General features: G+C 33.1%; 1 protein-coding gene and 1 pseudogene across 1 annotated transcript; both read left to right on the top strand.

Annotated features, from left to right (window-relative positions):
• The first annotated feature begins 20,212 nt into the window (after window positions 1–20,212).
• Window positions 20,213–27,446, top strand: LOC130942062 (terpene synthase 10-like). Its single transcript, XM_057870741.1, has 7 exons — window positions 20,213–20,549; window positions 20,998–21,256; window positions 21,496–21,877; window positions 24,700–24,918; window positions 26,277–26,415; window positions 26,562–26,810; window positions 26,919–27,446. The coding sequence occupies exons 1-7, from the start codon at window positions 20,316–20,318 to the stop codon at window positions 27,234–27,236; spliced, it is 1,800 nt and encodes a 599-aa protein (XP_057726724.1). The 5' UTR covers window positions 20,213–20,315; the 3' UTR covers window positions 27,237–27,446.
• A 23,154-nt stretch (window positions 27,447–50,600) lies between these two features.
• Window positions 50,601–55,110, top strand: LOC130940006 (terpene synthase 10-like; annotated as a pseudogene).
• The last annotated feature ends 16,979 nt before the right edge of the window (window positions 55,111–72,089 follow it).

The raw sequence follows: 72,089 nt of genomic DNA, 5'->3' as shown, positions 1-72,089 counted from the left end.
CGACGAGATCCTGAGGACCTGGAACGCCACCAACCTACGATGATACTACACATAGGCCGACCCTCTGAGTCATCTTTTACTTTATTTTCCTTTTGCTTTGCTTTCCTTTTTTCTCTAATTTTTCTTTAATTTCGCATAAGTGTCAATCTCAGGTACTCTTTCCCGCCATAAATGGAGGGTTTTAATGAGGCCCAAACATCAATAAAATTCCATCGAATTATTAATACTTTTCTTATATTCCCCCCTAAACACGGAATAAAAACACGGCCACCATTGAGAGACTGATCACCCCCAAGGCCCGAGAAACGGATATCCACGAGATAACGACCCCACAATGGTCCACCCATCCCAAACAAACTTAGGGAACAAATAAAGAAAAAAATAAAACGGCTCAAAGACAGAATATACAAAAAAGGCCCGAACGGCCAAACCGGCATAAAATGAAGTTTAAACAGTCACAAATCCACGGTCACAAGGCCACACGGCCAAAACACCAAAATGAAAAACTACAAATCCAGAACAAGAATTTATAACCATAGCTAATCAAGATTGACGATCTAGACATCATGGATAGTCTTAAAAGCTCCAATCACAGACACGTCCGCTCCAGGCACCAGCACCGAAGCTTGAGCTCTCGTTGTCCCCTCAGTAGCAGCAATGGCTTTCTTTACATCAGCAAGCAGCACGGCCTTCTCCTCCTTCAAACCCACCACCTCCACCTTTAGACCTGCTACCTTACCCTTCAAAGTACCAACCTCAGAAAGAAGCACGGCAACTTGGGACTCAGCGTCCGAAGCCTTCCTCCGCTCTTCCTCAAGTTGAGACAAAAGTGAAGTCTCAACCTAAGAAAGGTGAAGGATTTCGGCACCGGACTCCTCGGACGCCTTCACTACCCTCTCCCTCGCTGACTCAACATCTGCAAGCTGCCCCTTCAACCTCGCTACCTCGGCCTGCGACTGACACAATTTCTTGTCCAGAAGGCCCACCTGAGCCATCACAAGCTCGGCCTTCCGAACAATCACGGTAGAATGGAGAAGGGAACAATAAAGCGACTTCGCCTGAAAAGTCACATCACACTCACGGAAGAAATCCTCCGTACCAGGCATAAGATGGTCATCGATAAAGGCCGAGGCGTCAAAACGGCGGTCCATCACCGACGGGACCGCATTCTCGCCCTCTACCAAATTCTCACTATCAGCATCCTCCGATCGCCTTCGCTCCAGGGAAGCACCCTCCGGCGACACGACCACCACATCATCCTCAACCTCCACGCCCCGACCCGACCCTTGGGTACCACCTTCGGTCAATGCCAGATCCTCAGAAGTAGCCCTCATATCATCATCAGGTCGGGAGGTCGGAGTGGAGGGAGAACTGCCAGAAGGAGTTCCCTGAGACATTTGAGTCTTCAGCCTAGCAAGAGTCGTCAGGCCCCCAGCCATTTCAACTGCGAGAATAGCCAAACAGGAAAAAAATGTAAGTATCCAACTTGGAACCAAAAAAAGGATACAAAGCACACACTAACATAGGCTCGGCAAGCAACTGGGTCACCCATCACATCCCTGGGGTTAAGAGGACACTCCCCAAACAACTGCCATAAGACGAGGGCGACGTCCCGGTCTTCCGCAGACAAAAACTCATGTGTCACCCGAGTAAGAACGAATGGCCCCGCACCGAAATTCTAATACATAGGGAACCGACTCTCACCCTCCAACGTCAGCCAAAAGGGGTGATGCCCCCTAGCCGGGCAAACCTTGAAATACCCACTCTTAAAGCCATGAAAAGAGTCCTCATACAAACCGAAGACCCGACGATGAAGCTGAGCCCTGAAAGACATATACCCCTTCTTGTGCTTCCCCTCCTTGGACGGAAGGGTGCACAAGAAGAGGAAGAGAAAAATATTTACTGACACCGGAAGCTCCAAAAACTCGCACACGAGCTCGAAAGTCCGGATCGCCGCCTAGCTATTTGGATGCAGCTGGGACGGCGCCACAGAACTTCGACTCAACAACTGCTGAACGAAAGGGGAAAATGGGAGCCGCATGCCAGGTTGGGTAAACAGTGCCTCGTACACCCACATCCAATCTGGAATGGTCGGCGAGTCTAGATTGGTATAACAAACCCTCTCGTCAACCCCGAAAACGAAAAACTCGTAATGGCGCTCGGCGTCGCCACCCCCACAGACAGCCCACTCATCACGGAGCCGCTGGAGGTCCACCTCCGTCATCCGTGACGGCGTCCCCCACACATCACTGGTAACCCAGGAGTAAAGGGAAGGGACACCCCCCGCTGGGATCACCGGAGCCCTCATACCCTCGGTCCTCCGACGAGCCATACCTAAAACAGTGATGAGCACCACCGTCAGCCCAAACCACGAGGCAAAAAACAGTGGAGGAAACCAAAACAGATACCACTACCCACTACCAACTACACAGTGGTGCTCATCCCCCCATGAAACCCACCACCCAAAGAACAGAAACATCATACACAAAGGCACGACCCCTAATCCACACTAAACGGATATAAAAACAAAAATGCAAAAGGTAGGCAGGTATAGAGTAACAAAAACCGCAAAGTAAACAAAGACAAGGGGAAACCAACCTAATAATGCGAAGCAAAAACTTGAGAAATAATGAAGCGGGGGAACAAAAATGCAACCGCAGAGAAATAGAACAACACCAAAGTAAAGAGAGAGACAAAGAGCTTTCACAGGATAGAACCAAGGAAATGAATGAGGGAAGGAGGAATAGAAACCAAAACGGTTTCAAAACTGAAGGAAAAAGACAAAAATACCCCAAAGAACAAACAGAGCGCGAAGGGTAAAAATGAAAAGTTTTCCCTCGCAATAATGCTCCTTTAGGAAACCAAAAAGCACGCCTCGAGAAATGAAACGGACGCAGAAAAACGGAAGGTTCGCGTCAATCAGACGACACGAACCCCAAGGAAGACGAACCAGCCGAAACACGAAACCCAGTGCCGACGCGCTGACCCACACAAAAAACAATACCCGCCCACCGAGTGCTCCATCCCGAAAAAATGACCAAACAATCAAAACCACATCATCCAGCGACAGAGACCGACCTCGCTCGCTTTCTCGCGGTGGGGGCAACTGTTACGGATCCAACCCAGGGATCCTATACCCGGAATGGTCCCCGAACCCAGTTACCTAGGTTCGACCTGATCCGCTCTTCTAAAGGCTCGAAACCGGCCCGATAGAGCTCTTAACCAACTTTCAAATTCAAACGTCTCCCTCATCTTAGCTAAATAAGATAAGATAAAGATATTCACCATCGCCTATAAATAGAGGAGCCAAGTCCCTCCAGGTATTCATCAATTCCACACACCTTATACCTCTCTTATCCATTCTGACTTGAGCATCGGAGTTTCTTTGCATCCGCCTCGACCCGCGAGTTCCCGATCCATCTCTCAACCCGTACTAGAGACATCTTGTACAATCTCTAATCACGGTAAGTAGTTCTCCATTTTGCTATTTCAATAGTCAACGTCGTCATCCACTATTCCACTACTCATCACATCCAGGGATAGATTTATTTAGAAACTTGTGGGAGCATTTGCTAAAGTATATTTATAACTTTATTATATTAACATTAATTTTTATTAATAGTTGAAAATTAAACTGTTATAAACTTGTCGAAATTGGACTGACTCGTCTGATCGGATTGAAAACCAACCAACCAGTCACAAGAGTTGTTCAGGTGAGATGTCTGATCGGAAAATGAAACAAACCGATAAGATTTGGTTTGAACCAATCGATTTTGATTAAAACTAGTGAACCGATAGGTTTGAAAAATTCGAACTAGTTCGGAACTTTTTTTCTTTTTCACACCCTTTAAAAACTACGTTGTTTTTCTGTTAAACAAAAAAAAAAAGAAAAAAAAATCCTAAAACAGTTAACGAAGTCCCCATTCCCCCAATTACTAGACCTATCCCCACCTAAGATCTAACCCTCTTTCAATCTCACACAGTGACTCAGAGAAGCTCACACCACTGGCCACGCCACTGCACGATTGCTGCGACATCATTGACTATTCTGCCTCGTCCAGTCAGCCCCTGTGCATCTCCTTCACTAGCTCGTCACTTGCTGTGTGTCTCTGGTCATCGCGTCTCTCATCATCTTCGTCGAGGCCGTGTTTAGTCTCCTATTTCTCTCTTCTCTGCCTGTGTGTTGCAAAGTGCAAATTATATTAGGTATATTTTTTAATTTTTTTTTAAGTTATCATCAGAGAACGTCACGTAAGAGAGCGTCGTCGTCTTTGTCTTTCCAAAAAGTATCGTGCGTTTTCGTCGTTCTTTATCATAGTCGTCTGCCTCTTTTTTTCGATATCTCTCTCTTAATATTAGAAAATAATAGATTATAAATAAATTTTTAAGACAAAATTTTACTATAAAATTTACCGACAGATTTTTGACAAATTTTTTATCGATAAAAAAATAAAAACTTTTTAAAAAATTTACCGATAATTCTGTCAATAATATTAAAAACATAACTAAAAGGATCATTTTTCTTCGGGTACGACAACAAAGTGACAAATTTCAACAACACAATACATACATACACATATTTTTACTTTCTTTTCAAGGGTGAATGAGCAAATGCCCCCACCCCTTAATGAGTAAGTCTATCCGGGCCATCACTAGAGCTATATCAGCATCACAACTCAATGCAGTATATCTGTAGGTTCTTGAAGTCCACAATTTTCATTTGGACCTTAAATATTATAAATAGAAGTACAAACAATTTCAAAGGAAACATAATACTTAAAAAAAATAAAAAAATGTACCTATCGTAACGAAAATAATAATAATAATAATAATAATAATAATAATAATAATAATAATAATAATAATAATAATAATAATATTGTGCTATCAAATAATTTTAAACTTAAATATTAATTTCAAATATACCTTTTTAATATAATTAAAGTCTATGATCAATAATACCTATTACGCAATAATTAATATAAAAATGTATTGTGTTCGGATCTCTACTTTTTTCCAAGTGCAGTAGTGTTCATCACAGAAATCAGTTACCACTAAAATAGTCCATTTTTTCACATTATATTAATATAATAATCAAATTTTCCAATGTCGAATAATAATTTTTTTACAATAATAATCAAACTTTAATGAACACAAAAAATCATCCATTACCGTTATACTTTTATACATTTATTTGTATTTTGATTATAAAGCTCGATGTAAATCTCATTTAATTATATTATTTGTAAATTTTGTTTACAAAAGTGAATTAAATTTGATTATATTACTTATAAATTTTGATTATAAATGTAAATATATATATATATAATAATCAATTGCTAATTAAATTTTTTATATTCATATCATAAAGAGTAGGATAAATTACATGGATAAAATGACTGAAGATCAATATTGCACAAATATTTTAAATTGAATTGTGTTATATGTTTATCTCGTTTGCAACTCTATGCAAATCAAATAAGTCTGATTTAAGCTCTTTCAATGTAAATCGAATTAAATGAAATCGAAATAGATAAATTTGATTTACTAGCTAGTAGTTATTGACACACGCAGCCTGTGGTGAATCAAAACAAACAAATTCGATTTGAAGCATAAAAAAAAAAGTCAGTAGTAAATCAATACAAATTGTTTCAATTTACTGAGGATATAGCTCCAAGGTAAATCGAGTCTAATTAATTTGAATTACTAAGTAAAGAAGCACAACATAATTCGAATTTACTTAATTCAATGTAGCTACGAGTAGGTCCTACAAATACAACAAACGTAACTTTTCATCAGAGTGGCACTTGCAATGGCTAGTGATGATAGTTGTAACACCTTACCACACAGAGTTTTATGCTTAAGTCGTAAAACAGAGGTAGTATAGTATTACGACCACTAAAATAAAACATATATACGTATAATACTTGAAAGAATATAACATACGATGAGTCTTAAAGGAAAGGTAAAACAAAATCATAAAATTTAAAAGCACAACGCTCAAGAATAAGGATTACTTACGTACGAAGAAAGCTAAGGTTCATAACTTATATATATATATATATATATATATATATATATATATATATATATATATATATATATATATAAAACAAGAGTAGAGGGTCAAAAGTACAAAATAACAAACTCCTAACTCAACCTGTGAAGCTAAGGCTGCTGAAAAAATATTTACATACATATAAATATCAAAACCATAACACAGAATATACAAAAGAAATCCTAGTTCTCCATACACCTCTAAGAGGCACAAAAGTAAAACAAGTCATTAGGACAGTTCTATACATATTGTCATATATAAACAGTACGCAAAATAATGTCCCAAAAGATCCACTTCATTGTAGAGAACTCTAGACGCCTAGTGAGGTGCATCTCAATTTGCATCTGAAAAACAACAATATCATATGGGATGAGAACCGGGGGTTCTCAACATGGTAAAGGTGCCGCATACATAAGATATAAGGTCCCGAAAAGGCCAGAGGCAATCATAGAACTCCAACACTTAGATTATAAAACTTAAAGAACTAAAACAGAAACCATAAGTCAGGGTGGTTCTCTAAGGCTTCCTAAAATTAACTAAAACTTTAACCTAAACCCCCAATCCTCATCCTTCCCTCCAATCCTCCAACACTGGTAAAACTACACACACAAACAAGCAGGCGATAAAAAACACAGGTAGAATACAAGTATTGCAAATAGCAAACATAACAATTAACATAGTAAGTTCCCTTAGGCATTCTCAATTAATGCAGAAACAAGCAATTCAAACAATATGCATATGATGCATGCCTGTCCTATGGCTGATGAGTCTCATCTGTCGGTTATCAAGCCAACCCGACAAGTCCGGCTGCTAAACCCTAGATTGTCCCTCGATGCGCATCCCCAAGAGTTTATGCATAGCTTTTTCTCATTCATATATATAAATTTTGCTCATTGGGGGATATCCTTCCCGATAATTTATACGTGCCCGGTCACCTTTATGTCGTAGGGTCAACAGAGTATCGAGTCTCAACCTAGAGCACGTGGTGGCAAGCCACTAATCTTTACCCAGGGAAACTCGTATATCAGATAACATATGTGCATAAGTCTCATTTCATTCATATTCATTAATAATCATTTCATAATCCTTCATTATAGCCATAACATCACTTATATATCATATATTTTCACTTTTATACATAATTCATCATGACCCGGAGCAAGTAGGGCAAACCACACCCTTGCATCTACCTGGGAAACCTCTATACTAACCAACCTGGAGCAAGTGGGGCAAAACTACAACACTTGCGTCTACCCAGGAGGTACGTTCTCAAATGCCTAGGAGGAACAAAGGAGGGGATCCTAACCTCCCACCATCTCGCTGGGGGAAATTTTACAATACCAAGAGGAATAAGGAAGAGGATCCTCACCTTCCACCATCTCCTGGGGTCACACTTTGGAGAAGAGGACTCGAGATAAAGCAATCATTTATAACTACTCATAATCGTTCATAATCATTTGCCGTGGCCGCCATATTCATCACATGTATACCACAGCTTTGCACTCCTCATACATAATTAATCACTTCTCAAGCTTCCTTCACCCCCAAGTTACTTCACGTTCCTAGTTGAAACCCTTTCAATACCACTATAACTCATTTCTAGGGTCCTCGAGGGTAAAAATAGAGGTTTAGAAGTTGGAAACCATGTTTAAATCATAAAAAAGTACATTGCTAAGAAACAGAGTGTGTGCGTGCGCACACTTGTACAATTGTTGATAGAGGTGTGATAAACCACTATTTTATGGTTTACAATGTGCTTAATTGTGTGGTTTTATCATGGTATTTACCCACTTATTCATATAATTAGCATGCATTTATATTTCCTTCCTAAAATTATTACATGATTGAAAACATGCTTCTTTGGTCTTAATTTAGCTAATCTTAATCCTCTCTTATCACCATTCGATGCCTTGATCTGTGTGTTAAGTATTTCAGGCTTTATAGGGCATGAATGAGTGAGAGGTTGGGAAGGAAGCTTGCAAAAATGAAAGGAACACAAGAAGTTGAGGAGATGACCAGCGAGAAGTGACGCGTACGCGTCAGCGACGCGACCGCGCGAAAGAAAGGAATCCACAGTGACGCGGCCGCATGATTGGAAAAGCACAAGTGACGCGGAAGCGTGGACGACGCGAACGCTTGGCAGGGAAAAACGCGAATGACGTGTCCGCATGGATGACGCGATCGCGTGGCATGCGCAATCTGCAGAATTACAAAAGTCACTGGCAGAGATTCTGGGCCGCATTTCAACCCAGTTTTCGGCCTAGAAACACAGATTAAAGTCAGGAAACTTGCAGAGACTCATCATGCTTTCAGAATTCACTTTTCATGTTTTAGATGTAGTTTTTAGAGAGAGAGGTTCTCTCCTCTCTCTTAGGATTTAGGACTTCTTTTAGTTTTAGGAGTGACTCTCGATTCCAGGTTCAATGTTCTTTGTATTTATTTATTTTCAATGTTCCATGTTTGGATTGATTTTCTTATTTAAATATAATTTGAGGTATTTTCAGATCTATGATATGTGTCTTTTATTTATATAAATAATTTTGATTTTTCTGTGACCCTTTTGGCTTGGGTTGAGTAATTGGTGACGCTTGAGCTGTCAAATAAAGCAGTGGTTGAAATTGGGAGTTGCTAATTAATTTGAGTTCCAATAACTCTAGCCTTTCCAAAGGAAAGACTAGGACTTTAGGTATCAAATTAATTAGTCCACTTGACCTTCCTTTGTTTAGTAAAGGTTAACTAAGTGGGATTAAAATCCAATTCTCATCACAATTGATAAGGATAGGACTTCCAGTTCTTATACCTTGCCAAGAGATTTTATTATTGTTAATTTATTTTACTTGTCATTTAAATATGCTTGTGCCCATTGTCCAAACTCCAAAACCCCAATTTACAAACTCATAACCAATAATAAGAACATACCTCCCTGCAATTCCTTGAGAAGACGACCCGAGGTATAAATACTCGGTTATCAATTTCAAAGGGGTTTGTTACTTGTGACAACCAAAACGTTTGTACGAAGGGATTTCTGTTAGTTTAGAAGCTATATCTACAACGCGAATATTTTTATAAAATTCTTTACTAGTAAAAATCCTAACGTCAAGGTGCGTACGCACTTAACAACAAGTATGTCCATACGTGTGTGTACGCACCCTGGTGTGTATACGCTCCAGAGTGTACGAATTCTCTCAGCAGTAAGCATGTCCCCTTGTATGTGTGCACACCATAGTGTGCGTATGCATGTTTTCTGAAAGTCACAGCATGTGCATGCACATACGAGTGTGCGTACACAGAAGAGAAAATGTTGCCCCTGCTGGGCGCGTGCCCACATCAGTGTGCATATGCACACTAATGACGAGAGATTTTCTTGTATAGTTTAAATCAATCAAACAAGGAACAATTCGTTAGTATCATAGTCGAAACCAACAATGAACTCTCATAATCAAATGTTATAATTCAAAATAATTTATAAACCGAGATCAAGAGTAATTCGACCTCGGGCCGATCTCCTTAGGATTGCACTTGAAGTGTTACACTTTCGGTTGTTAAGGACAAAAAGGGGTTTTAAAATAAAGAACAAAAAGATTGAAAGAACTTAGGATTAAAAGAATTAAACAATAATCAAAATTGTAATTAATTCAAGTAAAAGGAAAGCAAGATCAAAACTTAGTGAAAATACAAGAAAATGCATAAGGAGCCTTGACTTGGGAATAAGGGTCCAAGAAATCCTATCATTGCCATAACCACAACTATGGTGATTATGATGAGTCAATCTCGCCTAGTTAACCCCTAACATCGAGGAGTAGGTCAAGCAAGCATAATTGACCTTAATCCATAAGTCCTAGCTAACTTACCAAACTAGTTAATAAAAAGCTAGCGTCAATGGAAACAAGAGTCAACTAACTACCCAAGAATTACCACTAAATGTCGGACATTATGACTCTAGTATCTTAGGAACTCAAATCCCAAGTCAAGGTGTGAAAATCTACTCAAAATTACCAAGTGGCATTTTCACAAACACCTTAGGCGCACAAAACCAAAACATGAGAAATTACAAAGGAAAATAGAGAACTATTACCAACTATCAACAAAACCAAGTATAAACAAGAAATCAAACATAAAGAAAGCATAAAACATTAAATTCATCAATCAAAACTTCAAGAAACTCAAAATTGCAATATAAACAAAGTAACTTGAATCAAAGGAAATGAAAGTAGAAATGCTATAATTAAAGATGAAATTGAGAATACTTACAATTAAAGAAGCAAAATCCAAAATCAAAGCTTGCTATAAAATGCTACAATTGAAATTGATAAACCCTAAGAGAGCATTCTACTCTACACTACTCCTACTCCTAATACTATGTATTTTCTATCTAATCTACCTAATGAAAGCTTTCCCCCTCATATGGCTTCAATTTCCCTTCATATAGCATCACAATTCAGCCTTCAAGCCTTCCAAAATGGGCCAAGAGGCCTCAAAAATCACGAAGCACGTGTTTCATTAATGAAATCACATCTGTGCGTACGCACACTTTGCTGAATGGAGACTTGTGCATACGCACGAGTACTTGTGCGCACACACATGCAAATCTCTTCTTGTGCGCACGCACACATGGCTGTGTGTGCTTTTTCTTATTTCTTCATGTTTTCTCCCTTGTACATGCTTTCTTCCACTTTTGGCTATCCATTCTTGCCTCTATGACCTGAAATCACTCAACAAACAAGTCATGGCATCGAATGGTATGAAAGTAGAATTAAATTGCTCAATTTAAGCACAAAATTGCATGTTTTCACATTTAGCATCAAATTAGGGGCAAAACACAAAAGTATGCTATTTTGGTGCCTAAGTGTGAGTTTATGTGATGAAATCCATCCAAATTGAGTCAAATTATATCAAAAAATAGGGACTCATCAAATTCCCCCACACTTAAATAATAGCATGTGCTCATGCTAAACCAACAAGGAAAATGATCAAAAGGGGTAATCAACTTATTAAATGCAACTATCTATATGCATGTAAATATGTATATGCTATCTATATCTATCTATACTATAGTATCCTATGAAAATGGTGAAAGCAAACAATCAACTTCCAAGCAAGAGTATAGATATATAGGGCTAGGCAAAGAAGTAGCTCAATGCAAACAAAATCTAGAGAATTGATTCAACTCATCAAATGAAGCAACTTGCAAGAATTCATGATAAGAAGTGTGGGAACATAGAATTGAGTAGTTGAACCCTCACTAGGTATGTATACACTATATTCACTCGGTGTTTAGGGTTTAATCACTCAAATTTCCTCCTAATCATGCTTTCAAGGATTTGCTTTTCATCTAACAATCAACAAACAAGTGATGCATGAATGCAATTATCATGAGGACTTCATATGGTTGTAATAGGGTTAGGATCAAGGTGGGATAGATATGGCTAAGTGGACTAAATTGGATTAAATCCTTGATTAGTTTAAGCATCCAACTCAACCTTTATCAATCCAGCATAAAATTTTGCAATCCTAACTTCCCATCATGTCTTTTTTTTTTCACAAACACTCATGTATGCTTATCATTCAATTCCCATATGCATTTCTTATTCACTTTTGTTAGGGGTAACCTTTGTTCCCATTTTATTGGTGTAGTTGTTTTTTTTTTTTTTGAAAGTGAATCAAGATAAATGCATATGGTTTAATAGTTCATACATGAATGCACCCATTTTCCAAAGTTTTCTATGAAATACCCAAAATAATTATTTTCATTCACTACCAAAGTTTTTCAAAATTCTCCCACACTTAAATGAAACACACACCTCAACCTAAGCTATTCAAGGATACAATCTAAGGTAATTCATGATTTTCCGCTTAAGGTTGTGATGTGTTAATATCAAGAACAATGGGGTAGTTAAAGCTCAAAAGGGGTTAACAAAGGCAGATGCAAGGGTAGGTCCAAATGGGTGAGTGAGTTTAATTCAGAAATTGCCTCAATCATGCTAAATGCATTCAAAACATCAAACATTGGACATAAAGAATCAAGCAAAACTAAGATCACAATCATAGAAGGAGCATAGCACATAATGAACAAAAATAGTTGTTAAAATATGTAACCACTCTATAAAGCTCAAAAGTCACAAGGTATTTGTTCTTTCCTCTTCTATGTTCCATAAAAATTATTCAAGCAAGTTTAAAAACAATTTTCCAAATCAATTCAATAGAGTTCTCTTGAAGCAAACAAAAAAGGTAACATGAACAATTCGGATAAAAAATGAACTAGGTAATTAGGCATATACTATTCACATCGTCCAATCACAATCAATATCTATACTATTTACCAAGTAATATAAAATGCACTATATCTATATATATTAAAATGAAAGTGCATAAGTCAAAGAACTAAAATATCTATAAAAAGAATAATAAAACTCAAAATAAACTAAATGACAAGTGTTAAGCAGAGAATGTTTACACCCAAAAAATAGTAGATACTCCCCCACACTTAAATCATGCATAGTCCTCTGTGCCAAGAATCGGACTGGGGGTGGTCAACTATGAGATGCTCCATCATCTGATGGTGGTGGGTGCTGATGATGCTGATAAACAATCATGGCTCGGGAGGACTCTGCGGTGGTCTCAGCTGTCGGCTCCTCAACTGCTTAGTCAGCTGGCTCTACTGCTGTCTCAGCTCTCGGCTCAGCTACAGCGGGTGCCTCTTCAACTCTCTGAACTACTGCCTCCTCAACCATGGACTCCTCCGCTCTCTGGTCAGGGGGCTCGACTACCTGGCCAGCTTCGGCTGCTGGCTCCTCCGGTGTCAGCTCGGTCTTGGGCTCAGGCTCTGGTGTATCTGGAGGAGGTGGCCCAGGGTCTCTACCCTCAAACTTTGACACTATCCAATGGAAGCGGCGAGCGTTACGGCGCTCATAGCGGTGGAGGGTCTGAAGGATCTCCCGACCCTGCTCATAAGGCGTCTGAGGTCGGGGTGTGGGTACAGGAGGTGCAGGAGGTGCTGATGGCTCTGCTGATGATGGTGGCTCAGTCGTCTTTCTCTTCTTCTGTGGCGGCAATCCCTCATACTCGCCGTACAGTAAGAATGGTTGCTTGCTGATGAATGACAGACGTCCTGTCTGTTGAGCGTCTCTCCACTCCAGAATAGGTGGCTAATCTGGTGATCATCATGGGAAGGGAATGTTGTATTTTTGTTGTTGTTTAACCTTCCACATTGAATCTCTGATAAAGGGAAGAACAGAGATTCTCTTCCCCTCCAGAATGGCCCATAGTAGAACAGCCACATGGACATGATTATGAGTGGTATGCGTGCTCGGCAGGATGTAGTCAGCGATGATCTACTGCCAGATCCTCACCTCAGGATGAAGGTCGGAGCACGCAATGCTAAGCGAGACCGTATTCCCTCCTCTACTGTACTCCCATCTGGCCTCAGACAGGCCAATCTTCTTCAAGACCACGTCCAATGAAAGCTTGCCGGATGTCAAGTCCTTCACTATCTGAGGATAAGCATCCCTAGCCAGAGGAATATGCGGGATATGTAAGAGGGCCTCCAAAGGCTTGACACCTCTCAGAAAAATAGTCGGGGCGTCCCTCTTAAGCAGATTTCCGTAGAATTCTTTGACCTGGTGTTCATTGATTTCCACCGGATCGAATCCTACGAACTTCCATTGTAAAAATTGAGTCCATCAAGAATTTGGTCCGCATATTTTTCTGGTAAGTTCAGCTTTCTTTCATACTGAAAGGCACACTTTTCTAATTTCTTGTACTGTCCCTCGACCGTTTCATTTATAAATGTGTCCAGTTGAGTACTCGGACGCGTAGGAGGAGGGCGAGTCAAAGGATTGGCTTTCTCCTTCCCTTTGCGAGTCATCCTGAAAAAGACAAAAACAGAATACAACTCAGGAGAAACAGATAAAATTCACAAAAAGAAGGAAAAATAGTCAAGCAATGCATATTAAAGCCACAAAGGTAAACACACACTCAATTAAGGGAAAACATATTCAAAACAGTCAAATGCTCAAAAAGAAATGAAGTTTTCCCACAGTCAAGCAACCTAAGTACATAAAAGTGAATGAATAACAATTGTAGGACATATATGACTTAGGTGTATAACGAAAGTGAATTGAATTGAGAGGAATTGATTATTGCAATTTTGCATTTGAAATTGGAAGACTTAGCAAAAAGGTGCGCAAAAGCAATAATCAAGGTAACAGTGGGAGCATGCACTTATTCATGTTGAGAAGATAAGAAATGGTCACATATACATAACCTCCTCTCCAAAGCAATACTTGAATGAAAAACAGATTATATTGCTCAAAAACATACAGGAACAAGTGGCTATGTATGTGGTTATCCATTATTAACAGCTTCATGAATAGGCAACAGCATCAATTCACTAAACAAAATTTAGGTTATGCACTTAGAATGTACCAACTGGAATGACCACAGTTGTAAATTTTAATCCAATTTGGTCGTACAAGCAAAATCAGCAATTAAGTACATAACTGGCAAGTTACCCGTTAAAGAATGATATGCACAGCAAAAATTGACACCAAACAACAATAATCACAGTTGTAAAGTCAAGTTCAGTTTGATGTTCAAGCTAAATGAACAAGGTGCATAAACAAGTTCAAGCTCAAGAAGCATCCAAAACTAACATTAAATTGTATAGGTATAAATAACAATGCATAATGGGAAGAAAATTCAAAACCTATGCTGATCAGACACCGAAATTGAATAAAAAAATCCATTCAGGCATTACATCAAGCATGTTATGTGCATCAGTGAGAAATAGCATTCACAGTTCAATCACAGCAGTAAAGCAACCCAGAAAATTCAAACAATCAGCCAACATCAAGCATTCAATCCAGAAAACACAAGTCATCTAACCTATAGCCTCCTAATTACTAAAACAAAATTAAAAACAGAATCGAGAAGCAAGTAAAATAAAGCAGTAAGAAATGGAACAGGGGCAGGGAAGGAATTGGAACCTGTAATGCAGAAGATGGAGGAAGAAGAATGTAGGCGAGACGGGGGGTTTCGCAGCGGCACAGAAGCTCACTGCCGCTGGTTCTCGCCGGAGTAGGTGGCACAAATAGAGACTGGGCGCGGGAAGGGTTGTTGTCGGAGAGACAGGGTGCAGCGCGGTACAGAGAAGAAAAAAGGGGAAATGTAGAATAGGGAAGAAAAAGAAAGGAAGAGGGGGCGACGGTGGTCGCCGGTGGTGGTGTGGTCGGACGGAGGTGATGGTTGGTGGTCGTCTGGGTGGTTGGGCTGAGGATTGGGGTAGGGTGGCGTTCAGAGAAGAGGAGAAGAAGGAAAGGTTGGGGAGTGTCCTTTTTTCGAATTAACGCTCTAAAAGGACCTCGTGCATATGCACAAGGTCGTGTGCGGACGCACAACTAAGGGAAATGAGGGCTATGTGCGCGCACAGAAGCGTGCGGGTGCTGCGGGCAGAATGGGTATCGCGAGCTGTGCGGACGCACAAGAGTTGTGTGCGCGCATAGAAGAGAAAAGAGGGGGTGCGTTCACACGCACAAGGGGTGCGTGCGCCGCGGACAGAAGGGTTGTCACAACCTGTGCGTGCGCTGACAGGTGGTTTTTTTCTTCTTTTTTTGTTTTTGAAAGAGGGATGGAGGGTGCGTGCACACGTAAGATGTTCATTAGACAATTCAATAATTAGGCAACATGACATACTTTCAGCCATTCAAACCTACAATCTTAAATCCACAAAACTAGAATCAATAATCAGACACTTTCAGCAATTCAATAATCAGAAAATATAGAACACTTATAGTGATAGTTACCCCCGTGCTGCCATCAGGCCAAATCATCAACCATACAATGGGAGGTGGTAGAGAGGCATTAGCTGCCTCACTTCCATGAGAGGACTCCAGTGCTACGGCTTCCGTCACTAGAGGTGGCGTTGCTGTAGATAGAGGGACGCAATTGCGGTTAGGGACCATGATGAACGGTTGGTCTATTAAATCCGTAACCTATGATGTCACGGAGGTATTCAGAGTAGATGGAAAGGATCCAAAATTTCTAAGGGTACGAGAAAAAACCCTACTCTCTCTACCACGACCACGAGCACATCCACGACCGGCAGCTTGATCCGCTGAACCTCCACCTGTCATCATGTCTGCAAATAGCACAAATCAACAATAATCAATACAATGATCAGCAATAATCAAAAATTCAGAATAACAAATGAACCTTATAAATTATAATAACTAGTTCAGAATAAATCAACAATAATCAAAACATGTTTTAATCAGAATCGGAATAAATCAGAACTAAATAAGAAACAAAAATCAGAACATGTTCTAATTAAAATTGAAAATAAATAAGTTCAGTAATCTAAGTTTAGAATTTTAGAAAATCCAAAGTCTAAAACAAGTTCAGTACCCCATAATTTCATAACTAAATAAGGAATATAAATCAGAACCAATTAATTTCAACTTGAAATTTATTCCTAAGATAACCCAAAACCAATTAAACATACATAGTTGACTTAATAGGGTTAAAAATGACCAACTTAATTAACCTTATACTATTAAATAAATGCCTCAATTATTCAAAAGTTTTGGTAAATTAAAAAAAAATCAAATTCCATTATCAATGCATAATAACAATCAAAACATGCAAACGAGCATTAATTTTCAAGAATTAGACCAAAAATTGCATTAAAAGCTCTGAGACATATTGACGAACACTTGGCATGCACAAACATTAAACATGCAAAATCAAGAGCATTTAGCAATTGACAGTCCCAATTTCAAATCAACAATCAACACCATCAACAAATAATTCAAAACCGGCAACAACTAAGCATAATCCAAATATTTTTTTGTAATTTAGAACCTAATAACCTAATCTAACCTATCCTAACCACTTAAAATTCACTAATAGAAAATTAATTCTAACTAAGTACTAAAAATCATATTAATGAAACTATAATTAACAGAAACAAAAATTAAAAACAAAATAATAACCTGGGTTGCTAAAACGGAATGAACGAAGAAGATGAAAGGAGTTGCAACGGCACTATGATGTTGTCGGTGCGAGAAGCAGCAAACAAATGATCATCGGACTTGGAGCTAGCTGAAACGAGATAGGAACAGGGGCTCTGTGACAGAGGTTGAGCTAAAGTGGGTTAGAGACAGAAGGGAAGAAAGAGAAGGGAGAGACGGCAATTTAGGGTGGCCGGCGACGACAGAGAAGGTGAGAGGGTTAGAGAGAGAAAGGGTAGAGGGGTAGAGGAGTAGAGGGGTAGAGAGAAAGAGGGTGGCGAGATGGTTAGAGAGAAAGAGAGAGAGTGATAGAGAGAGTGAGTGAGTGAGTGAAATTTGAATGAATGAGGGGGAAGAAGGTTCGCAATTTGAATTTACCGTCCAAGTTACTGTTAGATTTACTTTCGAAAAAATCTAATGGTAAACCATTGCGGGTCACCAAAACGCTGTGTTTCTCTACGTGGGTTTATTGTCGAATTTTTTCAACGGTAAATCCGACCCTAAAGGATGCGCTAATTTATTTTTTGTTTCCCTCCAAATATTACCAGCAAATTTACCGTCAAAAGCGTAAATCTTCTGGTAATTACTTAACTTTATGAATTCAACGCCGTTACCGTCGGTAAATCCGACGATAACTTCGCCGCTACTTTGCGACAGTACTTAGAATTTTTTTTGTAGTGATTATCGGCGAATTTACTATCAAAAAATGAAATCCGACGGTAATTTTTTCACTCAACGAATTTATTACCAAATCTGCCAGTAAATTTGCTGGTAAATCCAACATTATTCAATATTTTCCTTGTAGTGATTGACTACCCTCCTTTCAACATTTAGATACTAACAAATTAATATTTTTAATGCTTCAAACAAGATGGTTTCGGGAATACTCAAGAAGATTGAATTTTTGCATCTAAAGATTATATTTCTATCATCACAATTTATAGCAGATTCAATAAAATATATTAACGCATTAATACTTGTAAAATCCATCTTTTCAGGTTTTTTTTTGTGAAAAATTTTTTTATAGTGATCAAGAGCTAAAACCACAAAAAAATAAAAATAAAGGGAGACAGGAGAACATACTGAAGAGAAAAGAGAAAGAAACACAAATTTAACAAGATGAAAAAATGAAGTGAAAAAATTAAAGTGCACACAGACTAAAGAACTGAAGCAGATATTTATAATAAAAAATTAATATATTATAATTTGTTATTTATATTTTCAAATTATTTTTTATACAATACATCAATCAATATTAATATTGTATAAAAGTTGATCTACCACCTGTGATACCAAATTACCAATGATTGATAATTCAATCTGAGATGTTACATTACAAAAGGAAAGTCCATTAAGATACATACATATAGGTTAGGTATTAATTCACAAGCTTTACTAACAACAATTATTTAATATATTTTTGTTATGAACAGAACACTGTAAATTGGGATAAAATAAAACACTACATCATTCATGTCATGTTCCATGGATAAATGAATTGAAGTGAAATGGTAAATAGTGTATGTCAATTGTCAAGTTCTTTATTTGCATTAAACTTAGCACGCTTTTCAACCATCACATTGGTTTAATAATTTTTTAAATTCTTCATTGGTGTTAACAATTTTTTTTTTCTTTTATTTTGGTAAATCGTAATTTTTACTAGTATTTTTAACAATATAAAATAAAGAAGTAAAAACTAACTAATCAATGAAATTAATATCATAAAAATTAAGCTCATTAAAATACTAAGAAATGCCTAATCAAACAAAAAAAATTCAAAAAATTTAAAATTATAAAAATAAAATACAAAAACATTAGAAAATAAATAGTTAAATTATACAGTTGTCTTTACATTTTTAATGAAATTATAAATTAGTCCCTACACTTTAAAAGTTTATAATTGGGTCCCTGAAGAGAATTAAAATTTGTAATTTAGTCCCATCGTTCAAAAAATATTTGATTTAATAGAATATTCTCAGTATATTCTCTATTTTAACAGAATATTCTTAGTATATTCTGAGAATATTCTGTTAAATCAACACTTTTTGACTTACGGAGACTAAATTGCAAATTTTAATTCTCTTTAAGAATTCAATTATAAACTTTTAAAATGTAGGAATCAATTTACAATTTCACTAAAAATGTAGGAACCAACTGTGTAATTTAACCAAATAAATTTATAATTGACCACAAACAAACAATAAAAAAAGAAAACTTTAAAGTTATCTTGAATTAATCAACATTCTTAAAGATTTGCCTTATAAATCAATCTTAAATTAATTTAACAATATATGTATACATCTTAAAAATTAATAATGAAATATAGTAAATTATGGCGGTTTGAAGAATCTTTCTCAAAAAGGGATAAAAATTAGGGAGGAATTTAAAATTTATAAAGAAAAAATTAAGATCTGGAAGGAAAATTAAGATTTAGAGAGACGAGAAAGATTTGGAAGAAAAATTAAAATTAAGAATATAAATTATAATTATTAATTATGATAAAGGATTTTTTTAGTAAAAACAATATCTAAACACTACTTTTGCTTCTATTTTTTTAAAAGCAATGTGTCGTTGACTTTTTGAAAAAATAAATTATTTATTTTTTTAATTAAAATATTTTTTTAAAAAGTGATATCTAAACATGTTTAAATTTTAAAAAATTATTTTTTTAAGAACTTTTTAAAAAAAATTACCAATCTAAAACTAGTACTTATTCTTTTAATGGTGATTTCTTCAAAAAAATTATACCAATTGCATTTTTAAATAAGCAAAGTTCAAGGGTCAATAAAAATTTATTATTTTTAATAAATATTTTTAGTTATTAATTAAATTTTTTTATTCTAATCATCTAACTACATATTTTTAAACATTATTTAACTAACTATCTGCCAAAAATAATAAATGCTGTTTGTATTTTAGTATTTCTTTTAATTTTAGTGTCACCCGTCGTCAGTGATAGCGTATTATTACCTACTAGGGGCCCAGCCAGCTAACTTTAATTTGAAACTTGTGGCTTGATAATAAGCACATGGAGAAAATGATACAAGCACTTGGCTTAATAATAAGCACGTGTAGAAAATGATACAAGTAGCATGTGGCTGCCAAGAACTCCTCAGTTAGTAATCAGCTATATAAACCTATGATGCCAATTAATTAAGGAGGAAAAGATATCCAAGAAGCTAACCTAAGATCCCACCAATAAAAAAACCGTCATTTACATAAATCAGTTCCCCACTCTCTAGTTCTAGCTAATGGATCATCTGCCAATACTAATGGCTACAAATTCAATCCCAGCTAGATTCTCTACCGTGATTCTTCCTCAGGGTCTGGAATTCAAGACTTTCAAAAATGTCCCTTTTCCAACTCAATGCAATGCATTGAATAAAATTTCTAATCATAATCAAACAACACCTCGTCGATCTGCCAATTTCAAACCTTCTATTTGGCATTATGATTACATCCAGTCTTTGAACAGTAAATATAAGGTATGCTTATATATATATATATATATATATATATATATATATATATATATATATATATATTATTAATTTTTGTAAGAGAAAAATTGTTATGGTCCAAATTAAGAAATTTGAAATGTATAGTTTATTTTTCTATGCAATACTTGACAAGTTAGTGTTTTTTTTTACTTAAATATTAATCACTTGCTACTTTACTATATTTTGATTATTTTCTAGCAGCAAGACATACAGCAATGACCAAAAAAGAAGATTTACATAAACTAAAATAATAATTTATGGACCGTAGTAGTCCAGTCCATTTATATATTTGACTTTATCCATATAAGTGATTTGGTTCTTACAAATTCTCTTTTTCGAAAGTTTAAACTTTTGGGCACGTTTGGGCAGTGAAACACAAATACTTATGATTAATACAAAATAATTAAAGCATAGTAAAATCTTAATACTGCAGCAAGGGACATACACAGAGCAAAGCCAAGCGCTGAGGGAAGAAGTAAGAATGATGCTTTGCAAAGTAGAAAATCATGTTGATCATCTTGATCTTATTGATGTGCTGCAAAGACTTGGGGTGGCTTATTATTTCAAGAACGAAATAAGGAACTTGTTAGATAATATATATGACATGGTTGACTCCAAGAAGAAGAAGGATTTACATGCCACGGCTTTGGAGTTTAGTCTCTTAAGGCAACATGGTTATGATATATCATCAGGTTTATTTTTTTTTATTTTATGATTATTTATTTATTTATTTTTATTCTTATGCTATTTCGAACATTAAGTTAATACACATCCTTTATCTTTGATTACAGTACATAAAACATTAAGTTAATACACATCCTTTATTTTTATTATTATTATTATTATTATTATTATTATTATTATTATTATTATTATTAATTAGAGGATCACATACAAATAATTACTGTAAATTGTGGTGTTGTTGTTGCAGATGTTTTTTTTAACTTTCTAGATGAAAGAGATAATTTTAAGATATCCGAATCAGTTGATATTGAAGGAATATTGTCACTATATGAAGCCTCATTTTATTCATTGGAGGGTGAAACTATATTGGATGAAGCAAGAAATTTCTCTTCAAAAATTCTTGAAAAATATTCATTCAGAAATAAGAGTGAAGGGAACTACTTATCACTCCTAATTGATCATTCTTTGGAGATTCCATTGCATTGGAGGGCACCAAGATGGGAGACAGAATGGTTCATTCATGCTTATGAAACAAGAGAAACAATGAATCCCTCTTTACTTGAGTTTGCTAAATTGGATTTCAACATTCTTCAAACCATCCACCAAGATGAACTCAAGAATGCATCAAGGTAATGACAACCATTATTAATTATATTAGTACATGCATAACTTTGTTCCAAATTTTGACTTAATTATGTGTCTCTTATATGATATCTGTGGTTTTCATATATAGGGCTTTTTTAATTTATTGTAAAACCTCTGTGATTTTTTGTATATACGTAATTTTTACATCTCTAATGACTTGCTATTATAACTTTCTAATATTTTTTAATGTCTTTTATTTTAAAATTTTTAGAATATCTTTAATTATATTCATTAGTTATAATAAATAATAAATGATAAAGGCAACAAATTAATTATTTGACATTAAAATATTTTTAAAATTTTAAAATTATTCTATAATCTATATTTTTAGAGAGACACACACGTGCGCTGATGGATTTACACACAACACACACGTGCGCATGAAAATATTATGATATATATTTATATTTATTTTTTAATATTTAATATTATTTATTATTATTTAATAATTAAAAAGTGGTAATAGACAACAATTCCAAAAAGAAATAAATAATTAAGTTCAGTACGTCAACACGAAAGATCTTTAAAATGTAACAATAGAAATTCTTTTGGTATGTGTAAACTTGTGGTTTTTGAAGTATTTTTATTGGATAAAGAATAATAAATTGATTCTTATGTTTGGACATATTCTTGTTTTGATTCTTAAAGTTTAAAGCGTTTTATTTGAATTTAGAAATATTTTATTTAGTTTTAATATAATCCTATCGTGATATCAAAGTTAAATAATTAACAAAATGTCTTACATAATAGCAGTACAAGAATAAGGTCGATAATTTGGACAATAAATACAAGCTGCAAATGTCCAAATTTAATCATGGATGCATCAATATATTTATTTATTTTTTTTATAAAATAAAATATTTTTTTATAGAACTAAGGAGAATGATAAATAAATGTATTGATGCATCCACGGTTGATTTTATGCCTCTAGAGCTCGTACTTATTCTCCAGATTATCAACCTTGTTCATGTTAGACATTCCGTCAATAATTTAATTTTGACTTTACAGTGGGACTACATTAAAGATAAAAAAAATATTTTTTTTATTCAAATAGGACACTTTAAATCTTAAAGACCAAAATAAAATTATATCCAAAAATAAAAGATTAATTTAATACTTTACCCTATTTTTAAATTTTTAGACATTTATATTAAAAAATACTTTTTATTTAATTTTTTAATTTAATATTTTTAAAAAATATAAAAACTGTGAACTACACACACCCCCTCTTGGTGGCACCAATTTACACCAAATATCTTTAAATAATTGCTGAAATTTTGAATCATCCTCTATTATTAGATAAATTTTATAGTATTTATTATTTATTTTTATATTTTAAAATAATATTATTTTTTTAAATTAGACATTATTTTTAAACAAAAAAATATAAATAAATAATAAAAATATTAAACAATATAAATAATAAATATATTAAATATTCATTTTATTAAATATATAAATAAATATTCTAATATTAAAATTTAAATAAAAAATTTAAAAATATAATATATTTTAATTTAATTAATAATTATTTATATTATTCAAAAAATTATTAATTACTTAGCATATTCCTATTCAAACACACATGACAATTACTCCATTATTTGTTCCCGGTACCAACAAAAGACAACCATAAAATTGTCGTCCCGTGTCGGTTTGTCATGGTGAGTCTGGTCCCACATTCAAAAAAGCAATTTCTTAAACCGTGTTGTTTAGTATTCACTCTCATTGGATATTGTATCTAATTACAAGTCTGATATTTTTTGAGAATATAAAACTTTTAAATAATATATAAGTAAAAAATGTTTTTCACCTTATCGATTACTTTTTGAAATAGAATTAATTTTATTTAATTTTAATTCTAATAAACTGTGTCCCATTCCGAAACTACTGTTTATAATTTAATTAAAAGTAAATTTTAAATGAATCATATTCACATTCTTTTCTTACGAATATTATAATATCTTTTACAGACGTCCTTTCATATTAAGTCTATAGATTTAAATTTTTTAAATTTTAAATTTTATTTTAAAGAATAAAATAAAATTTTTTATAATTTATTTTATAAAAAAATATAAAAAAATTATTTAAAAATAAGAGATTATATTTTATATTTTAAAATAAAATTTCAAAATTTAAAAAATTTAAATTCCAATTTTATTATTTCACATTAGATGACCAATATTTTCATCCATAAAGGTTCATCTACACATGAACGGGCACGTAGATTTCGTAGCTCATCAACTATATTATTTAGTACAATTATATATAAAAAATATTAAAAATAAATAACTTTATTAATATTAGTCAATACTTTTAATTAATACTTTATATATTTATATTATTAATATTTAAAATTTAATTTTTAAATTTTAAAATTAAAATTTAAGATACAAAATATTGGTCAAATATTAATTAACATAATAAATTTTATTAGTCATATAATATTATTTTTAGTATATTATATATATATATATATATATTATGTAATGATATGAGGCCATAAAAATCTATAAAGAAGAAAACCTAAACTACTACAGAAATAATGGGTAAACTAACCCTAAATTTATTAAATTTGAACGTGTAAAATAATAAATATAAATATTTTATGTTTTAATTAAAGTGTTTTGGATTTCAAGTATTTTTAAAAATAGCAATGAATATGTATGATGAAATATATTTTTTAAGAAATTGCATCAAATTTCTCAAGATCTTCGTCATAGAAAACAAACACTTCAAGAGTAGTATCTTTTTGGAATTGATTAAATTCTTAATAAAAGGGGGTTCATTTAATTTCTTTATTAAGATGGTGGAGAAAAATTGGCCTTCCAGAACAGTTGAACTTTGCAAGGGATAGATTGGTAGAGAGCTACTTTTGGGGTATGGGAATGAGCTTTGAGCCAGATCTTGAGTTTTCTAGAACAACTCTAGCAAAGGTCACTTCCTTAGCAACCATAATTGATGATCTTTATGATGTTTATGGAACTCTTGAAGAATTAGAGCTTTTCACGGAAGCAATTGACAGGTTAGTAATTCATGCTCACTACTGATATTAAATTGGGTGAAGTACTAAATTAATTTTTTATGTTCGGACAAAATCTTGTTTTGATCCTTAAAGTTTAAAGTATTCTACTTGAATTTAAAAAAAAAAATATTTAGCATCAACGTAGTTCTACTGTAGGTCAAAGTTAAACAATTAACGAAATGTTCTACATAATAGAAGTACAAGAATAAAGTTGATAATCTGGAGAACAAATACAAGCTCTATAGGCACAAAATCAATCGTGGATGCATCAATACATTTATTATCATTTTTTTTACAATTTAAATGAAATATTTTCTATAGAACTAAGAAGAATGATAAATAAATGTATTGATATATTTACGGTTGATTTTGTGCCTCTAGAGCTTATACTTATTCTCCAAATTATCGACCTTGTTATTGTACTGCTGTCATGTAAGACATTCTGTTAATTATTTAACTTTGACCTTACAGTGAGACTATATTAAAACTAAATAAAACTTTTTTGGATTTAAATAAGACAGTTTAAAACTTAAAGATTAAAACATGATTACGCCCAAACGTAAGAGAACAATTTAATACTTAACTCTATTAAATTTCTTTGCCTACATCACATTTGAAATTTTGCCACATACAATAAATAAATAAAAAAAGTAACACACATATATATTTTTTTTTAATTTGTTAAAAATTTTAAAAATATCCAAAGTTTTATTTTGTTTTAATTTTGTCTTAGAAATTTTTGATTTTCATCAAATTTATCCTTAACAACTAACATTTAAGAAAAAAATTATAACAAATTTAGGAATAACTTCACAATAACAATTTTTAATACAAACAAATTAAATATATTTATGATGTATTATTATTAAATTAGTCCTATCTTTTATAATTTAATTATTAAGGATATATTTGATGCAAATAAAAATTTTTTGAAACAAAATTGAAATAAAATTAAATTTAGAAATAATTTTAAAATTTTTGACAAAATTTACGAAAAAATATATACTTTATCCATAAAAAAATATAATACTAATTTAGTTCTTAATATTTGAATTAAGTTTTAGTTTTATTTTCAACATTTGAAAATTATAATTATAGTGTTGATTATAGTGATTTGAGAGAAAGTATGACAGATTAATAAGAAAAAGAATATAATAATAAAAAGAAAAACATTATTTTTGAAAAAAAATAATATTAGTTCAAAAAGTAAAATAGGATAAAATAAAATATTTTAGAATAAAAATATAACTTTTCAGACGTTAGAATAAAAAAATTAAAATTTAGCTTAAACATTTAAAAAGTACTTTAATCAACAAAAAAATTTAAAATAATTTTAATACTTTTATTGTTGACTGCAGATGGGATCTAAATACCATTGATAACCTTCCGGACTACTTGAAAATATGCTTCTATGCTATCCATGATTTCGTCGATGAATTAGCTTTTGAGTTCTTGAAAATGAACGGCGACAATATCACTCCATATCTAAAGAAAGTGGTAAGAAATTGTTTAGTTTTTACTATACTTTTAATAATCGTAATTTTTCATTGTACGTTATGAATTTTAAAATGCATACAATATTCTAACTTCCTTCTCAAGAATCCTATTATATGATGAACTTATCTTTTTGGTAAAAATTTCAGTGGTCAGATCTTTGTAAAGCATATTTTACCGAGGCAAAATGGTATTACAGTGGATATAAGCCAAGTCTTGAAGAGTACGTTGAAAATGCATGGATATCCATTGCGATTCCTCTTATGCTTACTCATTCTTATTTTGCAACTCCATATTCATTCCAAAAAAATGAATTGGGTTACTTAGAAGAATATTGTGACATAATTCGATTTTCAGCAACAATTACACGTCTCATTAATGATCTTAGAACACATAAGGTACCTTTCAAAATTTCCTTTGTGTTGTTTCCAAAATTAAATTCTCTTATATATGTTCAACATTTATCTCACTTTTATTATTATTTCTTTTTAATTTATCATTTTTAGCGGGAGAATGAATTTGGTGATGTTCCAAAATCGATTCAATGCTACATGAATGAAAATGGAGCTTCTGAGACTAATGCTCAAGAGCATATCAAATCCATGTTAAACACAACATGGAAGAAGATGAATAAGGAAGCTCATAATTCTTCTTTGCCTCCAATTTTTATTGAAATTGCAGTAAACCTTGCAAGAATGTCAATGTGCATGTATCATGATAGAGATGGACATACCATTCAAGATCCTCAAATCAAGAATCGTATATCATCCTTAATCTTTCATCCCATTACTGATACAAAGATCAGAGGTGTTACAATTAATTAAGAGCAATGCTAGGGGTCAACAATATTTGTGATTGGTAGCCATCAACTAGCCATCAATGATGATTTGGTGGTATAAGATTGGTGTAAGATTTCATTCAATGACTCACCTTTCTCTGCTGGTTACATGCTGGCTAAAATGCAATAAAATTACTGACCCTTAGACTTTTCCATTAATTAATTACAAATAACCATAAGATAATGTTCCTTATTATTGAAAGACTTGAACTCTTTGGACTTATTAGGAGAAGTTTTCCTTGTCGAAAAAATTATAAGTAGATGTCAATAACTTAAATTTATTGTAATTTTAAAAAATGATTAAATCATTATCGTTAAAGAGATATCTGCCTTCGTATAGAAATATTATTGGGTTAATTGATGATACTCTCTCCGGATATGCATATATAACATTACCCATAATAAAAATAGTTCAAGACTAGACCGATTACCAAGGACAAAAGCAAGCGGCATAGAAAGTTAGGTTAGATTGCACAAGAATTCAAGAATACAAGCGCTTTCTTGATTCCAACTTCTTGGCCAATAACACGAGTGATATTGAAAAAAAAAAAGCCCTCCATGCTCCATGCTCATAATAAGAGCCAAGGAGGAAAAAAAAATTAATTTTTTGTTGACATTTTAAGTCCCAAATCGAATTTCGGAGTGATTTGGAGCGACACAATTTCGGTGTCAATTTAATTGGAAGATGATAAAATTAGTGAGCAATCAAGTATCCAAAACCTAAACATTTTATCCAAACCTAACTATTGGTCTCACTATTGCATCCCATATTTAATAACATAATTTTTCTTTGAATACGACAACACATTATTTCGACAACACAATATATACATAGACATGTATTTATAACTTTCTTTTTAAGGGTGGATGGGCAAATGCCCCCACTCCTTAATGAGTAATTAAGTCCATCCGGGCCATCGTACGTCCATGTTCTATTGCACCATACCACATCTCCAGAGCAGTATATATCTGCTTCTTGAAGTGCAAATAAACATTCTCAAAGGAAACATAATACTTAAAGAAGAAACGCAAAATGTACCTATAGTAAGGAAAATTAAATAACATACATCATGAATAATAATAGTTGACTGATACTTAAAATTGACTAAATTAAAACTATTGCACTCTTTATTACATAGGCAGATTTACATATATTTTTAATTGTTGAAATTATTGTGATATCCAATAATTTAAACTTACACGTTAATTTTAAATATACTTTTTTTTTTAACATAGTTATAGTCTATAATTAATAATATCGATTATAACAAAATTAATATAAAAATGTATTGTATTCTGATCTTTATTTTTTTCTTGAAGTGCATTAGTAATCACCCTAAAGATCAGTTATTACTAAAATAGTCAATGTTTTCACTATATAACAATCAAAGGGTCTGTCTAAAATCAATTCAAGTCTTTTGAGTTTATCTGATGCACCATAAAATTCAAAGCGTTAGATTAGATTAATAAACAATCTAATGGTCTAGATTTAATTTATTTATAATTTATTAAAAATTATAATAAAAGATACAAATTTTTTATATTTTAAAATTGTTCCATGATGAGTTTGGAAAGCTCTAATTTAATTTTGATGATGAACAAACATTATTGAAATATTTAATTACAAAATTATTAATTTGGTTTTCATTTAACATATGTTAATTAATAATTTTGTATTGCAGTTTTATAATTGGGCCGAAAATAAAAGATTAGTTGCAAGCCCAAAATCTAAACTTGCAATCAGCCTTGCTTCATGTTTCTTATACTATGTGGCTGAATTGTTGTTATATTATTTGGGCCAAATTGAAGCTATTACTGTTACAAGCCCAAATTGATATTGATGCTACATGATCCAATGTTTGATCCAAAAATCCATCAGGAAAGCAAATGTTATCATTTGCCTTATGCTCTCCAACGGATTCCATTTCTCATTAAGGATGGATTTCAAATTTTAATATGGTGGCATTGGAAATATAAATGAGAAAGAGAGAGTATGAGTGACATGATTGATTTGATTAATGCAGCACACCACTCAAGCAAGGGAAGTAAAAGCAATCCCATTAAATTGTTTCATTTCATTTAATTGCTTTTACTCTACATTCTCTCTCATCTTTCCTTTTTCTCTTTCGGTCATTGTCCAGGAAGTCATGGAAGCTACACCTACTCACCGAAAAGAAGATGGAACACGTCTCAAGACCATCATGATGATGGCAAGAAAACATAACAAAATAAAAGTATGATGTGGCTGAGATTTTCACCAAAAATGGTAAGATTTGGTGAGGTAATCTCGAGCTCTTCATACTCAAAAAGAAAGAAGAAGATTCGGCCAGCAAGGAAGAGATTCTTGGAGGCATGGCTTGTCTCTGATTCTGCTCAACCACCACAGGAAGTAGCTAGAGTGGCGAAGTGATGGAAGAGGCAGAGATTGGAGCAGATGAAGCCATCATCATCATGAAGCATCAAGGGCCAGAAATCCATCTTGGAGAGCAAGCCAAGGATGGAGCACTCGGATTGATGAAGAGTGATGACCAAAGAAGAACTAGAGGTATTTGCATGTTGGGTTTTGCATGAGTTACCTCTTCTCTCTATGTGGCCGAACCGGTTCTACTTTGAAGGAAAATAAGTTAAGCTTGGTTTTTTTTCAACTGTGAAGGCTTTTCTTCTCTATAAAAGGGGTGAACAGTCACGGTTTGATGCAAGGGGAGAAAGTTTGAGAGTGCAAGGCACAGAAGTCTCATAGCTACCTATGCTTACAGATTTTCTTCTCCTTCAATGTATTCTGTTTAGTATTTTTTTGTTTAATTTTGTCATGTCTTGAGTCTCATGGAAAAAAGGCAAACAGAGAGGTTTGTATGAAAAAGCCATAGAGTGGAAAAAGACAGAGAGTGCAAAATTAAAAGAAAAGCCATAGATGTCCTTAGAGTTCCTTTGTACGTCTATGTTGTGTTTCATGATTCTGTGGGAATCCCCTTATAAGTTGGGTTAGCACTTTACAGTTTGTAATCAAGTTGATTATAGTAAAATTCCATCATTGTTGTGATGGAGACTGGATATAGGCTGCATTGCACTTAGCAGCTGAACCAGGATATATCTGGGTGTAATTCTCTTTCTCTCCTACTCCAATTCTGTCTCTACTGTCCAGGAGCAAAAACAAAAATATCTCGTGCCAAGTGACGAGACAAAAATAAAAGTCTCGTGGCTAAGGACGAGACAAAAACAGAAAAGTCTCCTCAAAGACCAGAAAGTATAATCAAGCAAAAAGGGGGCTAAGATTCAACCTCCCATTCTCTTAGCCACTGAAACCATCAATTGGTATCAGAGCTTGGTCTCAAAGAGATCAAGCTTTGCAGCTTAGAGAAAAGATCCACATGGCTGAAAATAGTGGCTCAAATATGGTGTCTGACGTCGGGATTTTTGCCAGTAAAGAATGTCATAAAAAAACAGTCGCGTTGTAGATATAGTCTCTAAACCGACAAAAATTCCTTCGTACAAACGTTTTGGGTGTCACAAGTAACAAACCCCTTTAGAAATTGTTAACCGAGTATTCAAACCTCGGGTCGTCTTCTCAAGGAACTGCGAGGAAGTATGTTCTTATTATTGGTTATAAAGGCAGTAATCGGGGTTTAGAAGATGAGAAGCAAGTGATTTAAATGACAAGTAAAGTAAATGGCAATTAAAAATAAATAAATAAATGTAAAACAACTTTTGGCAAGATAAGGAAATTTAGAGGTCTAACTTAGTTATCTCTCTCAACTATAATAAAAGTTGAATCTAAACTCCACTTGGTCAACCTTTACCAGGGCAAAGGAAAGTCAAGGGACTAATTAAATTGACCTTTGAATCCTAATTATTTCATAAGAAAAGGTTGGGATTATTCAGGATCAGCTTAATTAGCAAGATAACGATTATTAATTACGTTGAGTTTAATAACTGTTGAGTTACTAAATTCTTAATCAGAACCAAAAGGGAAAAAAGTAAAATTGCTGGAATAAATAAAAATATCTTCAAATCGTAAACAACGATAATCATAAATTAACAAGAGCAATAATAAACTGAAAATACCTCAATATCATTAATTCAAATAATTATCTGTAACATGGAATAATTCATAAATTAAATTATAAAAGTAAATGATCAATTCAAATGCTGGAATAAATAATTATAGAACTAAAATAAAAGAACATTTAAAACCTGGATCCAGAGTTACTCTTGAAACAAGAAGAAATCCTAAATCCTAAAAGAGAGAGAGAGAACCTCTCTCCAAACTAGATCTAAATCATTGAAAACTAAAATTAAGCGAGCCCTCCTCAATGGATGTATTCCCTCACTTCATAACCTCTGGTCTATGCTTTCTGGACTTGGATTTGGGCCAAAAAGGGCTTTAGAACTCGCTGGGGCGTGTTCTGTAATTTTCTGGTGCGTGGCCTCTGTCACGCGTCCGCGTGGGTCACGCGGTCACGTCATTCGGAGCTTTTCCTTGCCACGCGATCGCGTCAGTCATGCGACCGCGTCATGTGCGTTCTGCTTAAGGCGCGCGGTCGCGTCAGTCATGCGGCCGCGTCGCTGAATCTTCGCTTATGTCACGCGATCGCATCGTCCATGCGATCGCGTGGATATCAGCTTCCTTAAAGCTCCTTTTTGCTTTCTCCTTTCCTTTTAGTATGTTTCCTTTTTCATCCTTTAAGTCATTCTGCCTTAGAAAATCTGAAACTACTCAACACACTAATCACGGCATCGAATGGAAATAAAGGTAATTAAAATAATTAATTCTCAAAGCTTAGAAAACATGTTTTTCACAATATGACATAATAAGGAGGAGAAAGTAAAACCATGCAATTAATGTGAATAAGTAGGTGAAAGATTATATAAATCACTCAAATTAAGCACAAAAGAACTCATGAAATATGGGTTTATCAGTGTCTTACAATCTCACAGAAGGACAGTCAAGCAACAGACCTCCTCTTTTCAATAGGAAAAACTTTACCTATTGGAAAGAAAGAATGAAGATCTTTGTGCAAGCAGTAGACTACAGACTTTGGAAGATCATCCTAGAAGGTCCTCAATTTCCATCCAACACAAGTGCTGAAGGAGTAGTCACTCTTAAACCGGAAGCAAGCTGGACCGAAGAAGATAGAAAGAAAGTAGAGCTAAATGCCAAGGCTGTAAATTTACTCAACTGTGCTATCAGCTTCGAGGAGTACCGACGGGTATCACGATGCACAACAGCAAAGAAAATCTGGGATAAATTGCAAATCACTCATAAAGGAACCACCATTGTAAAGAAGACTCGGATAGACATGTTAAACAGGGAGTATGAAATGTTTACAATGAAGGAAGGAGAATCCATTGATGAACTGTTCAAACGGTTCAACACCATCATTGTTGTCTTGGATGCTATGGGAATAACGCATTCCGATTCTGTGCTTGTGAGAAGAGTGCTGAGATGTCTCACTAAAGAGTGAGAAACAAAAGTTTTAATTATTTCTGAGAGCAGTAACCTTAATTCCATGACACTTGATGATTTGAGAGGAAACCTTCTTACTTTTGAAAACACTTATTTAAAAAAAAGAGTCAAAAAAGAAAGGAATTGATTTTTCTTCTGTAACTAATCCTCTGGATGATGAATCCAGTGATAACTCCTCTGAAAATGAATTTGTGTTATTTGCCAAAAAATTCAGGAAAATGGTGAAGTTCAAAGGCAAAGGCAGCAGCTCAAGGAAAATGAAGAAAGACCTTAGCAAAGTAACTTGTTACAACTACAAGGAAATGGGGCATTTCAAATCTGATTGTCCCAAGTTGAAGAAAGAGGAAAAGAAAAAAGGAGGAAGAAGAAGGGTCTAATGTCATCATGAGAAGACTTGGAAAATGACTCAGACAGTGATGAAGAATCTGAGACCAAGTCACAGCCTTGTCTCATGGCAAATCATGTAGATCAGGTATTCTTTCAAAACCCTGACACTGAAGACCTTCATCTCATGATAGACCACCTTTCTGAAAAAATAAGATGTTTTCTGCTTGATAATCAAGATCTTGAACAACAAATTGACATTCTTAAAGCTGAAAATAATTTTCTCAAAGAAAAGCTAAGGGAGGCCGAAACTGCTTATGATCTTGTGGAAGAAAATAAGCAGTTGAAAGCTCAACTTAGAAGTTGTGAAAGTGATCATTCGGTAGTTGCTTATGTAAACTGTTTTAAGGAAAATGAAGAGTTGCTGAAAAAGGTTAAAAGTCTTGAAAATGACTTAGCCAAGTTTACTCAAAGTTTTGAAAATCTAAATCAAATATTGGCTAGTCAAAAACCACTCTTTGATAAAGCTAGTTTGGGATTTTACAAATCTGATAAGAAACCTTCTTTTAAAGATAGAGCTTCTTCCTCTAATGACACAAGGTTTCAAGATCCCACCTACTTTAACAAAGCAGGAACTCCAAGATTTTGTAGGTTATGTAACCGAAGCGGTCATTTTTCTGTTTAGTGTTTCTTTGGTGAAAGAATTATTGGTGATAAAGTTTACGAAGTTGTTTTTTATTACAATGATTTGGGACATAGGAGATGGTTTAACGTGAAAGGATCCAAGAAAATTTGGATACCTAAGGTCACTTGAGCTTATTTTGTAGGTATGCCTAGCATCCAAGAGGAAGGAAAATATGTGGTACATGGACAGCGGATGCTCTAGGCATATGATTGGAAAGACGACCTTCTTCATAAAGCTTGATGAATATGATGGAGGACTTGTCACTTTCGGTGATAATGGTAAAGGAAAGATAGTGGCCGTTGGAAAAGTTGGAAAAAGCTTCTCATCTTGTATAAATGATGTTCTTCTTGTAAATGGTTTGAAACATAATTTACTTAGTGTAAGTCAATTGTGTGATTTAGGATTTGAAGTTATTTTTAGAAAATTTGTGTGTTTGGTTTTTTGTGAAAAAACTGGGGATATTCTTTTTGAAGCTAAAAGATGCAACAATGTGTATGGATTAACTCTTGAGGACTTGAAAGAACAAAATGTAACATGTTTTACATCTTTTAAATCTGAAAAATGGCTATGGCATAGAAAGTTGGGTCATGCAAGCATGTACCAAATTTCTAAGCTAGTAAAGAAAAATATGATTAGAGGAATTCCTAAAATAAAATTTGATAAGAATCTTACTTGTGATGCTTGTCAATTAGGCAAACAAGTTAAATCTTCTTTTAAACTAAAAGATGGAATTTCAACCAAAAGGCTATTGGAAATGTTACACATTGATCTTTTTGGTCCAACAAGAACTCAAAGTTTAGGAGGTAAACACTATGGTTTAGTGGTGGTAGATGATTACTCTAGATTTGGTTGGGTACTTTTTCTTGCTCACAAAAATGATGTTTTTCATGCTTTCTCAACCCTTTGCAAGAAAATTCAAAATGAAAAAGATTTAAAAGTGGCCCACTTGAGAAGTGATCACGGAAAAGAATTTGAAAACCAACACTTTGAAAAATTCTGTGATGACTTTGGAATTACTCATAATTTTTCATGCCCTAGAACACCCCAACAAAATGGGGTTGTTGAAAGAAGGAATAGAAGCCTTCAAGAAATGACTAGGGTTATGTTATGTGAGAATGAGGTTCCTAAATTTTTATGGGCTGAAGCTATAAATACATCATGCTATATTTTGAATAGGATAATAATTAGAAAAGGGTTAAAAAGAACTCCTTATGAACTATGGAAAGGAACACCTCCAAATCTTAAGTACTTTCATGTCTTTGGATGCAAATGTTTTGTGCTTAACAACAAAGAAAATCTTGGAAAGTTTGATCCAAAATCTTATGAAGAAATGTTTGTTGGATTCTCTACCACTAGCAAGGCCTATAGAATTTATCTCAAAGAACATAGAACCATAGATGAATCCATACATGTCACTTTTTGTGATTCTAACTTAATTCCCAGTACTGTGATAGATAATAATTCAGATTGTGAAGAAGCTGGAACAAGTAAAGAAAATCCCAAGTCTGCCCAAATTGAAGAATCTGCCTGTCCAGATTTATCTTGTCAGATTGGAGGAGACATTTCCATTTTGTCTCCTGAGCCAGCACGAGAAACTGAAACAGTGAAACCAACAGAAACTCACCAAAGCTCAACTCCACAAAGGAAACCTAGAGAATGGAAGTCTATGAGGGGTTATCCTCATAACTTCATCATTGGTGATCCCTCCCAAGGAGTAACAACAAGATCATCAACTAAAAGACAATCTGAACCAAACAACTTTGCACTCTTGTCACAAATGGAGCCCAACAATGTGAAAGAAGCTCTTGAAGATCCATCATGGGTCAAAGCCATGCAAGAGGAGCTTGCTCAATTCGACAAGAATGAGGTTTGGACACTAGTACCTCATTCGGATGGTAAGAAAGTTACGGGTACTAAATGGGTGTTTAAAAATAAACTTGGTGAGGATGGACAAGTTGTTTGTAACAAGGCTAGATTAGTGGCCCAAGGTTACGATCAAGAAGAGGGTATAGATTTTGATGAGTCTTTTGATCCGGTAGCTAGAATGGAAGCAATTAGATTGCTTCTTGCCTATGCTGCCCATAAAGGTTTCAAAATGTTTCAAATGGATGTTAAATGTGCCTTTCTTAATGGCTTTATTGATAGAGAAGTTTATGTGGCACAACCCCCCGGTTTTGAACATAAAGATTTTCCAAATCATGTTTTCAAACTAACTAAGGCTCTTTATGGTCTTAGACAAGCTCCAAGAGCTTGGTATGAAAGGCTTAGTGTCTTCTTATTGGAAAATCAATTTCAAAGGGTACCACAGACACAACTCTATTCATTAAAGCATCTAATAATGATATTCTTCTAGTTCAAGTTTATGTGGATGATATTGTGTTTGGATCGGCCAATAAGTCCTTGTGTGAAGAGTTTGGAAAATTCATGACTAGTGAATTTGAGATGAGTTTAATGGGAGAGCTAACATTCTTTCTTGGCCTCCAAATTAAACAAACTCCTAGTGGTACTTTTATTCACCAAGGAAAGTATGCAACATAGCTTATCAAAAAGTTTGGCCTAGAAAACTCTAAACCAATGGGAACACCAATGTATCCAAACACTAAACTTGAAAAAGATGATGATGGGAAAGATGTGGATGAAACACGGTATAGAGGAATGATTGGTTCACTAATGTATCTTACATCCTCTAGACCGGATATTGTTCAAAGTGTGGGTGTATGTTCAAGATTTCAATCTCACCCAAAAGAATCCCATCTTTCGACTGTTAAGCGCATCATTAGATACATTACGGGAACAAGCGATTATGGCTTGTGGTATCCAAAATCTTATGACTTTTGTGCAGTAGGGTTTTGTGATGCAGATTATGCGGGAGATAGAGTGGATAGAAGGAGCACCTCCGGCATGTGTTGCTTTCTTGGAAGCTCACTCAACATGTGGTCAAGCAAAAAACAAGCCACAGTAGCTCTATCCACAGCTGAAGCTGAATATATATCCGCATCTGCATGTTGTTCACAATTATTAATTTGGTTACAAACGTAGTTGGAAGATTACAAATTAAAGATCAATAGTATACCATTATTTTGCGATAACATGAGTGCTATAAATATTTCAAAAAAATCCTGTTTTGCACTCAAGAACAAAGCACATTGAGATCAAATATCACTTTATTAGAGAACATGTGCAAAAGGGTACTATTGATATTCAATTTGTAAAATTTGAAGATCAACTTGCAAACATTTTTACAAAACCCCTCTTTGAAGACAGATTCTGTTCATTAAGAAAAAGCTTGGGAATGATTGATCTTGTTTCTGTTGAAAATTTGTAAAATTTTGATTCTGCTCAATTTTGCCTCGTAGGAATGGACGAGATAAAAATAAAAGCATGTTGGAGAGGCTGTGATCAAGGGGGAAGCTGCACAGAATTTATTTTTCATGGGCTCCACAAAATCTCTTTGACCCCATCATGACCGTTTTGTTAGTTTTCCATTTTGTTGAAAATCAAAATCTTTTTGTGGTCTTATCAAATCTAGTTGAAAGAGGCATAGTGTCAAATCAAATCTTTCCTTTCAACTAATCCCTTGATTTAAGGAAACCACTTTTTAAAATTCTTGGAAACTTCCTGGTTAATAACCGCGCTCATGATGATCATTAACTTCCCCCACTACCTCTCTCCAATCAGCATTTAATGCCTCTCTAACCTCCCTCCACTCACCTCACCCTTCGGCCTTCCCTTCAACCTCCATCCCCATTCATCTTCTTCACATAATGAAAAAGAAAATTGCACCAAGGAAGAGTGAAAGAATTCGGCTCTCTCAAAAACCCTCCACTCCTCAAACTCACACTCACATCCATATTCACTCCACTTCCTCATCTTCTCCCTCACCTCCCACCAAGCAACCCGAATCCATGAGGCACAAGGTCATAGCGCAGAAATCCTCTAGAAGGAGAAAAAGTGCAAAGAATAAAGAACCCAGCGTTGAACAAGAAGAAGAATCGCACACCTCACCGATTCCATCACCGCCACCTTCTCCACCAAAGAAAGCCTCTCCCGGAAAGAGCTCTCGGAAGACTAAAGGTTTCGTGTTGCATGAGACTAGAGAACCCGCAAACCTTGAATCATTAGAATTCAAGAACAAATTTCACAAGCCACACTCTCACTATGATCCATCAAGATTCACTACATGTGCATTCTATGAATTCCACCAAGAAGTTTTGGAAAAGAGGCATCTGTGTCTCTCATACTTGGTGAACTTGGACTCTCTGGCTGCCAAAAGGATCAATCTGCATCCTCTGTTTGAAAATCTCAAATGGTCCTCACTGCTCCTCATTCACAAAATGGTTTATCTAGGGTTAGTAAGGTAGTTCTATGCTAATCTGCGTCTGATTGATGGTAGTCTTCACTCATATGTGAAGCGTGTGCACATCACCCTGAACGCTGAGACCATCGGTGCTGCACTTGGTTACACAGATGAAGGACCGAGAGTTTACATGTCTGACAAATGGGACACACATGTTGGGTTCACATACAAGCAGGTTCTTCGTCATATTTGTGCAAATATGTCTGGACTAGACGGAACTATTCCTACTCACAAAGCCCTTGGACCAACCAACTCACTACTGCACCGAATTATAACTCATATCTTGACCCCACAGAGTGGTTCTCACAACAGGATAACAGTATCTGATTCTATAATCTTATTTGTTCTTGTTAATTCATCTCCTATTTCATTTGCCTACCTTATGATTAGACATATGTGGGAATCTGTAAAAAGTACCAAGAAGGCTAATTTACCTTATGTAATGTTTCTCACGTGTATTTTTGAGTACTTTAAGGTAGATTTCACAAATGAGGATGTAGAGAACAAAGTTTCTATGACCAAAGGAGGCGGAGCTGCTAAAGGAACCAAGGGTAAGAAATAAATACCAACGGATAGTGACTTTGAAAGTCAGCCTGAATCCTCCAAAGCAACCGAATCCATGAGAGAAATTCTCACTGAATTCTCCAATATGTCTGAGCTAATGGTGCAATCTCATAGGGAGGCTCGCAAGCTAGCCTATGAGAATGAAAGGGCTTGGGGGAGATGTAAAGATAGAGTGGGTCTAATGCTGGAAAACTTGGAGAAAGATCTGGGCATAGATAATGATGAAGGGGTTGAAGATTCTGATTTTAATCTTTCTGATGATTAATTACTGTTTCTTTGATATTGGCTCTGTTAGGTTCAATTTGATACTTTATTTTGTTAGGTTGGATACTGTTAGTACCATAACCTTGTGATACTTTGACATTTTTTTGGGTTATATTTGGCATATTATGTTTCTTTTGTCAAGATCTATTTTGCAGGTGCCCCTTTGATGACAAAAGGGGGAGAATAAATTTCTGAAAATTGAAACTGGAAAACAGAGGATGAAACTCTCTTTGAGAGTTCATGATCACCTCTGTTAATGATTGATAATGCATGTCTGATAATGCATTTGGTTTATGATGTTTAACAATGCATTCAGGTTTATCATGATGGCTGCCATTATTTAATGTTTATCTTGGTAAAATATGTGTTTACTGTGTTTATAATATATTTGACTTACCTTGATAAAATTATTTATGTTAGATTTACCTTTGGAAGTTTCTTTAAGTTCTTAATGATGAAAGTTGCTGTGTTTGGAAAGATTATATCATGCTTGAAAACATTTTTTTCATACCAAGATTGCTCTGATTTACTGGAAAATATTTTTTGAACAGCAAGTCTTTTGTCAAAAATAGATTTTGATTGATTATGGTATGATTGAGCAGAAAATTAAATTTGTGATAGCAAATAAGTTTTGTATATCATTCAAATCTGCTCATAAATCAAGCAATTAGCATCATGGAATGAATATGCTAAATAACATTGTTACTTGAAGCTTGATTAAAATGTTACAGGTTAGTGCTTCCCTTGGTAAAATAAGCATACATTCAGGGGGAGCCATGTGACATTTAGAAAGGGGGAGAAATTCAAAAATTCAAAGGGAGTATTCTTTACTCAATCTTTAAATTTCTTTCCATTTCAATTTTAATAATGTTTGTCATCAAGGGGGAGATTGATGAGTTTGGAAAACTCTAATTTAATTTTGATGATGAACAAACATTATTGAAATATTTAATTACAAAATTATTAATTTGGTTTTTATTTAACATATGTTAATTAATAATTTTGTGTTGCAGTTTTATAATTTGGCCGAAAATAAAAGATTAGTTGCAAGCCCAAAATCTAAACTTGCAATCAGCCTTGCTTCATGTTTCTTATACTATATGGCTGAATTGATGTGATATTATTTGGGCCAAATTGAAGCTATTACTATTACAAGCCCAAATTGATATTGATGCTACATGATCCAATGCTTGATCCAAAAATCCATCAGGAAAGCAAATGTTATCATTTGCCTTATGCTCTCCAATGGATTCCATTTCTCATTAAGGATGGATTTCAAATTTTAATATGGTGGCGTTAGAAATATAAATGAGAAAGAGAGAGTATGAGTGACATGATTGATTTGATTAATGCAGCACACCACCCAAGCAAGGAAAGTAAAAGCAATCCCATTAAATTGTTTCATTTCATTTAATTGCTTTTACTCTACATTCTCTCTCATCTTTCCTTTTTCTCTTTCGGTCATTGTCCAGGAAGCCATGGAAGCTACACCTACTCACCGAAAAGAAGATGGAGCACGTCTCAAGACCATCATGATGATGGCAAGAAAACATAACAAAATAAAAGTATGATGTGGCTGAGATTTTCACCAAAAATGGTAAGATTTGGTGAGGTAATCTCAAGCTCTTCATACTCAAAAAGAAAAAAGAAGATTCGGCCAGCAAGGAAGAGATTCTTGGAAGCATGGCTTGTCTCTGATTCTGCTCAACCACCACAGGAAGTAGCTAGAGTGGCGAAGTGATGGAAGAGGCAAAGATTGGAGCAGATGAAGCCATCATCATCATGAAGCATCAAGGGCCAAAAATTCATCTTGGAGAGCAAGCCAAGGATGGAGCGCTCGGATTGATGAAGAGTGATGACCAAAGAAGAACTAGAGGTATTTGCATGTTGGGTTTTGCATGAGTTACCTCTTCTCTCTATGTGGCCGAACCGGTTCTGCTTTGAAGGAAAAGAAGTTAAGCTTGGTTTTGTTTCAACTGTGAAGGCTTCTCTTCTCTATAAAAGGGGTGAACAGTCATGGTTTGATGCAAGGGGAGAAAGTTTGAGAGTGCAAGGCACAGAAGTCTCATAGCTACCTAAGCTTACAGATTTTCTTCTCCTTCAATGTATTCTGTTTAGTATTTTTCTATTTAATTTTATCATGTCTTGAGTCTCATGAAAAAAAGGCAAACAAGAGAGGTTTGTATGAAAAAGCCATAGAGCGGAAAAAGGCAGAGAGTGCAAAATTAAAAGAAAAGCCATAGATGTCCTTAGAGTTTCTTTGTACGTCTATGTTGTGTTTCATGATTCTGTGGGAATCTCCTTGTAAGTTGGGTTAGCACTTTACAGTTTGTAATCAAGTTGATTATAGTGAAATTCCATCATTGTTGTGATGGAGACTGGATGTAGGCTGCATTGCACTTAGCAGCTGAACCAGAATATATCTGGGTGTAATTCTCTTTCTCTCCTACTCCAATTCTGTCTCTACTGTCCAGGAGCAAAAACAAAAATATCTCGTGCTAAGTGACGAGACAAAAATAAAAGTCTCGTGGCTAGGGACGAAACAAAAACAGAAAAGTCTCCTCAAAGACCAGAAAGTATAATCAAGCAAAGGGGGGGCTAAGATTCAACCCCCTATTCTCTTAGCCACCGAAACCATCACCCCCATATAAAACTTGAGAACTAAACCTAGTTGCCTATTGCCTTCTTCCTCTTTGCGATGGTCCTCCACTTCTTTCCCTACCCTCTTCCTCACCAGATACTTTCATGTTTCAATTCAATTTCTCAATTCCTTTGAATTCGTTTCAGACGCGGTGCCTAACCACAACAACAACCAGCTCTCATCCTTCAAATCCTTCTTCATCCCCTCCTCCTCCGTCCAAAACTGTTGATGATTTCTGGAAAGACATAATCCTAACCCACTCTCACAGAGACCCACCTCACCATAATCACCACCCGTTCGATCGAGGAAATGACTCTTGAGGCTCTCCTTTCAAAAAAACAGTGCCGTCACTGATGACGATTGATAAACTACTATTTTATGGTTTATCTTGTGCTCAATTGAGTGGTTTTTATCAACTCTTTACCCACTTATTCATATGATTTGCATGTTTTATATTTTCCTTCCTGATTCTGTGCTATGATTGAAAACATGCTTCTTTGGCTTTTATTTCCTTTTATTTAATCCTATCTTATTACCATTAGATGCCTTGATATGTGTGTTAAGTGATTTCAGGAATTAACGATGTCATCGCTGTTGTTCCTCATCAGTTCCCCCAGGTGCCCGCCGTTGAAGGCTCATCCTCTTCCGCAGCTGCTAGGTTCAGGGAACGCAAACAGGTACTTCTCTCCTTTTTAATTTTTTTTATAAAGTTTATTTTTTATATATTTTTGTTTGATGTTTGAAAAATGGAGATTCTTATGTGGTAAGTGAGGTTCACAATTCCTGGGAATCTCACTATTGGGGGCTATAATTGTTGAGTTGGAAAGAGCATAAACTAAATTAAAGTTGAGATTTTTCAATCTTATCTCTATAACTTGTTGCAGCTTCTTGAGTTCGTCATTCCAGTATCCAATTGTGAAAATTGGTACAAAAGATCAATCTTTTATTGACTCTGTTAAAATTTTTAGTTGCATTTAGATCAATCTATTTTTTTTTGGTCTTACAGAACATACACACTCTCCCTCAGTCTAACCCATAATTCGAACCCTTTTCAAATTTAAATTGTATTGTTTGAGCTCTGAATAAATGAGACAAAAAAAATAATGATTATAAATAGACCAGTACTTTTCTATCTATAATGAAGTCGTTACATGAGAAGTTCATATTTTGGACCTATATATTGAAAATGGACTTATGGTTGTTGATTTAATTATTGAGATTGTGTGATCCTATTTATCCACTATATCGATGCTGATTTTGCTGCCATGTGCTTACCGATTCAATTGGATTGTGCGTAAACATTGCTATTTTGAATTATGTTCATCATACAATCATGCTATTCTTAAGTTTGAATTGCAGTTTGTTCGTTTATCTGATATATTGTTGACATATTGCTGCTGGAATTCTTGAGGTTGAGCTGCATTTTGATTATCTGATTTTGAAAATTAGTTCTTTCTCCAACTATTAATCTGCGTTGATTGTGATTGTGTTTTTACCTTTAGGAACAAGATATGATTTTGTTATTGTTATTCGTTCATCCATTGCCTCGAAGATTCTATTGTTCTTTGTGTTTTTTTCTGCTCACTTTTTTGTTTACGTCCTTTGATGCTTTTTGTTTACCTCGAGATCCGAAATGTTGCTGTCCCTTTTTGTTGATGTTGATCTGGATTTTTTTAAATTCTGTCCACATGAAAATTATAAGCTAATTAGAAGCTTTGTTATTCTTTTGTTGGCTTTGGTTGTTCCTCTGGTTTGGATAGGAAGGGATAAAAAAAACCAGACTTTGATTAAAACTGGCTTTTTGGTTAAAAAATCTGGTTTTAAAATTTGACGTTAAAAATAAAATCAGATTTTAAATTTGGATATTTTAAAACCAGATTTAAAATAGGATTTTTAATTTCGATATTAAAAAATTGAATTTAACATCTGGTTAATAAATGACACCAGATTTAAATATTAAACCCGCTATGAAATAGGTTTTTGTTTCTTCAAAACCGTTTTAAACATGTGGCTCTTTTTAATCCGGTTCCGGTTTGGTATCACGAACCATAAAATTAGTTCTAAAGTGGATCTTGTTTGGATTTTTGAAAATCCAAACCATGGCGACCCCTACCCAAATGTTATGATACTGAATTTTTCTCCCTTTGGTTATTGATGATCTGCTTCTTTACATGCAAGATAGACCTGTTATGTACTAATCAGACGTTTCCAATATTTACAAAATTAATTAGAGATACCTGAAAAAGTTGTTGCTATAGAAAGGTTGAATAAGTATCAATTTTTAATGAGTCTTACCCCCAATCTTTGGTTTACGGCCTCAACACTGGGCATGACTGGTTTAGGAAAAATTTAATACGATAGATATTTACATCTCAAAAGTTTCTATTTAACAACTTCTCTAATGCTCGATTTGCTAAGGTTACATTAATTTCTCATTTTACGTAGACAAATATTTGTTGGGGATGAAAAGTTGTTGCCATGTCGTCTTTAACACCACTGAGTTTGTCTCCTTTATTAGCACCTTTGAAAGTTGATAACAAACTTTGAATTGATTATTTAATTTCATTTATTTATTATTATTCAGCAACAAAATTGCTATATAATGTCTTAAATATTGTTTGAAACTTGATTGATATAATTGGTATAGTCATTTTGCACTATTTGGTTTTCCATTGTCGTTCTATTGGTGGTTCTCTAATGACCTTGTGTTGTGTAAAGGAATAATCAAATGCCAAGAAAACCTCGGTACACCGTTAGTAATGCAGCCGGTATTATAGCTGGCCCTAATAGTCAAACCCACGCTAATCCGGTGAGTTATTTCATGCACCACTTATTTAAAATGTTCATTTGCCTTTTAGTGTATACACTTCTTCAATATAATTTGTGGGAAAATCGAATAAAATAAATTGATGTTCTAACTACTTTGTTTTTAGCAAACGGATGGAACGCATGATACGGGAGCAGGTACTTCAAGTGCACAGCGACGTGCAAGAGCCCCTCCACCTCCGCGTTCAGGCAACGGTATTCGACAATCCCGTGTTAACGCTGTACCTTTTCGACCACCTCGCAATGAAACACGGCTGGATTCGTCAGGTGACATTGGGGACGCTCAAGCTCCTGTGACAAATAGAAAGCATCCACCGGATTCACATGAAGGTGTAGATGACCATTCAGAAGACGCAGACTATGACCCGGAGGCGGATGAGATCGAGTCATTTGATGACCATCTAGACAACATGTTTGCCGCACATGAAGTTGAACGTCAAGGCAATGCCAACAGCAAAAAAAGGACACTGATTATTAGGTTGTTGATGTCATATGTATTCTTCTGATGATTGCTTCTTAGTAAATGTAATGATTCTTTTCCGTGCATTATACTCTCTTAGTAAAATAGCAATTGAAGTTTGTTCATTGCTGTTAGAAAATGGTGTGATCTCTTCTATGGAGCTGACTGTTAAGGAGGCATTAGCACTTCTTCCTGAAAAGAAGATCGTTCTACACCATAACAGAGAGTTGCAACAAGTTGGTCAGGCAGCGGGCTTATTGAGCGGGTTCTTGGGGACATTGGGGTCTGATTTTCAACAATTACCAATTTGTGCAAAGATTGGAAGACAATGAGCAAGGCTTCCAAGGAGCATGCGTATGACCAGGTTAAGGTAATGTTTACTCTTTTGTTTGATAAAGTAAGGCGCTACCAATGCTCGGTGTAAATTGCTATTTTTTTACATATTAAATGAACAATAGAAGGAAAGATTAAGACACACACACATGATATCGACCATATGGATTTTTATAGAATATTCGATAAATTTCTAAGGAATTTTTTGTATAGTTTAAATTGCAGTATATAATTATATAGCTTAATCCCCAATTAATCTGATCCTTCATGTATAGCAATGTAACTAATAAATGTAGTAATAATACTAACAATAATAATGATAAAACTTATAAACCTCATGAGAATGTTAAAGCTGCTCCTACTGCTATTAATTAGATAGTGACTAGCTATTATTTATGATTTCCGGTTATTTGAAAATGTCTGAGAAAAATAAATTTGGACCACATTTGCACAAGTTGATTATGTTACCGTCCAAAGTTTGATATTTTGAATGTTTATGTGGTTTTAATTTTGTCTTGAGACATTATTTCATTGTTTCCTTTCTATGGGGATGCTGTTTTTTTGGTGATGCAACTCTCCTTTAGTAGGTGGATTTCTTTGGTTTTCTATTTTATTTGTTTTAGTCTGGTAAATTAGAGAAGGATAGTGCATGTTGGGTTTCTTATAGTTGACTACTATGAATTTTGGTTGTCGAGAATTATTGATGTCATAAAATATGTCTTTTGATAATACATGAGTCTGTTTGAGGTGGTTAATTATTATATGTTGTCTTTTGATCTGAACTTCTTGTAGCGAGTCTTCCACTATGAGGACGATAAAAGAGGGTGGATAAAGCGAAAAATTATACAAAGAATAGGAAGCTGCTGGAGGAATTCAAGAAATCATTTGTTCCATAAGGTTTATGACGAAGAACTAACTTTTGAGAAAAACATCAGGCGTAAGCCAGCAGGAATAGAGGCAAATCACTGGAAAAAGTTTTTTCAATATCGGTTGGACGATGACACGAAGGTAACAAATATGTAGTTGAAATGTCATTGTATGCAATTTTAAATGGTAATGAATTACTCCTAATTATGATGAATTTATTGTGATAGTGAAAAAACTACTACTCAAAAGTTCATCACCTTATCATTTTTTGGTTTCCTGAAGTTGTACCCTCAAGGCTGATTTGGCAAATCATTAACAGTGTAGTAATTTATCCGATAACATTTATTTTTTTCGTTTTGTGTGTCGGAGAAGTGTAGAATAAATGCCGTTAATCGTTCAAAGCAACAATACACACACACCGGAGGTTCTAAAGCGATGGCAAGAAAGAGACACGAAGAAGTAATTAATTTAACTTTAGTTTAAGAATATTGACGTGTGTCTGGTAATACAGTATTGTCTTTAATAAAAATGTGTGTTGATTATTGTTATAGGAGCAACGACAGGGAAGGCCTATTGGGAGAGGAGAGGGATGGATCATGAGTCATAAAAAAAGAATGAAAATTATATGAATGAAGAAGCGTGTTTGCTTGGGGTAAATTATGTTCATTACTTTTTCAAATTTTCCTTTGCAATTACTATCATTGAATTTAGATTAGTGTAAATCTGGACCTCACATGTTTGCAGGAAGCAATTGAACTTATTGAGAGTCAAGACCCCTCTAGCAAAAAATTTTCACAGAATGATTTTCTTGCAGAAGTGCTTGGCAAGGAGCACTCAGAAAGAGTTCGTGGACTCGGTATTGGTACATGTCCGAGTCGGTGTTTTCGTAACATTCCAGAGCAGTCGGACTACGGTGTACAGATTGAGGAGTATCAGATGGAGATTGTGAAACTCAAGGCGGAGGCAGCAGAACTCAAGACGGAGGCAGCAGAAAAAAAGGTAAAGAGACAGAGAATGGAGACAGAGGTAGCTGAAGGGAAGGAAAAAATACAGACAATGGAAAATTTGTTGACATACGTAATCCAGCAGCAAGGAGGTAATTTGCCACCTGAAATAGCTGCGGATTTGGATTCTTTGAGAGGTGCACCAACCTCATCCCATTCAAGATGATGTGTGGGCACTAATGATTTAACTTATCAGTGTAGAAAGCGGAATACCCTTTTATTATTTACTTTCATAATGAATTTTGAGATATTTATTTGTAGTTTTTTATTTTGTTGACTTTATTTGTAGTTTACAGTAATGGATACACTGGATGCAAATTATCATTATAATGATTCACCTTTATAAAATAAATTATGTTTTGTTTCGTGTGTTGTTTTTGGATTGGATGTTGCTTATTTTAATAAATTAACGCAATTGAGTAGATGAACATATAAAGAATAAAAGAGGTGTCATATTTTATTATAAATTTTGGTTTTTTTAAAAAAAGTGTTACTCGACATTTGGCAGCGGTTTTAAATCCGCTGTTATATTCATAATAGGATTAGTAAACGTATGGTATTTTGCAGCGGTTGACAACCGCTGCTATCTCACTTAAATCATATTTTTACGATTTAGTAGCGGATGAAACCGCTGTAAAATAATTTTGCTGCAAAATACCATCTAACAGCAGTTGTATCAACGGTTACTAATAACCGTTACTAAGGATTTAGCTACACACTATTTTTCAGCAGATTTATCAACCGCTGCTATCCGTTTGGCAGTAGTTAAATAATATATAAGTAAAAAATATTTTTCACCTTATCGATTACTTTTTGAAATAGAATTAATTTTATTTAATATTAATTCTAATAAACTGTGTCCCATTCCAAAACTACTGTTTGTAATTTAGTTAAAAGTAAATTTCAAATGAATCATATTCACATTCTTTCCTTACGGATATTATAATATCTTTCACAGACGTCCTTTCATATCAAGTTTATAGATTTAAATTTTTTAAATTTAAATTTTATTTTAGAGAATAAAATAGAATCTTTCATTATTTATTTTATAAATAAAATAAAAAAATATAAAAAATTATTTAAAAATAAGAGATTATATTTTATATTTTAAAATTTAAAAACTTTAAATTCTAATTTTATTATTTTACATGAGATGACCAATATTTTCATCCATAAAGGTTCATCTACACATGAACGGGCACGTAGATTTCGTAGCTCATCAACTATATTATTTAGTACAATTATATATAAAAAATATTAAAAATAAATAACTTTTATTAATATTAGTCAATACTTTTAATTAATACCTTATATATTTTTATATTATAAATATTTAAAATTTAATTTTTAATTTTAAAAGTTAAAATTTAAGATACAAAATATTGGTCAAATATTAATTAAAATAATAAATTTTATTAGCCATATAATATTATGGGTAAAAAACCTTAATAAGCCAAGTCAAGAATCATGTAACGTAAATACGCTAAAGCGAAAATCGTTTCAGCAATAAGCCAAATCATATTTTTATATAATTCGAACCATACTGGTTCGAATTTCATTTCTACATAATTCGAACCAGCTTGGTTCGAATTATACACAAACACATGCATACACGTAATTCGAACCAGCTTGGTTCGAATTACACACAAACACACGCACACACTAATTCGAACCAGCTTGGTTCGAATTACACACAGTAATTCATGGTATAATTCGAATTATGCTGTTAAAAAATTAATAATTTATTTAAAAAATTTTATTAAAAAAATTAATAATTTAAAAATTAAAAAAATATATATTTTTATTTCATACGTTAAAAAAAGCTAACAAAATATTTAATTACGAGACTTCTTTAAAATATTAATGAGCTATCAATTCGAATTCCATACAATACTTTTCTGTCCATTTTTAATAGTTCATGAATATTTTTTAATAAATTTTTTTAATAAATTTTTTTAAATTATAGTACAAAAAAATATTTTATCCTATGCAAAACAATTTAAAAAAATGGCTTAAAAAATGTTAGGAGTACTATAAAAATTTGTAATGTTATAATAACATAGGTAAATACATGCATGTACTCAAATTTTAAATAAAATACTCTACATAGTCAATAATAATTTAGAAATGAAAGAAAATATTTTATTCCATACAAAATAATTAAAAAATATATTTTATTCTACACAAAATAATTTTAAAAAATGGCTTAAAAGATGTTATGAGTACTATAAAAGTTTGTAATATTCTAGTGATTTAGGTAAATACATGATAAAAATATTTTTTCTTTAATTTCTAAATTATTAGTGACTATGTGGAGTATTTCTTTAATGTCTTAAGTCATTAGGACATTACAAATTTTTATAGTACTTCTAACATCTTTTAAGCCATTTTTTAAATTATTTTGCATAGAATAAAATATTTTTTTATGATATAATTTAAATAAATTTATTAAAAAATATTCATGATAATTTTTTAATAAAATTATTTAAATTATATGGTGAGATATTACATGATTCGAATTACGCATAGGGAAGTTCGAATTACTCTGATTCAAATGATATGGTGAGCAATTCGAATTCTATACAATACTCTTCTGCCCATTCTTGATAGCTCATGAATATTTTTTAATAAATTTATTTAAATTATACCACAAAAAAATATTTTATTCTATGCAAAATAATTTAAAAAATGGCTTAAAAGATCTTAGAAGTACTATAAAAATTTATAATGTCCTAATGACTTAGGACATTAAAGAAATACTCCACATAGTCACTAATAATTTAGAAATTAAAGAAAAAATATTTTTATCATGTATTTACCTAAATTACTAGAATATTACAAACTTTTATAGTACTCATAACATCTTTTAAGCCATTTTTTAAAATTATTTTGTATAGAATAAAATATATTTTTTAATTATTTTGTATGGAATAAAATATTTTCTTTCATTTCTAAATTATTATTGACTATGTAGAGTATTTTATTTAAAATTTGAGTACATGCATGTATTTACCTAAGTTATTATAACATTACAAATTTTTATAGTACTCCTAACATTTTTTAAGCCATTTTTTTAAATTGTTTTGCATAGGATAAAATATTTTTTGTACTATAATTTAAAAAAAATTATTAAAAAAATTTATTAAAAAATATTCATGAACTATTAAAAATGGACAGAAAAGTATTGTATGGAATTCGAATTGATAGCTCATTAATATTTTAAAGAAGTCTCGTAATTAAATATTTTGTTAGCTTTTTTTAACGTATGAAATAAAAAAAATATATTTTTTTAATTTTTAAATTATTAATTTTTTTAATAAATTTTTTAAATAAATTATTAATTTTTTAACAGCATAATTCGAATTATACCATGAATTACTGTGTGTAATTCGAACCAAGCTGGTTCGAATTAGTGTGTGCGTGTGTTTGTGTGTAATTCGAACCAAGCTGGTTCATGTGTTTGTGTATAATTCGAACCAAGTTGGTTCGAATTATGTAGAAATGGAATTCGAACCAGCATGGTTCGAATTATATAAAAATATGATTTGACTTATTGCTGAAATGATTTTCGCTTTGGCGTATTTACGTTACATGATTCTTGACTTGGCTTATTAAGGTTTTTTACTCTAATATTATTTTTAATATATATATATATATATATATATATATATATATATATATATATATATATATATATTATGTAATGATACGAGGCCATAAAAATCTATAAAGAAGAAAACCTAAGCTACTACAGAAATAATGGGTAAACTAACCCCAAATTTATTAAATTTGAACGTGTAAAATAATAAATATAAATATTTTATGTTTTAATTAAAGTGTTTTGGATTTCAAGTATTTTTAAAAATAGCAATGAATATATATGATGAAATATATTTTTTAAGGAATTGCATCAAATTTCTCAAGATCTTCGTATCTTCTTGCAATTGATTAAATTCTTAATAAAAGGGGGTTCATTTAATTTCTTTATTAAGATGGTGGAGAAAAATTGGCCTTCCAGAACAGTTGAACTTTGCAAGGGATAGATTGGTAGAGAGATACTTTTGGGGTATGGGAATGAGCTTTGAGCCAGATCTTGAGTTTTCTAGAACAACTCTAGCAAAGGTCACTTCCTTAGCAACCATAATTGATGATCTTTATGATGTTTATGGAACTCTAGAAGAATTAGAGCTTTTCACGGAAGCAATTGACAGGTTAGTAATTCGTACTTACTACTGATATTAAATTGGATAAAGTACTAAATTAATTTTTTATGTTCGGATAAAATTTTGTTTTGATCTTTAAAACTTAAAGTATTTTACTTGAATTTAAAAAAAGAAATATTTAGCATCAAAGTAGTCTTATCATGAGGTCAAAATTAAACAATTAACAAAATGTTTTACATAATAGAAGTACAAGAATAAAGTCGATAATCTGGAGAACAAATACAAGCTCTATAGGCACAAAATCAATCGTGGATGCATCAATACATTTATTATCATTTTTTTTACAATTTAAATGAAATATTTTCTATAGAACTAAGGAGAATGATAAATAAATGTATTGATGTATTTACGGTTAATTTTGTACCTTCGGAGCTTATACTTATTCTCCAAATTATCGACCTTGTTATTGTACTGCTGTCATGTAAGACATTCTGTTAATTATTTAATTTTGACCTCACGGTGGGACTATATTAAAACTAATAAATAAAACTTTTTTGGATTTAAATAAGACAATTTAAAACTTAAAGACTAAAACATAATTACGCTCAAACGTAAGAGAACAATTTAATACTTAACTCTATTAAATTTCTTTGCCTACATCACATTTGAAATTTTGCCACATACAATAAATAAAAAAAAAGTAACACACATATATTTTTTTTAAAAATTTGTTAAAAATTTTAAAAATATCCAAAGTTTTATTTTATTTTAATTTTGTCTTAAAAATTTTTTACTTTCATCAAATTTATCCCTAACAACTAACATTTAAAAAAAAATTATAACAAATTTAGGAATAACTTCACAATAACAATTTTTAATACAAACAAATTAAATATATTTATGATGTATTATTATTAAATTAGTCCTATTTTTTATAATTTAAATGTTAAGGGTATATTTGATGCAAATAAAAATTTTTTGAAACAAAATTGAAATAAAATTAAATTTAGGAAAAATTTTAAAATTTTTGACAAAATATACGAACAAAAATTATACTTTATCCATAAAAAATATAATACTAATTTAGTTCTTAATATTTGAATTAAGTTTTAGTTTTATTTTCAACATTTGAAAATTATAATTATAGTGTTGATTATAGTGATTTGAGAGAAAGTATGACAGATTAATAAGAAAAAGAATATAATAATAAAAAGAAAAACATTATTTTTGAAAAAAAAATTAATATTAGTTCGAAAAGTAAAATAAGATAAAATAAAATATTTTAGAATAAAAATATAACTTTTCAGACGTTAGAATAAAAAAATTAAAATTTAGCTTAAACATTTAAAAAGTAATTTAACCAACAAAAAAAATTAAAATAATTTTAATATTTTTATTGTTGACTGTAGATGGATCTAAATAGCATTGATAACCTTTCGGACTACCTGAAAATATGCTTCTATGCTATCCATGATTTCGTGGATGAATTAGCTTTTGAGTTCTTGAAAATCAACGGTAACAATATCACTCCATATCTAAAGAAAGTGGTAAGAAATTATTTAGTTTTTACTATACTTTTAATAATCGTAATTTTTCATTGTACGTTATAAATTTTAAAATGAATACAATATTCTAACTTCCTTCTCAAGAATAGTATTATATGATGAACTTATCTTTTTGGTAAAAATTTCAGTGGTCAGATCTTTGTAAAGCATATGTTACCGAGGCAAAATGGTATTACAGTGGATATAAGCCAAGTCTTGAAGAGTACGTTGAAAATGCATGGATATCCATCGCCATTCCTCTTATGCTTACTCATTCTTATTTTGCAATTCCATATTCATTAAAAAAATGAATTGGGTTACTTAGAAGAATATTGTGACATAATTCGATTTTCGGCAACAATTACACGTCTCATTAATGATCTTAGAACACATAAGGTACGTTTCAAAATTTCCTTTGTGTTGTTTCCAAAATTAAATTCTCTTATATACGTTCAACATTTATCTCACCTTTATTATTATTTCTTTTTAATTTATCATTTTTAGCGGGAGAATGAATTTGGTAATGTTCCAAAATCGATTCAATGCTACATGAATGAAAATGGAGCTTCTGAGACTAATGCTCAAGAGCATATCAAATCCATGTTAAACACAACATGGAAGAAGATGAATAAGGAAGCTCATAATTCTTCTTTGCCTCCAATTTTTATTGAAATTGCAGTAAACATTGCAAGAATGTCAATGTATCATGATAGAGATGGACATACCATTCAAGATCCTCAAATCAAGAATCGTATATCATCCTTAATCTTTCATCCTATTACTGATACAAAGATCAGAGGTGTTATGAATTAATTAATTACAAATAACCATAAGATAATGTACCCTATTATTGAAGGACTTGAATTCTTTGGACTTATTAGGAAGTTTTCGTTGTCGAAAAAATTATAAGTAGATGTCAATAACTTAAATTTATTGTAATTTCAAAACAATATTAAATCATTATGTTGAAGAGATATTTGCCTTTGCATAGAATTATTATTGGGTTGATTTGATGATACTCTCTCCGGATATGCGTATATAACATTACCCGTAATAAAAATTGTTCAAGACTAGACCGATTACCAAGGACTACCAAGGACCAAGGTTATGAAAATTGGACTGGACTGATCGGTTCGACCGATTTAATTGCAAATCGACAATGCATGTGGTCCGGTCCTCCTATATTAACCGGTGGAAAGAAAACTACAAAGAAATCGATGAACCGATTGAAAATCAGCCGATTGGATCGAATCGGTGACCGACCGGTTCTTCTAAAAAAACTTAAACGGCGCCGTTTGTTACTTAATTGTTTTAAAAAAGCTGAAACCTGACCCGCCTCACTCGCCCAACCCGTTACCACTCGAAACCCCCCTTCTTCCCCATTCCCAAATCGCAATGTCACACTCTCATTGTCTCAGACTCTCACACCCTAGCCCCTTCTGAAGCATTCAAAAATTCCAGTCCAGTCGCCACCGCCGTCGAGTGGTCTCTTCCCCTGTTCATTCATCTCAGTCTCACTCCAGACTCCAGATGTGAACGGTGAACCCTAGCCCCTTTTGAAGCATTCCCAGGCTCCCAGGCGGTCCTCAGGTTGGCAGCGCCATCACCGTCGCCTGCTCCTTAGCACCGCCGCTTCGTCTTTACTGGCCTCTCCCTTCGTCATCGCTGGTCTTAGCTTCGTCAGCACTCAGGTGAGTGACTCCTCTGTTTCATCTTCTCTGTTTCAACTTTCAAGCTTTCATCTTCTATGTTAGAAACTTAGAATGTATGGTTCTGATTCCACCTAATGTTGATGTTGTATTGTTTTGGTGTTTTGTTGCTTTGCAATTTTGGTGTTTTGCAATTTTGTATTGTTTTGGTGTTTTGTTGCTTTGCAATTTTGGTGTTTTGCTGCTTTGCAATTTTGCTGTTTTGGTGTTTTTCAGGGAATTGATGTTTTTGTTGAATGGCTGAATGGTATATGCACTAGACAGAATTGTGTTGTGTTGAATGGCTGAATGCTATAGGCACTAGGTTGAATTGTGTTGTGTTGAATGGCTGAATAGGCAGAATTGTGTTGTGTTGAATGATGACGTTGTGGCTGTTTTTAATTTCATTGTGTTATGGCTGTTATTAATTTCAGTTATGAAAAATAGTATTAATCAAGAAGCAACTGCTGATAACATGCCTGTCGATCCTCCTATTTCGAATGATGATGCTGCTAATCCTAATTCCCGTAGTGCTGATTTATATCAAAGTGGCGGTGGTAGTAGTGGTCTTTATGCTGCATCTCTTGATTCTTCTGCCGAACAGGGTGGGAATGAAGGTGAAGATCATCCCACCGAAGCAGATTTGCAACAAGTTCTTGCGGATTTTGATGATTGATAAACCATGATGTTGGGATTTAATATTTAGATATGCTTTTATTACTATTTAACTTTTGAGTTTGGATTTTGATAAGATCATATGTATTCGGTTCATGATATTTTATGTAGTGTTTTAAATTTCGAAGATATTTTAAGATTTATATCAGACTATAATTATATTTTAGGATGTGTATTTATAATTTATTTATTATTCTAATCTAAAACGATTTTTCTGGTTGAACCACCAGTTGAACCGGTTAGACTAATAAGTTAATAAATCAGTAATTAGAACGGTTTAATAATCGTTCCGATTTTCTAAAGTTTGCCAAGGACAAAAGCAAGCGGCATAGAAAGTTAGGTTAGATTGCACAAGAATTCAAGAATACAAGCGCTTTCTTGATTCTAACTTCTTGGCCAATAACATGAGTGATATTAAAAAAAAAAAAAGAAAAGAAAACAGGCCCTCCATGCTCCATGCTCATAATAAGAGCCAAAGAGGAAAAAAATTTAATTTTTGGTTGACATTTTAAGTCCCAAATCGAATTTCAGAGTTATTTGGAGCGACACAATTTCGGTGTCAATTTAATTAGAAGATGATAAAATTAGTGAGCAATCAAGTATCGAAAACCTAAACATGTTATCCAAATCTAACTACTGGTCTCACTATTTCATCCCATATTTAATAACAATTTTTCTTTGAATACGACAACACATTATTTCAACAAGACATGTATTTATAACTTTCTTTTTAAGGGTGGATGGGCAAATGCCCCCACTCCTTACTTTTATACATTTATTTGTATTTTGATTATAAATGTTGATGTAAATCTAGTTTGATTATATTATTTATGAAATTTGATTATAACTCTAAATTAAGTTTGATTATATTACTTATAAATTTCAATTATAAAGGTAAATATTTATAATTAATTGGTAGTTAATTTTTTTTTATCATATATTCATAACATATGATTATAAAAGATATATGTTTTATTTATTTTATTTTTTAATGGCTCTTTCTTAAAATTGGATCTATTGACTCTATTTAAATTTTGAATAATGATAAAAAAAAACAATAACAAAAAGTTATTTTATTTAACATAATATTAATAATTTCATATATATAATATTTATAAATTATATATTTATTATATTTAAAATTATTTATTTATTTTAACAATAATTAAAAAATACAAAATAAGAAACAAATACATTAAACAAACCTCAGAAAAAAAATTATGACTTCCAAGAACTTTCAAATAATGGCTCCCAAACAATTTTTTTTTTTCTAAATTTTAGTGTCACCCACGGTCACTGATAGCGCATTATTAGTGGGCGAGCCAACTGACTTTAATTTGAAACCTGTGGCTTGATAATAAGCACGTGTAGAAACTGATACAAGTAGCTAGCTTTTAATACACACGTGTAGAAAATGCTAAAGTATCATGCTTGTCTACGCAGCACGCACAACTCAATTATAACATACTTATTATAGTTCTTAGCTATTATAAAGAAACCTATGGTGCCAATTAATTAAGGAGCAAAAAATATCCAAGAAGCTAACCTATGATCCCACCAACAAAAAAATCAGTTACATAAATCACTTTCCCACTCTCTAGTTCTAGCTAATGGATCACCAACCAATACTAATGGCTACGAATTCAATCCCCGCTAGATTCTCTACAGTGATTCTTCCTCAGGGTCTGGAATTCAAGACCTTCAAAAATGTCTCTTTTCCAACTCAATGCAATGCATTGAATAAAATTTCTAATCATAATCAAACAACACCTCGTCGATCTGCCAATTTCAAACCTTCTATTTGGCATTATTATGATTACATCCGGTCTTTGAACAGCAAATATATGGTATCTTTTTTATATGTGATACTATAATAAAGATTTTATAATTGTCTTCATATGAAAATATTTTTTTTATTATTGGATAAAGAATTATATAGTTAAATTTTGATATTTATAAAAGTGTTGTCTTTGTTTAAAATATGGCTAAATAAATAAGTCACATGTTTAAATAAAATATCTTTACAAAAAAATATTTTTACTATCTTCATTTGAATAGTTACTTTTTTTATATATAATATTAACTTTTGTAAGAAAAAATGAAAATTGTATGGTCCGAATTATGAAATTTTGAAATATTTTTTTTTTTTTTTTGTACAGCACTTGACAAGTTATTTTTTTTTAACTTAAATATTAATTACTTGCTACTTTACTATATCTTGATTGTTTTCTATCAGCACGACAGCAATGACCAAAAAACGAGAAATAAGGAAAAACTAAAAGAATAATTTATAGAAAGTAGGTCCAATCTATTTATATATGTGACTTTATCCATGAAAGTGATTAGGTTGTTGCAAATGATCTCATTACAAAAAAAAATTACTCAGTTATACTTAAAAAATTTAGCTAATTAAAAATGAAAAAAAGTGATGTTTTAAATAAAATTATTTTTTTTGTTTTGGAGATACTTTAGTAGAAATACCTATTTGACTGTTGTTTATTTTCAAAAATTATATTTTTCTATATCAAAAATTACACTTTTGACATTTAAAATATATAGAGTGCACTTTTCAAGTGGCGTTTAAAGATTAAAGGCTATGTTTTTTATCACTTATACTCATTAGAATAAGAATAAGCTGTACTTATCTTTACTACTGCATCACTTTTAAAATGTAATCATGTTATATACCATAACTATTTTATATAAGTAGCTTTATGTTCCTTAAATTTTTCTATTATATATATATAATAGAAAAATTTAGTATATAAAAATTTAAGGAACATAAAGCTACTTATATAAAGTAGTTATGGTATATAACGTGATTACGTTTTAAAAGTGATGCAGTATATATATTTTATATTTTTTATACAACCTAATATTTAGTAATATGATTATGTATATAATTTTACATTTTTAATTAAACTTTAGGGCATGTTCGGGCACAAGCTAGGAAACACAACTATTTGATATTTAACACAGGATAATTAAAGTATGGAAAAGTATAGGTAATTAACAACTTTTTTAAATAATGTGTGAATAATGTAAATTAATAGGGTTAAAAGAATAAATTTAATTAATAGCAATAAATTAGAGTGTAGTATATTTTCATTTAATTGGTGATTATTCATGTTATTCAAGATAGTCATTGTTTACCTAGCATTTCTCTTAAAGCATAATAAAATTTTAATACTGCAGCGAGGAACATACACAGAGCAAAGCCAAGCGCTGCGGGAAGAAGTAAGAATGATACTTTGCAAAGTGAAAAATCATGTTGATCAACTTGATCTTATTGATGTGTTGCGAAGGCTTGGGTGCCTTATCATTTCAATAATGAAATAAGGAACTTGTTAGACAACATATATGATACGGTTGACTCCAAGAAGAAGAAGGATTTACGTGCCACAGCTTTGGAGTTTAGGCTCTTAAGGCAACATGGTTATGATATATATCATCAGGTTTATTTTTTTTACTATTAGAAAAAGCGTTTTTTCGACGTTAAAAAACGCGGTTATTATCGACAACTTGTTGTCGATATTACTAAAAAAAGTTAATTAAAAATAAAATATTAAAATCAACAGCAAGGTCATCGATAATTTTATAATGTATTAACCTTTATCCTACTATCGTCACATTGTCAACAAATCAGGAGTTGAAAATACTTTTATTTTAAGATTGACCAACATGGCATCTATTTTATTAATTAAAATATCGACAATAATTACCAACGATAAATTTAAACAATCTAAATCGCTTTCTAAAATAAAATAAACGATGCAGATTTAATGTATAAAATAGACGCTTAGGGTGTTGATTTTTTTAAATTAAAATCAATAAATATGCCGTCGATTTTTATCACTAAAAGCCATACTCGCATCCACTTCTCGCATCCAAAGTTCATAAACACAATTTTCTCGTTTTACCCCAAATTCTCCATTTCATCACCAACACGCATCATTTTTCGCTGTCGTCGTCGCTCCGTCACGGTTGCGTCGCCGTCGCTCCTCAAACACCCCTCAACACACACACACACACACACACAAACACTCTCAATACCCCCTCAAATCAAGAAAGCGGTGACCACGAGCAAACCATAAACCCTACCCAGTGGCCAGTGCCTCTGTTACACCCACTACTCTGACGCCTTACTCAGTAGTCCGACGCGACAGCTAATCGCACGAGCAAGGATTTTCAGCGTGACAACGAACCCAAGGAGAGGTAGAACTCCAGCGAGGTTCTGTACCATTTTCATTTTTTCTATATCAAGGTTCTCTTACTTTAGATGCTAAATTTTACAATTATTAGGATGAAATGAACAGTAAACAATAATTAAATAAATATGGATGTTAGTATTGTGGATTTTTTTTATATTATAGTTGAGGAATTTTGGATGTGTGGTACATTTTTTGTTAGACCTTAAGATTACTCTCATTTTGGCTTGTCTCTCTAGCATTTTTCTTTGCTTGTTATCTTTGTTCATTTGCTGGTAGTGTGGCTAATACAATTTAAAAAGTCATGGATAATTTAATTGTATTCTATTCTGGGTGGAAGTCCTAATGAGCCAATAGATTAGTTGGATGACTGCCACAGTTAAATGAGGCATACAGTTAAAAATGTCTTGATGAACTTTGTTTTAGGCAGTTATGATATGTAATGTATGCTCAACTATTGTATTCTTATTATTATTAATTCGTTTGACATGCTTGTAGTCCTTAATCATTCTTGAGGTGTTGAGTTATAAATATTATTCCAAATTATCCTACCTTGTTCTCTCTTATGCTAAGAATTCTCTTGATCATGTGACTTGTAGGTCTAAGAACGATTTTATGTAGATTCTGTTGAGTTAAGAAATTAACTAAAATAATTAATGATGACAAATATTATTTTATTAGAAAAATTATCTAATTAATGCTAATTATTTTGGTATCATGTTGCAAGCCAAAAATCAATACAAGCAGCAGCCCAAATTGGATGAAAATAAGAATCATGTTGATAGGCTGACAATACAAAAAAAGCCCAAAAGAAAATAAAGCTGAGAAATCAAAACGGGCAAAATGAATTAATCCAATCCGAACCCGATAGCAAGCAAGTCCCTCCTATTTGCTTTCATCAAAAGCAACGTTAACTTTTTTTCTCTTAGTCAGAAGTCAGAGAAGTGAGAGAGTGCTTAATTCCTAAACTATTCACCGAAAAAGAAAGAAAGAGAAGGTTAGGCAAGAAAGGTTGAGGTCAAATCAGCAAAATCAAACCCAATCAAGCTAAGGCAAAGGTTAAATGTAACACATTTTATATTGCATGCATATTGCTTTTTTCTCTTCTTTCTAACTCTCTGCTAGTCCGAAATGGGATACATGGGAAAGATGATTTCTGTTCTTCACTGCTGTGCATCTACGATTAAAAGTTTGTCTTGGGGACCAAGTAGTTTCTCAATGACCAAGATCTGGGTTTACCATTGAAGAAATTTGTTTCTGCTGATATGTGGCTTTCGATCAGCAAGAGAAGGTCAGAACCAAAGTTCCTATTTTGAGGATTAGTGGGAAAAGTGAGATGGTGGGTTGGTGAAGCACAAAACTCGAGAGTTGACCTAGGAGACTGCAACTTAGTAACATGCAAGGAGATACAAAAGAAGTTGGTTCACCATTCAGAAGCCAAGGAGAGATAACCAGCGTATTGAGGTTTTGTTCTGAGAAGAGCTCTCTGAAGAAGTTCATCTAACTGGACAGTGTTTCCTAGTCAAAGGAGCATTCCGCCAGAATCAAGAACTGAATCAGAGGCTAGCAAATCTGGTTTATTACATAGAAAATAAGCTGTTGAAGCATTAATCTCCTTCATATTTTATAGATTGTAATTTTCTTTTTAATGTTTATATTTTTTTAATTTCTTGTTTATTACAAAGGAAGATAGAAACGAAAAGGAAAAGAAAAAGGAATAATGAAAAAGAAAGAAAACAAAGTAGAAAGAAAAGAAAAAAAATTATAACAAAAAAAAGAGAAAAGAAAAAAGAAAAGAAAGAAAAGTGGACAAAATACCCCGAAGTAAGATTCAATAATAATCAATGCATATGTGTAGTGATTAAAAGTGAATGCATGAGTATGTGAAAAAGTGAGGAATGGGTAGCTAGACTAGTATATAATTGTATAGGACGTTATATAGGTTAGGTGGGAAGCTTCGGTTAATCAAATGATTCATTTTTTAGTCCACTTAGCCAAATATATGACCCTACCTTGACCCTAACCCCATTACAAACAAAGGAAAGACCTCATGATATATGTATGCATGCATATAACAATTGTTGATTGTTAGAGGAAGAACAAATTTTGGAATAGTATGAAATAGGAGAGAATTGAGTGATTAACCCTATACACCGAGCGAATAGAGTGCAAACACTTCCGGTGAGGGTTTGAAGCTCAAATCATTGTTCTCGGCTCTCACGAGCGTTCTTCATGCAAGTTGGGCATATCTCGCTTTGATTATTAAAATTGGTATGGCATGCATTGCTTATCATCTTGCCCTATGTGATTATATATATCTTAGGAAGATTGATTTACTTTTGATCAAGTAGATAGTAGTATCCATCTTAGTTACATTCATGTAAGTAGATTGCATTTCATGAATCTCATTTCCCTATGATTCTTTGGTCTTTTGCTCTCCCTTAGCATGAGGACATGCTATAGTTTAAGTATGGAGAGGTTGATAAACCCCATTTTTAGGGTTTATCTTGTATATATTTTGAGGGTTTTATCAATAATCTTTCACACTTATTCATATAAAATGCATGGTTTTGTGTGCCTTTCCCAATTTTGTCTCATAGATGAAAACATGCTTCTTTTGTATTAAATTCGATATATTTTAATCCTCCTCTATTACCATTCGATGTCGTGATCTGTGTGTTAAGTGATTTCAGAGCTTATAGGACAAGGATGGCTCGGAGGAGAGGATGGAAGTATGCATTAAGGGAAGGAGCATGGAAATTTGAGCTTTGGAAACTCGAGCAGCAACGCGCACGCGCACATGGCGCATACGCGTGGATGCGCGCCACCAGATTAGCGTGAAGGAGCCAAGCTAGGAGCCACCAGCTTAGCCAGTACCTCATGGACGCGCCCGCGCACTTTACGCCTGTGCGCGGATTGCTAAAACCCCAGGGACGCGTACGCGTACTATGCGCGTACGCGCCAATGGACGCACATGATTTTTTTAGAAGAAAATGTGGCCAGCGATTTCAGGCAGTTACCAACCCTGTTTTGGGGTAGAATTCTGGCGGGAGAAGCTTAAGTAGACCAAGGATTGAAGGGCTTGGGATGCATTAACTCATTAGAGACATTTTCTAGATATTTTCATTAGTTAGTTACATTTTGTAGAGAGAGAAGCTCCAACCTCTCTCTAGGATTTCACTCTCCATTGCAATTCTCCTTTGATTTCTTGGTGAGACCAATTGCCAATTTACTTTTGCTTTTATACAAGTTGTAGATCTACTCTTCTCATACTCTCAATTTGTGTTCTTTTGATTCCTTCACTCTAGATCTATAAATGCTTTGTTATTTTGATTTGAATCAATGAATTGAGGTATTTTCATGTTCATCCATTGTAATTGTTTGATTGTTTGATGATTGTTGTTGGAATTCAACTCCTTTCTCTCAATTTCATAATGTCTCCTATGAATGCTCACCAAATGTTTGATGAAATAATAACCCTAGCTATGGAGTAGAACTTTCTTACTTGGCTTAGGGGTTGAGTTATTGGAGATACTTGAGTAGTGGATATCAATTATTGATTGAAATTTGAGAATTGCTAATTGGCTTGGAGTGCACTAAAGCTAGACTTCCCACGGGTTAGGCTAGGACTTGTGACTCAAGTTAGTTACTTTCACTTGACTTTTCTCCATCCTTAGGGGTTAACTAAGTGAAGCAACACTCAATTGCTATCATAATTGAAGGAAACTATAATGATGGAACTTCCAATGCTCACCCTTGGCCAAGACTTTTATATTGATTGGTTGTTGTTTACCTTTTTGCTAGCTACATTCTCATACCAACTCTCAAAAATCACAAAGGACTTCCTAATCAATAATGTGCATTCTAAGGCAATTTCTAAGGAGGACGACTCAGGACTCATACTCTCGATTGTAGATTGTAGAATTATTTGATACGGAATTTGCGTGTTGGTTAGACTATACTCACGATTGAACTTATTATCATTTCTATACCAACATAAAAATTACGTTCATCACTCCTCTCTCTTTTCTTCCTTTCTTCTCTCTCCTCATCTTCTTGCTTCTGCCTCCTTACCCTCTCTCGGCCAACTGCCCAACCTCCACCCAGCAACCACCGCGACACCCCTTGTCGCCGGCGAACTCCACCCACAGCCACCAACCATTTTCTACTTCTCCAGTCGCCCCTCTTCCTCCGTCTCGCACTTGTAGCCCCTGCTTTGCGTGACATTCTCAATGCCACCGCGAGCTAAGCCACCACCATCCCTGGGCGGCATTGCACTCCAACTGCCTTTTCACTTTTCCTTTCCATTTTCTAGTTCCTTACATTCCTGCTACCCTTCAGGTTCCCCTGCCTCATCACTGCTTCTCTGTTTTACTTTCTTTTCAATTAATTCTGTTGTTAATTTTAGTTAGCTTAGTTGATTAATTCTGTTTATTAGGTTAGATAGAAATGCATGCTATTAGGTAGTTAGAATGTGGTTAGAAGATTCTAGGCCTGATAAATGCTCCGTTCTTGGTTATCCGACATATCTGAATGTAATTTGCTTTGCTGGATGATGTTGGTATGATGTTCTGTGCATTCTCGTCACTGCTGTATTGATTTCTGACTCATATGGATTATGTCACTGCTGCCTTGATGATTTTACTTGTGTCATCTGATTAACACTACCTAAGCATATGCAATCCTTGCTTATAAACATGTTTGATGCTTTTGGATTCATATGCCCTATTTTGCTGCTGATTGCTATCCGGAAACATCCGATTTACTACCGGAATGCTGCCAAAATTTTTGAAAATTGTATTGTTCTTACACTTGCAACCTAGGAATTGACCTTGACACTTTTCAAAATTTTTGAAAATTGTATTGTATTTGACTTAAACCAAGTTCAATTCTTAGGTTACCTTGGTCAAGATTCAATTTTCAACTTACTTGACTAATGAAGCCAATGCTAAGCTCACCATTTGACCTTAACTTATATTTTTCTTGAATAAGGTTCATTCATTTGTAATAATTGGTACCTTCCACTAGTGTAACCCTTTAATTTGATATTATTTTTAACTTGCTTTTAGTTACACAAAGTGCATGTTTCACATCTTTCAACACCAATTATTACAAACTTAGTGACCTAGTGCATTATTGATGATTTGTTTTTCCTCTTGTATGCTTTTATGCAACTTCATATTTCATCATCAATGACTTGCATCATCCTCATGCATGTGAGTATGCTTGTCTTCCATACTTCTTGAATTTCTCTTGATTGAGCCAATAACCGTCATACCACTAATCTTTGAACCAATTTTCTAACTTCTAACTTGATTAACCGGCTGACTTTTCTTTTTAGTTTCAAATTAAACCTTTCACCATTCTTTTGGGTATGATGACTATTGTGCGTAATAAACAAGCATTCTACTTTTATTGCATGATTTCTTGGATTGTATTTTAGAATTGATTTCTGAATTCTGCTTGCTTACATGCCAAGATTTCATCCTTTTGGACTCACTTCATGAGAACATGTCCATCCTCCTGTTACCTATTTTCTGTATGTGCTTAATTTCTTGCTTTATATTCTTCTACTTGACTTAATTGTTTATATCCTGTCATATCTATTTTTTAGGATGTCTGATAGAGGGAAAGCAAAGGTTACCTCTAGAAAAAGGAAGAAAACTCAATCTTCCACTGCTTTTCCCTTCACCGATTATGCCAAGAACCTTCTCTCAGAGAAGGAGAAAGCAGATCAGCTACTACCTCCTACTGATGCAAATAGGTTTCCTAACCTGTATTGTGAGCTCCACTTTTCGACCTACTGGATGAAGAATCTTAACATAGAAAAGAAGCTAGCCATTCCCGCCGACCTGAGGCAATCTATTGAGAACCGTATTGAGGTCATGGGTCTAGCTTTTGTGGATAGGGAGCTGGGTAGGGTAAACACGTCATGGGTCCGAGAGTTTTATTATAATTTCTTCAGACCGACCCTTTAATCGGTTTACATGAGAGGAGGTCAGATTTTGATGCAGGAGGTTGACATTGACCAGGCACTCCCCTGTCGGCCTAAAGTGAGTGAGCAAGATGCATTTCAGCTGGCTGAGGAGGAGATAGCTTGCCTGACATATGATTATGATGCTTTGAGGGATATTGTTGCCACCCCGGACGCTCCTTGGGAGATGGATGCTGATAACAAGAAACCCAAGGGGATGCTATTTGCCCATCTGACGCGGGAGGCTAGGACATGGCAGCAGATCCTTGCCCACTATGTCATGCTAACCACGCATTTTACTAAGATTCCGGTGGATATGCTCATCCTGATTAGATGTATTCTGGAGGGGAAGGAGGTATACTTTCCCCGACTGATCAGGAGATTTATGTGGCGAGCACACATCCGAGGCACACTCCCATTCCCGACTTTGGAGCCACAGCTTCAGCCCCAGTCAGATGCGACTGTTGACCCTCACCCCGAGTCCGAGCAGTAGCATCGAGAAAGATGCTTCATTCTAAGTGTGGGGAGGTCACCGTCGTCACCGTCAGTGGATTGCTATTTTGGGTGAACATTTCGGACATTTATCTCTTGTTTAGTGTTATTTTGTTATATTCTGCACTTTTGGGATTATTATATGTATTTGTTATTTTGAGATACTTTTGTTTTAGTTTATTGCATTTTGCACCTTGGTTGGTAGATATTTTATTTTTTTAGTTGGATTTTCTTTATATAGTGGTCTTAGCTTTTTAGTTGGATTGTTGAAACCTAAGCTAACCCTTTTTGCATATGAAATTTGTTTTGGTTGGAAAAAAAAGGGGATGAACTAAGGAATTTTTAAAATTTATCCATCACAACATTGCATTAATAAGCTTAGTCAAACAATGAAATATTCCAAGGAATTTATCTATAGGGCACCACCCCAATTGATTGAAAATTTTTTGTGGAACTTGCTTGAATTATATATTTTGTGGAATATGTTTTGAGCTAAGAACACAAGCTTGTGAGTTTTAAGCCTAATGGTGTGGTTACATCTTATAACCACTTTATTTCATTCTTGTGTGCATTATTCTCTTTCTACGATTGTGATCTTGGATTTGTTTAATTCTATATGTCCATTATTCCTTGTATTCATACACATATATGATTGAGGCCATCATTTTATTTAGCTCACTAACCCAAATAGCCTACCTTTTATCTTTCATTGTCAACCAATTTTGAGTTTATGCTTAACTCAATTGTTCTTTATTTTAGCACATTACAAGCCTAAAGCGAAAAATAATTATTGTTCCTTGTTTGGATCTTTGATTAGCTTAGGCTAGTGAGAGTGTTTATTATTCAAGTTTGGGGAGATTTGGGAATATTAGTTGGGATAAGAGGGTGTTTCGTATTTCTATATTTGGGAATTGGGTGCGTGCTCATGTATTAATCAAATGTAAGACCTTATGCATTGATGTTCTTGTATATAGTTTGAAAGAAAGAAAGAAAAAATGAGAAGAACAAAAGAAAAAAAAAGTGAATATGAAAAGAAAAAAATAAAAAAAGAAAGAAAAAGAAAAGTAATAAAAAGGGGACAAAAATGCCCCAAGTTAAAGTCCAATAAAAGTCAATGCATAAGTGTTGTGAAATGAAAAAAAGAAAATGCATGAGTTTGTGAAAAATTCAAGGATGGGTAGTTAGGTTAGCACTTAATTGTATAGGTTATTATATAAGTTAGGTGGAAAGTTTAGATTAATCAAAGATTCAAATTCTAGTCTACTTAACCATATATGACCCTACCTTGACCCTAGCCCCATTATAACCTTTGAGAAAGTCCTCATGATATTTGTATGCATGCATTGAGTAATTGTTAATTGTTAGATGAAGAACAAATCTTGGAAAGCATGATTAGGGGAGAATCGAGTGAATCAACCCCTAAACACTTGAGTGACTAGAGCGGATATACATCCGGTGAGGGTTTGAGGCTAAATTACATGTTTTCACCACTATCATCCATTTTCATGCAAGTTTGTAAATCTTTTTGATAATTCAATACAATTGTGGGTTTGGTTTGGTTTAATCTCCATTGCTTTAGCTCTTATGCTTGTATATGTTCTCTTGGAGGTTGATTTGTTTTGACCAAGCATTTGCATTCATATAAGATAGTTGCATTTAGATAGGTTGCATGTAGTTTAGTTGCATTTAATAAATGTCATACCCCTTATTTCCTTCTTGGTTAAGCATGAGGACATGCTTGGTTTAAGTGCGGGGAGATTTGATGCGCCGCTATTTGATGGTACATCTTGTACTTAATTTAGGAAATTTTATCACCTTTTACCCATATTTATTCAATGAAATAGCGTGGTTTCATGATTGTCTCCTAATTTGTGCTTAAGTGTAAAAACATGCTTTTTAGGCCCTTAATTGGTTGATTTTAATTCACCTTTGATTCCACTAGATGCCTTGATGTGTTTGTTAGTGATTTCAGGATGGAAAGGCTAGGAATGGATCAAAGGGATGAAGAAGAAAAGCATGCAAGTGGAGAAATCATGGAAAGCCAAAGATTTGGGATGCACTCATCCACGCGCACGCGCAATTGACGCGCACGCATGGATCGTGAAACTCCAAGGACGCGCACGCGTGCTGTACGCGTACTCATCGATATCCGCACGTGACTTCTTTAATGAAATCGTGCCTGGCGAATTCTAAAGTGCCCCTGGCTCAATTTGGAGCTGAAGTTTGGCGGAAAAAGGTTGAAAAGACAAGAGATTGAAGGGGAAGGCATCATTGGATCATTGAATCATTCCATCATTGATATTAGTTTTAGGGGGAGAGTTAGTTTTCTAGAGAGAGAAGCTCTCTCTTCTCTCTAGGATTAGGATTAGGTTAATTCTTCTCTAAATCTAGGTTTTAATTCTTCTTCTCAATTACTTTTCCTTCTCAATTTCTTGTTGCTACATCTTGTTCTTCTATTCTTTTGTTGTAATTTCCTCTATTTTGTTTCTATACTTTGTTGTTGATCTACTCTTATTCCTTTGATTTTCTTTTAATTCAATTTGAGGTAATTCATGTTAATTGTTCTTTCTTTGATTGTTGTTGTTGATTCTTTGTAATTAGTTATTGTTAGATTTCATTCTTGATGTCAATTTACTATGCCTTCCTTTTATGCCTTCCAAGTGTTTGATAAAATACTTGGGAGGATGTTAGAGTAGAATTTTATGTTCTTGGCTTGGGAAGGTAACTTAGGAATTTTTGAGTTGCTAATGTCCAAGTGATTGATAGTTGGTAGCCATTGACTCTAGCCTTTATTAATTCAATTGCTGAATAGCTAGGACTTATGGACTTGGATTGGTATAGCTCATTTGACTTTCCTTTACTAGTTAGAGGATGATTTAATGGGATTGATCCTTGCAATTATCATGTTGTAGTTAGTGATAAGGATAAAGATCCTTGACCGCCAAACCTTGCCAAGACCGTTTTATCATTGAATTTGATTGCCATTTATTTCTTTTGTTTCTTATCCAAAATCCCAAATTATACATGTCCATAATCAATAACAAGAACACTACCCTGCAATTCCGTTGAGAGACGACCCGAGGTTTAAATACTTCGATTATTAGATTTATTAGGGGTTTGTACTTGTGACAAACAAATTTTTGTATGAAAGGATTATTGTTGGTTTAGAAACTATACTTGCAACGAGATTTCATTTGTGAAATTCTATATCACACAAAAAATCCGATCATCACTCCCCTCCAGTGGCAGCGACGCTACTCCCTCGCGAACTCGTCTCTCTCTCCCCTCGCGTTATTACTCTCCCGACAGCGACAAGGCAACGGCGACAGTGGCAGTGACATCCACCGCCGCCGTCTCCCCTTTTCCCCCTCTCCTTGCTTCTCCTTCTTCCCCCGTCGAGCTCCCCCCCTCTTTCCTTTTCTTTCCGTTTCGTGTGTGTGTATGGTTTTGGGTCTGAGTGTTTGTGTGTGGGGTGGCTGGAACAAAAAGGGCGAGGGTGAGGGTTAGTTAGGTTTTATTTAGGAATTTTAATAAAATTAGGGTATAGAATAAGTATTTTTAATAAAATTAGTAGTAATTAAATTACTAACATTTTAAATTTAAATAAAAATATATAAATATTTATGAAAATTATATGAGTTTTAATTAATTTTAAACTCAAAAATCTCATAATTTTAATTTAATTATTTTTTAGTAAATATTTTTTGAAAGTCTTACCAGTTTACTGATGAGTGTTGGGTTAATTATTAGTTTAGGACTAGTAGAGAGATAGAAAAAACCAGAGCCCTATATTTTGCTCTTATTTGAGTTTTTCAAAAATTTATTTAAATGTAAAAATATATTAAATATTAGAGTGTTAATAAAACAAAAAATAATATTTATTATAAATTTATTTTAAAGTAGAAACGGAGGATGACTTTGAGTGTGAGAGGTGGAACCGTGGAGGCAGTAAGAGTGGACGAGGACGGCGAATAGCAGAATAAAGAGTGAAGGTGAGAGTTAGAATTAGAGTTTTAACTTTTTATATTTATTTTTATTTTTAAATTTTTACTATTTTTATTTATGTTTAACAATTAACTTTTTTAATTTTAAAAAATAATTTTTAGTCAACATTTAAGACTTAAATATTAGTAAAAATTATATATTAATTTTATAAAAAATATAAAATAATATATACTATTTTTAAAAAAATTAATTAATTAATACAAATAATATTTTAAAAAATAAAATTTTTGAAATAAAATAAAATTATCTTAAAGATTTTAACATTTTAAAATAAGTCTTATAGTTACAAAAATTCTTGTATTTTATAACAAACAAATAACTTGTTACAAACAATATTAACTTTTATGATAAATTAATTTTTTGTTACAAAATAATTAGAGTTTTTGAAATAAATGGATATTTTGTTATAAAATATTTTAAACTTTTGTAATAACTTCATCTTTTATTACAAAATATTATAAATTTTTGCAACAAAATACTGATTTGTTACAAAAGCCAATATAATTTATAACAAAAAAATAAAATCGTTACAAAATATCAAAATGTTTTGTAACAAATTATATTATTGATACAAAATATTATTATTATGTAACAATTACTAATTTTTGTTACAAAAAGTAATTTTTTTATAACAATTTTAAATTTATTATAAAATTTTTGTTACAATATTCTATTTTTTTATAGTGTGAATTGTAAATTTGGCACTAACTATAGTGCAATTAGAACCTCAATGATCAAATTGGATAAATTCGTCAATCAGGACCATTATAAAAATTTACGTAACACCACTCTGCAATATATATTTTTAATATATGAAAATAAAAATTGAAAATAAAAATATGTAATAGTAGTACGTTGTTGGATTAGGTCGGGTTAATCCTAATGTTATATCAGGTCAATTACAAAGAATTGAATTCGACCGCGAATAAACTAAGTTAAACTAATAATTTGATCGATGTAAATTTTTAAAATTTTGTATAAGAAAATAATAAAATTTTATTTTTTAAAAATTAAATTTAATAAATATTACGTAACAATTATATTAAAATAAATTATTTTAAGAAAAAAATATTAATTAAAATATAAAATATAATATTTTATTATTAATTTATTTATAAAATGTGTATTTTAGTCATAATTATAAGGCCAGATTAAACTATCAATCCAAAAATTACGTTGAATAAAAGTAACAAATTTAAACCCTATAAAATATATTTCAAATTTTGAATCGAGCCGGATTTTGAACACCAGTAATGTTTAAAATTTAAAAGTCATTTAAATAAAAATATTTAAAATGTCTTTTTTAAAAATATTTTTTAGTAATAAAAAGTTAATATATATAATCAATTAAATTAGGTTATTTTTATCAAAATTAGATCAGATAAATCGATTTGACCAAAAAATCGATGAATTAATTTTTAAATTTGTCTAAATTAATATTTTTTTAATAAAAAATGATTACAATATCTTTCTTATAAAAAATGATTAAAATACTCTTATAATTAATTTTGAGAATCCTAAATTTTAATTCTACGATGACATAAAGAGAAGAGAAGGGTTAGAATTTAAAATTCTCAATATATATATATATATATATATATATATATATTAATAAAAGTATTTTAGTTATTTTTTATAATAAGAATATTATAGTTATTTTTATAAAAATAATATTAATTTAGACCGATTTAAGATTTAGTTTATTGATTTTTCGGCCAAATCAATTTATGATTTAATTTTGATAAAAATAACATAGTTTAATCAATTATATATATTAAATTTTAATTATTAAAAATATATTTAAAATTCATATGTGACTGATGCCTCAGTTTTCACGTGGTTCATCAGCATTAAACAATGAAGGAATATACACGTGGTCACAAGCAAGTTTCACGTGCCCTTTCTATATGTAATATATTTGCATCATTGCATGGTATCAACCAATTTGCTTTCCCTATTTGCACTTTGGTCGGATATAAGAGTTTCCACTCAAAGTTGATTACAATAGTAACTGGCAAGTGGCAAGTGGTGTGCGGCTATTGAGTTTCTCATACATTTTATGTGTTTTGGGAGATATATTTACTGCGTGAAGTTCGCGAGAAATAATGAGATAAATTGATTTTGCTATTGCAACACTTATTAACTTCATAATATGTTGTTCATGAATCATAATTTATTTTGGTTCATTTGATTTTTGCAGGCTTTGGTTCATGTCATATGGAAGTTCGACTATATTTTTATGTTGGTTGGCGAAGACTTAACACAACCCTTCTTATTTATCTAAGTTTGGGACCGGTTATG

This window comes from Arachis stenosperma, chromosome 7, assembly GCF_014773155.1.
Source record: "Arachis stenosperma cultivar V10309 chromosome 7, arast.V10309.gnm1.PFL2, whole genome shotgun sequence".
NCBI classification, from domain to species: Eukaryota; Viridiplantae; Streptophyta; class Magnoliopsida; order Fabales; family Fabaceae; genus Arachis; species Arachis stenosperma.
This window is presented reverse-complemented; position numbering and strand designations above follow the sequence as displayed.

Coding starts and splice junctions, on each gene's coding strand:
- LOC130942062 (XM_057870741.1), top strand. CDS start 20,316: ATGGATCATCTGCCAATACTAATGGCTACAAATTCAATCCCAGCTAGA. Junction 20,550..20,997: donor CTTTGAACAGTAAATATAAG/GTATGCTTATAT, acceptor TTAATACTGCAG/CAAGGGACATACACAGAGCA. Junction 24,919..26,276: donor TTCACGGAAGCAATTGACAG/GTTAGTAATTCA, acceptor TGTTGACTGCAG/ATGGGATCTAAATACCATTG.